The sequence below is a fragment of the Scardinius erythrophthalmus genome (genome assembly GCF_964197995.2).
Source record: "Scardinius erythrophthalmus genome assembly, chromosome: 1".
Lineage (NCBI taxonomy): Eukaryota > Metazoa > Chordata > Actinopteri > Cypriniformes > Leuciscidae > Scardinius > Scardinius erythrophthalmus.
Genome location: NC_138221.1, coordinates 22,084,226 through 22,135,436, shown reverse-complemented (window position 1 = coordinate 22,135,436; position 51,211 = coordinate 22,084,226). Strand labels below are relative to the sequence as shown.

At 39.8% G+C, this 51,211-nt stretch overlaps 2 protein-coding genes and 1 long non-coding RNA gene across 4 annotated transcripts; 2 read left to right on the top strand and 1 right to left on the bottom strand.

Annotated features, from left to right (window-relative positions):
• Positions 1-241: 241 nt before the first annotated feature.
• On the top strand, positions 242-3,454 carry LOC308690087 (uncharacterized protein). The gene is made up of 6 exons (XM_081364359.1): positions 242-306; positions 957-1,012; positions 1,170-1,319; positions 1,637-1,798; positions 1,882-1,971; positions 2,857-3,454. The coding sequence occupies exons 2-6, from the start codon at positions 986-988 to the stop codon at positions 3,184-3,186; spliced, it is 759 nt and encodes a 252-aa protein (XP_081220485.1). The 5' UTR covers positions 242-306; positions 957-985; the 3' UTR covers positions 3,187-3,454.
• A 9,212-nt stretch (positions 3,455-12,666) lies between these two features.
• Positions 12,667-15,881, top strand: LOC308687558. 2 transcript variants are annotated; one of them, XR_014029755.1, is made up of 6 exons: positions 12,667-12,800; positions 12,982-13,046; positions 13,318-13,373; positions 13,766-13,806; positions 14,243-14,353; positions 14,901-15,881. It is a non-coding gene; the product is annotated as an uncharacterized lncRNA (long non-coding RNA). The 2 variants fall into 2 exon arrangements; XR_014029756.1 differs by having other exon boundaries at positions 13,726-13,806.
• A 19,014-nt stretch (positions 15,882-34,895) lies between these two features.
• On the bottom strand, positions 34,896-50,941 carry LOC308697022 (uncharacterized protein). The gene is made up of 4 exons (XM_081376052.1): positions 50,451-50,941; positions 48,864-49,215; positions 36,314-37,805; positions 34,896-35,463 (listed from the first exon to the last, which is right to left on the bottom strand). Exons 2-4 carry the CDS (start codon positions 49,021-49,023, stop codon positions 35,397-35,399), a joined length of 1,719 nt encoding a protein of 572 aa, XP_081232178.1. The 5' UTR covers positions 49,024-49,215; positions 50,451-50,941; the 3' UTR covers positions 34,896-35,396.
• Between the last annotated feature and the right edge of the window lie 270 nt (positions 50,942-51,211).

The window sequence follows — 51,211 nt, the reverse complement described above, 5'->3', positions numbered from 1 at the left end:
TATGAAATTTCAACTCAATTGTTTGAGTTTTCAATCTTCCAATTTAGGTTCATAAGTTACTTCAATGAATCACAAATTCCAGGTGCTTGAATGAACTTGACATTTTAAATTGAGTGGGGTACAAGTTTTTGGCGTGTTGCAGATTAGTGGAGGACAGCTCTTTGCGCATGTGCGGGGGACTACCGACGAAGCCAAGCCTCGAGACGAGCAAGTTTACGCGCCAGCAAACAATCAAACTTCAATCGGCCGGGTGGCTCATTTTTCCAGACAAGACGAGTCGGGTTGGCGTGAACAAGTTCGCTATTGGTAAGTGTTTGTGTTTTGTAGATATTAAGAATGTGCGTTGATGAAGCCAATAACGTGATTAACGTTAGCTATCGTTACCCTTTGATATGTGCAACAACTGTGATGTCATTTTAAGCGAGGCACATTTCAGCGACCGTTAACGTTAGCTAGAACACGTTTGCTAGCAGTTCAGTCTTCTAGTTCAGTCAGAGACGGTTGATAAAGCTTTATCTGATACGATACCAGTTTTCATTGTAAACTGTTGTAGAAAACACCATTCTGATAGACCGTATGTCAAGGCCAAATACACTAACGTTACTATTCAAAAGTTTGGGGTCAGTCAGATTTTTTATGTTTTTAAAAGAAGTATTTTCTGCTCACCAAAGCTGCATTTATTTGATTAAAAATACAAACAAAAATAGTAATATTGTGAAATATTATTCCAATTTAAAACAGCTGTTTTCTATTTTAATATATTTTAAAATGTAATTTATTCCTGTGATCAAAGCTGAATTTTCAGCATCATTACAGTCTTAAGTGTCACATGATCCTTCAGAAATCATTCTAATATGATGATTTGATGCTCAAGAAACATTCATTATTATTATCAATGTTGAAAACAGTTGTGTACAATTTTTATTTTATTTTTATTTTTTAAAACTACTGTCCAGATCCCCCTGAAGGACTGAGTGATGAAGACATGGAAGAAAAGCAGAGGATGATGGAGGTACATCATAAACACACATGCACATCACACATACACATCATACCTGTCTAATATTACTGCATACATACCTGCCTATATTATACTTACTACCTACACTTTGCTTTTGTGTCTGTGAAGCCTACTATTTTGTCATTTGTGTTTGTTTAATCTGATTCAGGTGGAAGTGCTGAAAAAAGACCCAGATCACCAGCAGATAGATGAGCTGATGTCTGCCACGTTCTCCAAGCGCAGAAAGGAGATCGTAGGGGATCAACCTCTCATTGGGGATGTCATCGCTAGATGGCCGGCCATGTTCCGTGAGAGACAGGTATCACAATAGACAACATTCAGCCTTAGATTAATCACTTAATCCAATGACTGGATATCAACGTATGAGCTTCCCTCCAGGAAGTACTAGAGAGATGTCTGATACTGTACTGTGGTCCGTTCAGAATTTTTTTTTTTTTTTTTTGTCCGAATGGTGGCATGAATGTGCATACAGATAAGTGAGAGGATTGTGTTTAGTATTACTGAGTGGATGAAAGCCTTTGACAACAGACAACCTTAGCTTACTAAATTGTGACTCTATGCTTTAAAAATCTTCTCTCTAATTTATTAACCTTTTTGTCTTTTTTGTCTCCTCAGGTTCGGGCAGAGTTCAAAAGAGTCGTAAGCACAGACCTTCTCGAGTCGTTCATCGACGGACTTGATGACCTAGCACCAAAACTGCCGGAAGTGTACGAAGCTGCGACCAAGTCGGCAAAGAAGCCTGCACTGAAAGCCATTTTGGACTGTCTGAAGAAAGACGTGAGTAGACGAACTGAGAGTTGTAAAATTGGGCACCAGATGTTTGCGATAAAATCTCAACACTGCTTATTTTTGTCTTGTAGGACACAAACGAAAGGAGAAGGACTGCTGCTCTGCTGGGTCTGCCACACCACCTAAGAGAAGAGCCATCAGACATCATCAGGATGTGTGACGTAAGACCTTTTTCTGTCATGCATAACAGCCCATATACGAACGCACCCACCCACAAATACACTTGCGCACACACACACACACACACACACACACACACACACACACACACACACACACACACACACACACACACACACACACACACACACAACCTTTAACACAGATATTGGATTAGATACACTCATGGGTGTTGATAAAGTCCTGTGGCAGCAAAATAATGAGGGGCAGAATAGTGATGGGGAGGACGAGGGTTGGGTGGAATAGTGGTGATGGGAGGAGAAAGGAGGGGTAGAATAGTGATGTGGAGAGAGGACCCAGTGCAACATACACTTCCCCAGATCTGAGAGGACACTGAAGTTTTCACCCTTGCAGTAACCTTCCAACATTGCACCTACAAACATACACACTCACAACTGAAAGCCCAAGAAGACTATTTTATTAGCCTGAAAACAAGGTTTATGATCACTGAGACTTAAAGGGATAGTTCACCCAAAAATGAAAATGCTGTCCTCATTTACTCACCCTCATGTTGTTCCAAACCTGTATGCTTTCCTTTCTTCTGCTGAACACAAAAGAAGATATTTTGAAGAAAGTCAGTAACCAAACGACTGATGGACCTCATTGACTTCCATTGTAGAAAAAAATATATACTATGGAAGTCAATGGGGACCAGCAACTGTATAATTACCAACCTTCTTTAAAATATCTTCTTTTGTGTTCAGCAGAAGAAAGAAAGTCATACAGGTTTGGAACAACATGAGGGAGTGTAAATGAGGACAGCATTTTCATTTTTGGGTGAACTATCCCTTTAAGTAGCTTTGCAGAGCATGTACTTCTTGACCCAAACATTCACACTATTTTTTATTTATTTTCTGCTTTTCAAGGCCCATGGTGAGACTCTGGCTGCAGCCATGGAGGGGATGCAACTTGGCCTGTTGATAGGCTATGAAGGTGACAACCAGGATGCCTTTCCACGTGAGGTCTTCAATGTGGCAGTTGTGGTTGAGGAGACTGTTGTGCTTCACAACTTCAAGGATGTGCCATCCAGCTTTGCCATGCTTTTGGAGATCATCTACTGCGTTAACCTTGAGTATACACGAGCCATGAAGTATTCCTTTGAGTTCCTTCAGAGGGTAGTGATGAAGATCAAACCAGATACAGCCTCTGCCAGAGTCCATGGCATCCGAAACAAGCTCCTGAGGTATAATTTGTAAACCATACCCAAACTGAGAACAGGATTTGAATTTTTTTTTTTTTCATTTGTTTCTGTTGACATGCATACCAAAGTTGAAGGCAAAAGCACTTAAGCAAACAGGAGAGGAGCCCTGATTTTTTTATTTTTTTATTTTTTTGTTGGACTTGATACACTTACTTTTTTGGACTGTATTGATTACAAGTTTGAGATGATTGCATGATTGAAGTGTTTATGTCTAGCTTGTATTGGCTTAATATTGGTATTAATAAAAAAAAAGTTTTGTACTCAAATTTGTGTGTTTTTATAATTAAGTTAAAACAAGACATTATTTTAGATCATCTTAACTTGATACCCTAATTCAAAGACATTACTTAATAGAAATTACTAAGTTGAACCCACTAATGGGGATAAGTGAACAGAATGCTCATTTATGAGTTCACTTTAATTTGAACTTGCATAGCAAAGTTGAAACAACAATAATTGTATAGTCATGTTGACTCGCAGAAGTCAATTCACAGCTTAACAAGACTCAAAATAATGAGTTAAAACAATTCATTAATCCATTTTGTTTTTACTTGAAATTTTGAGGCAGCTGCTTAACTTATGATTTTAAGTAGAACCAAGTAGATATTTTTTACAGTGTGTTAAAACGTAAAAAAATCACATGACGTTTGCTTACACAATGCCGTGTGAACGCCGTTTCCACTGTCTCGTATGACTTTTTCTCCTTCTCAGACAGAGGGAGAACATTCAGGATATCTTCAGCTTCGTCACCGATGGTATACATAAACGTATTAACCTGATATTCTCGTGACTGCTTGTCTAGGCCTGACGCAATTCTATAACACTCTAAGCGCCGCATCCATTTGAGCCATTCACTAATATGGCTGAAATCAAACTTGCCTGTGGGCATCAGCGACGGCATCAGATGCCGCATACTTGCTGCTTCATCATCCATTGTCACCTCCTTTTATTTTTCCTGCTGTATCTCACCAGCTCACCTGTCCTCTTTTCTCCGTCTCGCTCACTCGCGGCTTCTCCGATCTCCGCTTTAATCTTCGTTTCTATCCGCGCACACACACTCTCTCCCGAGTATTTATGGTGGCATCGCAACTAACAGTTAACTGTTTTTTCCTAAACTTCTGACACCATGTTATGCGAGCGGAAAGCATGAGAAGGAGACAGCGATTAACATATAACAAGCTTTATTTCATGTCTGTTCACCATTTAAATGTCTCCGGGTAACACCAGAGCTTAAACAATTATTTCCTTTTCTAAACACTCCTGAGTTATTGGAGTCTCGACCGTAACACAGAGATGATCATCTTCCCGCAGTGAGAACATCACTGAACCACAAACTCTACCTCAGTGTGCTTAATGCCCAAACACGCCAGGCAACGATCGTGACCATCAGCCGGTGCCAGGAAACGACCGCATCCAGAAACACACGGGTGGAACGACATCTTGAAAAAGACGCAGTGTCACACGTGTATAATGCTCTTTCAGGGAACTGTATCTCTCTTTATAGTGCTGAAGCGCACAGGGGAAATGGCAGCAGCACTCGCTCTTTCAAGCTGAATAAACAGCAGAATCTCTCAGGCCAGATCCCAATGCATCGGTGCGTTCTGATGTGACGTCGAACTTTACAGTCTGAAAGGAAACTCATTCTTCAGCGGATGCTCTCATGTGAAGTGTCACTGTATACAGCAAACTGAAGATGCTCTGTAAACTTCACCTCTATTGAAGACAATAGTGTCATTATCCAGCTCAAATCAATTCAGTTATTCTGTGTTCTCATATAAAAGGGTCAAGTACAGTTATTATACACTGCAAAAAATGCTTTTCTTACTTAGTATTTTTGTCTTGTTTCCAGTCCAAATATCTAAAAATTCTTAAATCAAGAAGCATTTACTAGAGAAGTAAAATGACATAAGAAATTCTGTTTTGTTTTAAGATAAAAAGAACGTAATTTAAGTAATTTTTGCTTAAAACAAGCAAAATTATCTGTCAATGGGGTAAGCAAAATAATCTTGTTTTCCATTTGAATTAAGATTTTTTTTCTTGTTTTCCATTCTTAATCAGATTTTTTTGCTTACCCCATTGGCAGATAATTTTGCTTGTTTTAAACAAAAATTACTTAAATTACTTTATTTTTATCTTAAAACAAAACAGAATTTCTTAAGTCATTTTACTTCTCTAGTAAATGCTTCTTTATTTAAGAATTTGTAGATATTTGGACTGGAAACAAGACAAAAATACTAACTAAGAAAGCATTTTTTGCAGTGTAGTATTTTCAGAATATTAATTAACTGAGCAAGCCGAATGTGACAGTGGCAAGAAACCAAAACTCATATTTTTTTTTTTTACAGTTTTGGACATTATTCAAGTGATTTACTACAGTAAATACATATATGAAGAGTTTAGATGCAAAAGCCTCTAAGTTTTTAAGCCTCTAAGTGCCATCTGAAATTTTCTTCCAGAATGATAATTGTTATCAGCCTCAGTAATTTCACTTAAATGGCAATGAAGATTACCTAATAATTGTCATTTAAGAGAAATTACTGAACTTAAATAAACGAGGTTGATAACAATTATCATTCTAGAAGAAAATTTCCGATGGCACTTAGAGGCTTTTGCATCTGAACTCTTCATATATTTGCGAATATACCGTATAACTGTTGAGCTAAGTGAACCTGAAGGTAGTGACGGTGAGATGAAGCTTCAGCCTGATGTGTGTAAAAGATGATTTCTCAAGGTTTCGAATGCACACAGCGACACCTGCTGGTCAATGCAAATATTGTGCAGAACAAAAATCCTCAGGAGTCTTGACAGCATCAAGATGTGTTACATGGTTCATGATATATTAACATATACACACATAAACACATGTATAAATAAATAAATTAACAAATGAGTTTTTTGAGTTTTGTTAAAAGAGGGTGAAAGTGATTAATATGGACTGGACAGAGAAAATAAGAAGAGGAAGTTTAAAAACAATATTTCTTCCAGGGCCGGAGTGGGGCCACTTTTCAGCCCGGGAGTTTCAGGCCCAAGACCAGCCCACTTTTTCCATGGTGGAATTCTAAATTAGCACTTTTTCTAAATTGGATAAATGAAGCAACAGTTCAGCTCTTACTATTGTGTAGTTTGTATTAATAACAAATAATGTAAAGGTTAAATAATAATTCACTTAGACTTTATAAGCAATTGCGACTTTATATTTCGCAATTCTGACTTTATAACGCGACTTTATATCACAATTCTGACTCTATCTTGTAGTTCTGACTTTATAAGCAACGGCAACTTTATTTCACGCAGTTCTGACTTTATATCTTGCAATTCTGACTTTATAAGAAGCAATTGCGACTTTATTTCACACAATTCTGACTTTATATCTCGCAATTCTGACTTCATAACACACAATTGCGACTTTATATCACACAATTCTGACTATATATCTTGTAGTTCTGACTTTATAAGCAATTGCGACTATTTCACGCAGTTCTGACTTTATATCTTGCAATTCTGACTTTATAAAAAGCAATTGCGACTTTATATCACGCAATTCTGACTTTATAAGAAGCAATTGCGACTTTATTTCACACAATTCTGAATTTATATCTCGCAATTCTGACTTTATAACACACAATTGCGACTTTATATCACGCAATTCTGACTTTATATCTCTCATTCTGACTTTATAACACGCAATTGGGACTATTTCACGCAATTTTGACTTTATATCTCGCAATTCTGAGAAATAAAGTCAGAATTGCGAAATGTAAACTCGCAATTGTGAGATAAAAAGTCGCAATTATCTTTTAAAATGTTTTATTCTGTGGCGGAAACAAAGCTTCCATACCTCCTGGCCTCTTCCTCCCATCCATCCTCCATGACGTGTACCGTTTACGGTAGAGCCAGCCCAGCTATCGGTAGGTGCCGGCGGTGCCGCGGTAGCCCACCTGAGAAAACGTTTTGGAAAAGACGGACTATGGACCCAACCAACTCTATAGGAGGGGAGGGGAGAACTCCCTCACATGGTACAGGCCATGCAGAGGCTGCGCGCTGCGGTGTCAGAATGTGAAACGTGTGTAGCTAACTAACGTGACATTGAAATGTGAAAAAAAAAAAACACATTTCCTCGACCGGCCCAAAAGTGAAGCGGCCCACCGGGAATTCTCCCGATTCTCCCGATTACCCACTCCGGGCCTGATTTCTTCCACTGTCTTCAGGCCGAGTCCAAACCCTTCTCGAGGCACTGCAATCAAACAAGGCTTCGAATGTCCCTTCACGAAAACAACACAAGCCTGGATACGGAGATCCGACTGGAAGATCCTGGTGTTCTCGACTCAAGCTTCAAGGCCTCGGTATCAGGCGCAAAAGCACTAGCTCAAGGAACAGGGCCGTGCAGAGACCTCTGGGGGGGCAGGCAGGGGCGTAGCACCAAATTTTGGGCCCTGGGTACAAACCATCTTGCTGGGCCCCCGTACCAAATACCATAGTGCTACCAATGGGTGGGGTATTGCATTTTTATCATAGAAACATTTAAAATGTAAACAAAATAAGCCACACTCTGATTAATATATTTTTGTTTTATTGTCAAAAGTACAAGTTAATTGATGATTATTTGTCTGTTTAAAATAAATGCAGACTATAGAATCAAAGGGTACACTAACCGCCAAACTAGACATTCAGTCTTTGAATTACGTTTTTAAAATAAGTCATTTTCAATCATTAAGATGTGCATTAAACTGAGAACAATCCTGTACTTAATGTAAGAGCGTGCGCGAGCTAATTTGCATAGCAATGCGGTAAAAATAGGCGCTAACGATCTGTGTTTTTGCGGGTGTTAGATTTTGACAATGGAGGGAAATATACAGTGTTTTTATGTAAACTTCTGATTTTTGCAGTGTAAGATTACGGTTAACACCTTTAAATATTACATAAATGTATTATGTATTTTTATTAAACTTATCGAGTGTATAAATCAGCAGCAAAAAGTAATTCTTGAAAAAATCTGCACAGTAATTTTATCAAATCTACACGTTAATAAAAACAAATTGCTATTAGTACTCTTATAAAATTCAATCAGCCAATCATACATTTCTCAATTTTATATTTATTAAGGTCAAGAATTTAGAAGTGTATTTATATAGCCTATGCTACACTAAACAGAATAATACACAATTAAATTATGCTTATTTTAAATGTATTGAGCAGGCTAGGTATAAAAAAAATATATAGGCTTTTAATAATCTTTCAGTGCGCAAAACCATGATAATATGAAACGCTTCAAAACAGAGCGCGTATGCGCATCGCGGGTGCAGAATGATGTGCTCAAAGCGACATGGAGTCACAGCAAGTGTGCATTTAAAAGTTCACGGCACAAAGTGAAGACATGTCGAGCGCACAAATCCTAGTGTATATCTGTCCAACAGTTTATTGATCATTTGTTTCTTCACAGTTTTAAATTCCAGTTATTGTGCGTTTGATGCCGATTCATAGTACTTGTGCTGTTTGTGATCTAACAGGCACACGGTAGCGAGTCGTTTAAAAACAGCAACAAACTCCAACAAAATAAAGTCATTTTATACAAATCCACAGCCTTTCTCTACAGATCAAGCATTATAATGTTAATATATCATATTGGAGATAGGGATGGGCGATATATCGCATGCGATTGTTATGCGCATCTCATCAGTAAAGCCGGTTCCTTGATTAGTAGTAAATCGCCTTCACCTGCTTTCAGATGGAGCGGCATTTACTACAAAGAGCCGTAGTTAACTGACAAGCTGAGCCAAATCACATCAATATCGCGGACGTATCGGCAGCAATAATTAATGCGATATGGCTCAGCTTGTCAGTTAACTACGGCTCTTTGTACACAGCAAAACCTCCAGTGTTAAATTAACACTCCTGGGAGTGTATATGAGTCCACACTCAAGAGTGTTTAAGTTAATGAGATAATTAAGTGATTAATTTAGTGATGATTGAACATTATTGAAGACACCTGATGTTAACAAGCAGAATCACTGAAGGAGAAAATCTCAAATTGTAAGTTACCATTGTGGTGATTGGTGTTTGCTTTAGTCGGGCTCTTGACCATTATATGTTTACTTTAGATTTTGCTTGGCTGTTGTATCTGAATTGTAACTGCCAGTTGAACAAAGAAAAAAGTGATCTGTTGCTGTTGGTTACATTATAACATTCATCATTTGAACTTGATCACTGAACTCATTAAGATCCTTCATTCTGACTTTGATTTATGTTGTTGGTTAGTGAATCTGCATAAATGGCCAGAATTTTTTATATAATATGAAGGATTTCTTAAAAGTTGTTTTTAAAAAAAATCTTTCTTTTAGGCACACACAGATGTCAAGATTCAGTCTATGCATCTCAACAATGGTGACGAGCAGAATATTCAATTAGGAAAAGTAAATTACATAGACAATTCAGATCATAATTTATTCATACCGCAATGCATGATGGGAGCCATTAATGAGTTGTGATTGGTGGCAGCCACTGCAACATGCTTTATTATTGTCACCATTGTTGAGATTCACAGGCTGATTATTGATGTCTGTGTTTTAAATGAATTTATCTAAATGTCTTTTGATCAGAACAATGTTTATTAAATATTTTGAATTATAAGTAAAGTACTGATAATCATAGGCTGAAGAATCACTAATTTGCTGCTAACAAGTTAAACCAAACTATCTCATTACATTCCTTTATCAGATCACTGCATGATTATGTCAACACATAATCAACACTATAAGATAACATTTTACTTTGTTCATTTAACTGTTATAAATCAATAACAGCAGACAAACAACAGTAAATATTAAAGTAAACATATAATGGTCTAGAGCCCAACTAAAGCAAACACCCATCACCTTAATGGTAACTTACAATTTGTGATTTTCTCCTTCAGTGATTCTGCTTGTTAACATCAGGTGTCTTCAATAATGCTCAATAATCACTTAATTAATCACTTAATTATCTCATTAACTTTAACACTCTTGAGTGTGGACTCATATACACTCCCAGCCCCAGGAGTGTTAATTTAACACCGCTCCATCTGAAAGCAGGTGAAGGTGATTTACTACTAATCAAGGAACCGGCTTTACTGATGAGATGCGCATAACAATCGCATGCGATATATCGCCCATCCCTAATTGGAGAGAGTTTTTCCGTGCATCCTGCTGTAACCGGCAGAGGCGCGCGCGCTGTTTGAATAACGTTAACGTTAGCTGCTACTGAATGGACAATGATTGACAGCCGCAGAGGAGGGAAAACAAGTTTCCGTAAACTTTAATGATGTAAACCTAATTAGACGTCTGCTACTCACATTAAGCTATGGAATGGCTTCAGATGACTTTGTCACCCAAACTGACGTGAAAAAAGCGCGAGGCGCCGAAAAGCGTGCTGTTTGCATCCCTGTATGTAGGGTGTGATACTATAAAGTATTGGTATATTATTCAAACAGAGTACGAACATAAATGTATCGTGCTATTCAACCTGGAGTAGATATTTATGTTAAAACAATGTCAATGCTCGTTGATGCATTTGGAGCTCACCTTTCTTTTAAAAAAACTGAGTGAGCAACTGCTTGCCCTCATTTGCCTTTCTCTCTTTAATCTTCTTTTCTTTTCGTTTTTGAGCCCCTTATTTTCCTTTCTTAAGGAAAGACATGACTCTTCCCCTGTCTTCCTAGTTCCTATCACGGATCACTCCAGCTCCTGTCTCATCAACTGATTCACCGCGGGTCAGTAGCAGAAGCACCTGACCTGCGGGTCGTACCATTTACATTGATTCGAGAGGGGTGGTGGGGCCCTGCACAGCATGAAAATGACTTTTTTATACCAAACCAGTGCCTAACTACAAGTTTAGTTTTGCACAGGAACTTTTTTATTTGTACATAAATGCTATGCAAATGTTAGTGCATGTATATGTATGTATAGAAAACTGACTTCTAAGGGCCTCGGGCCCTGGGTACTCGGTACCCTTTATCCCCCCAGTCCGACGCCCCTGGGGGCTGTGCTCAAAGTATAAAAGGGGGCACATGGAACAAGGCTTTAAATAGGGCTGTGTTTTTCCTGATCAAAATACAGTAACAGGGTTTTTACAGCCTCAAAATGAGGCGGAGCGCGGAGGTGGTAAAAATCCTAATAATGTATTTTAATAATAAGATAATTAAATTAGTATTTTTTTGTAGATCATCATATAGCCTAATGTGTCTCCCACATTATTTTTGTTGGTGGAGTGTGCCCAGCAAACACAGAACGTTCCCCTAACGTTCCCGTTTGGTTCCCATTTGGTTATTTTTTTGGGAACCAAACAAGAACGTTCTGGGAACGTTCCCTGTAGGTTATTTTTAGGATCTTTGTTTATAACATTAAGGGAACGTTCCCAGAACGTTCCCTGTAGGTTATTTTTAGGTTTAAATTTATAACCTAAAGAGAACGTTCTGGGAACATTCCCTGTAGGTTATTTTTTGGATATATTTTTATAACTTTAAGGGAACGTTCCCAGAACGTTCCCTGTAGGTTATTTTTAGGTTTAAATTTATAACCTAAAGAGAACGTTCTGGGAACATTCCCTGTAGGTTATTTTTAGGATCTATTTTTATAACTTTAAGGGAACGTTCCCAGAACGTTCCCTGTAGGTTATTTTTAGGTTTAAATTTATAACCTAAAGAGAACGTTCTGGGAACGTTCCCTGCAGGTTGTTATTTAATAACCTAAAGAGAACCTTCCCAGAACGTTCCCTGCAGGTTATTTTTAGGTTTAATTTTTATAACCTAAAGAGAACCTTCCCAGAACGTTTCCTTGCAGGTTTTAGGTTTTATTTGTATAACCTAAAGAGAACGTTCTGGGAACGTTCTCTGCAGGTTATTATTTTAATATCACTTAGCCTACTATTAACAGGCAGATTACCAACTGACAACGTCGTCAGTACGGTCCCCTAAGGTTATAAGATAACCAACAACGTTCAGATCTATTCGCAATAACTTTTTATTAATGATATTTTAAATTATGTTATATTTTAATTCTATATGTTTATTTAAATGCTGCATGACTTTGAAGTGTTTTAATGCGCATGCGCGTGATCAAACACTGGAGCACGTGCGCTGCTCGAGAGCAGATGGAAACGTCATCGACAACTGACAAACAACAAAACTCCCGTCTCTCGCTGTTGGTTTCACTGCTTTCAGGTAAGTTTAGACAACAAAATCTCACAAATAATACACACAAACGCCCCTGACACATTTCTTACGTGTAATTGACACGCTTCTGTTAAATATTTATTTTAAAGAAATGATTTTATGTCTTTGAAAAAGTCCGTTAGCATCTACGCTAGCTAACCGGTTTCAAAAGACAACGTTAGGCCTAAGTTACGTTAAGTTGAGGTCTTATTTATGAAAGTTTGGGTTTTTAAACACATATTTAGTGTAGATAACAGTTTTTGATAGTTTTGCTGGTAATTTGTCAATGGGAAGTAAGCTAATTTATTTAGGCTAACCAAAAAGAATGCACTGTATTGTTAACTTAATCAGTGACGTTACTTACCAATATTGCTAAAATGTGATTTCAGAATAGCGAGAGAAAAAATAAAACTCTACAACAAGGGGTGAGTTATTGTTTAATCATGATGATAATTCCATATGCATTTATTTCACAATATATTATCTTAAGATTTGTATATATTTATCTTTTCTGCATTTCACCTCTGTTCTAGCTTGGTTCCTTGTAATAAACCTATCACATGTAATATTTTTGGCTCTGTGACAAACAGCATGTTATGTTCCTAGATCATCATGCTGTGATGGCCTGCTGCACTCCCTGTCCAAGAAAATCTCTATGAACCATATGACTAGTAAGCAAAACCACCTCAAACATGCAGTGCACTGCTGTCCAAAGGTTTGGGGTCTGTAAGATTTATGCTTTTGAAATAAGTCTCACATTTTAAAATCATTAACCCCAAGTTTTTTCAGTGAGATTGTCCTTGAGAAGCCTGTAAGCTAAATAATCAGCTAAATAATAGGCGACTAATACAATATTATAATGGTCATAGTTATAATAATTCATTTAACTATTATGATAACATGATATCCTGATGATTACTATATTTTATTTTATTTCTTTAGGTCTGTTTTGAATTATGTTGGCCAATGAGACTGACAACATACTGTCCAACTCAAAGGTATTTATGTATTTTTTTATTTTTTTTTATTGATCAATACTGAAATTCTTTGTACTTTTAAATGCGGTTCAGGGGGTCGACAACTTTAGGCAGTTATTTTTCACAGATTTATTTATTTAATGTTTATTTGACAGGGACAAATGCATAGAACATTGCTTTATAAAAAATACAAAGTAGATGCCATGCATACAGGTTTATAGCCATGACTAATTTGCAACCCCTAGATATCTTGGGCAGCTGTGGCTCATACTCTTAGCCTTTAAAAATGTTTGAATTGATATCCCCAATGCAATATCAGGGGGTAAATATATCATTAGAGTTCTTAAAGTTATGGCTTTGCTCTTGTTACCAGATGAGATAAAATCCCTATTGTTTGGCCCTGTATTCTTCAGGACAAGACCTTGATGCCATCCACAGTCAGTAGATGAAGAAGGTGAGTTTAGCCGAATTCAGTTCTCTTTCACTTTTTTTTTTTAGCTTAAACAGACACGTGCACGCAAAATGAAGTCAAAATGGCGAGTTTCCTCTTGTCTTGTGTTTTAAACAGAAAGAAAACGGATGCGTGTCATTTATATTAGTTCTGCGCATTCGTCTTAAAGGGACAGCAGCCTAACGTACCCGCAGCTGCTTGTGTCGCCAATGGTGATCAAACATCAAAAGAGAGAATGACTTGTAGCTTTAGCAAAGATACATTAATTTTATAGTTATTTTATTTTTACACTGAAGACTTATTTTACATTTTGATAAATCAATTTCTGTACCTGATAAGTTAGATTTAACTGAAAAACATAATGCACTGCTTATTTCAACTGTGTTTTTCTTCTATTGTATTTATCTATGCTTGTTATCTATTGTAATTTTCTATGCAGGTTCACTCCTCTACAAAATCCCCCCAATAGAGGTTATGCGGAGCGCCCAGCGGTTGAACCGGAAAGAGGTCTAAGCATTTCCGCTTTTCACTTCCGTACACATCTGCAGCGGTAGGTGATCTCTGAGTTTACTGTTAATTTTTGCTTATTACACTAAAATTCTTACTTCTGTTTTAATTAAAATGTCACGAAGGCTAAAATATCAGAAAAGGGAACATCCGAACAGCAGTTTTTGTTGTGTGCCGGTCTGCTCTATGTCGGGGAAAATGAGTAGTACAAATAGGTTCTGTACTCATAAAGTGACGTCAACATCAGCAGTAGCATTCGCCGTCAGGCAAGTGTTATTTAAATAAACTCCTGATGTACTTACAAACTTTCCAATGCCTCGTTTAATGAGTACAGAACCTATTTGTACTACTGTAGTAGTTTGGTACCATTCTGGGCATTATTAGTGGGGTAATTTACCAGATACAAACCTGGAGCCGTTAGCGCATGCACTAAACCATACGGCTGATATCTCTAAATAAACTCTAAATTTTTCAATATTGTGCAGCACTAATATTGAGCATATCTTAAAGTGAACCTGGAATGATAATTTGTGATACCAGATGAGATGTATGTATGATAGATTTTGAACTGTACTATTTTTTTATTTCAGGTTTTCTGGGATCCCAGCGGAAGGCATCAAGGCATCAGATGTTGGCCTGGACAGATGCACCTGTAAACTACACCGACCTTTGCTTTTGCATGGATGGCTGATTATTACCATGTTCTGTGAGGGTTTCATTATAGCAAAACTGAGCACCTGTGACAGTGGAATTTGTAGGTGTAAAGTCACAGAGATTAAAAAAAAAAAATTGATAGCAGTTTCAAACTTTTTTTCACTTTCTTTCTCATAAACAACACAGCAGTTACAGGTTTTCAAATTCTTCATTGGAGGTGAGACTTATACATAAAAGGTAGAGCGAATTCGCAGGTCAGAGTTCACTAGACTTAAATATTATTTTCTCTGTTTTTTATTTGACTTCAGAGAGAGAGGCTTAATATGGGTATCCTTACCCCTATATAAAACATTCCTTTTTTGATTTGTAGTCTGAAATAATAAATAGTGCAATATAAATAAATGCAATGTATTGTTTTGAAATATATAAATTTTTCTATACACATTGATGCTGAAATATCTGAATAAATACATGATACCAGCAGCGCTCGTGCTCATATCTCCTACAGCTTGTGATCCCAATTGTGATCCACAATCCCACCTCACTCTTTTCATTTGCTCCAGATGAATATTAATGCCATTACAGGGCTTGAATTTTGGCATGGGATTGTGTGTCCATGTAACGCGTTGTCTTTTTATTTTCTTGTTAAATTTGCAGATGGTGTTGGGAGTTTAAATGTTTTGAGCGGAGTGAAGATTGGCACATTCATGTATATTGTATATAAATGAATACTTTTTCAACTTTATAGCCAAAGTTATAGGCTACAGTTTGCAAAAAGATCGTTTTAATTAAAATGTTTGTGCAGTTTTATTTGAAATATTTTCATGTTTGAAATATTAAATGTAAATTACTGTTCCTGAATACATTTTGCTAACGCTGTTTTTAATGACTTATTTTAGGTTGATAATTAAACAATGAATAAACAAAAACATGGATTGTGTGCTGATTTATTTATTTAATACAAACTGATTGATTTACTTATTAGTGATAGTTTCTGTAAATTCAATTTATTGTAATAATATATTCATAGGATTCTTAAGTGTTTGAACAATAAACAATGTAGAATATGTTGTTTGTAGACCTACAATTTGTGTACAGGCATATCAGGATGTGTAGACGTTAGGAGAACGTTCCGGGAACGTTCTGGGAACCTTTCGGCAACGTTCCGGGAACGTTCCCCTAAACTTCCGGGAACGTTACGAGAACCTTGCGGGAACCTTTCGGGAACGTTCTGGGAACCTTTCGGGAACGTTCCGGGAACGTTCCCCTAACCTATAGGGAACGTTCTATTAACGTAAAGAAAACTTTCCTGGCTAACCAATAGGGAACGTTCTTGGGAACGTTCTGGGAACGTTCTGGGAACCAAAAACTAACGTTCCCAGAACGTTCCCAGAACGTTAAATTGTTAGCTGGGTGGTACCTCTAGGGGGGTCCGGGGGCATGCCCCCCCCCGTAAATTTTTTTTTGTACATTTTAAATATAAATTCATTAATTTGGTGCACTTTGAGTCCCCGAATCCACTGTTTAAAATAAATAATCCACCCTCAAACCGCCCATATTCTCTGATTTAGATATCTGCATCTGATCATCACATTACAATTATTCAAATTCTCAGTGTTAAGCATGATAATATGGTAACATATCACACTGAAGTAGGCTGATTTAAAACGAACATTTATTTAAAATAAAAGTTCTTCTTTTGGCAAAATTACATTTCCTTAATAGCCTAAAAAGAGGCTTTTCTCCCTTCAAACTTAAATTGTCAATGTTTCATTACATCACTTTGAAAACACTAATTTTTTGTACCTTTTAAAAAGGGCATTTTTCCACTAATTTTATTAAATGTATGCTCCATCTTTCATTTCAAATTCTCAAATTTGATCAATATATTCAATTAAAATAATAAGACACTAAGCTGTTACCAATCAAATTAAATAATTAACATTGAAAAATTATAACTGTATTAATTTGGATTATTTTAAATATTTTTGAATATACAAATAAGGAATGTTGAAAAGAATGATACTTTATAAAACTAAACTGCCAGTAGGAGGCGGCAGGCGACCGTCTTAATGAGAGAGTCATTGAGTCATTCATTCAAACGATTCGTTCAAAAGGCTGATTCATTCAGAATGAGGCAGTTTATGAATGGGTAATTGAATCTTTGACTCAACCGATTCGTTCAAAACGCTGAATCATTCAGTAATGCAACAAGTGTTGCTGTGCGCTATGGTTCTGCAGTGATCTTTGTTTGGAACTATTTTCGCTGCTGAAACAGAACAAAAATAATCATTGCGTCTAAAATGTAAGTGACTTAATTTTAACTATTTGTTTATTGACCTGCTATGAAATCAGTCTCGGTTTCAATCTTGATGGCATTCAGGAAAACAGTTACTTCTATAGCCTAACCTTACACACAGCAATATAAACAACATCTCTGCATTCTCTCTTCACGTCGTCCTTGTAAAATAATAATAAGTAAACGAACATCAAAATCACTTCGCTGAGAATGAAACGCCACTTACCAGCAGCCACAGATTTGAAGACATCCTCTGGTAGTGCGCATAGCCGCGCGAAAAAAAAAAAAAAAAATGTGCGTGCAGCGTGAGGAATGAGGTGAAAGGTCATCATGTGGGTCATTTTATTTACGGCTAAATTATTATTAATTAATTCAATAAATATATTTGTTTGACAGGGAAGCTGTGCGCAAACAGGAATATATATTATTTTTCAAAAATAGAAAAAAGGCACCCCAGAAAAAAGGGCACTTTCTCTCCAGGAATAAAAAGGGCAGGTGCTCAAGCCCCCTTTGATGTCTATGTGTGCACGTGCCTGTCAAGGAACATACAAAATAAAAATAAATCCATGTCGTGAGCCCTTTAATTGTGACACACTGAGCATATTTTACAAATCATTTGCTATAGTTAGTTTGCCATGTTTTCCTGACTTAAAGAAACACAAGGTAAAATGAAGCAACATAGCATTAAAAAAAAAACATTCCTTCAATGTCTGGCAAATGAATGAATGCTGGAAACATTAATTACAGTGTTTATGTGATGTTGGTAATCATTTTGTCCTTTTCTTATTTTTCACTCTCCATGAAGAACAAAATCGTCTGCAAGGTGTAGTTAAAAAATGTGTTAAAAAATTAATAATAGGGGGCGGCACACATCCTTTGCACTATGTACCTTTGAGCCTGAAGCTATTTGTTTATGTAATAAATATGAGTGGGTTTTTTACCCTCTTTTCTTTTAGTATTTAAATGTATTGTGTTGTCTATGGATGTGAACCACCAATGTAGCCGAAACTAGTCGCCCCAAGGGAATTAATAAAACTTTAAACTTGAAGTGAATGGAGAGTCAGATGCAGAAACTCACAGAAGGGACTATGAGCAGAAATGGACAGAGATCGCCACACCTGATCTTGAGTGATGAAACATCCTCATATACCTGTGCGCACATGTAATATATATTACATTTCCATGCATGAGAAATAGGAACAATTTCATTTAGTAAATATTTCACATAATGTGAGGGGGAAAATATGCAGAAAACCCTTTCGCGCCCGACAGAAATCTGCCAGTGAGATATTTAAGCCTTTAAAACTATTGTCTGTATCTTTCCACATGTGCAATTCTTCTTCTGTAATTCCTAGAGCAAATATGTCAATCTCTCCATAGGATGACAAGGACTCTTGAGCTCCTGAAAATTATGAAAGAAGAGGAAACATGTGAAACTAATGCCATTCACATGAATTCTGCAGAGATCAGATAAATTCAAAAGTGTTTTCTTACTGATAAATGAGTATTCATGATTACATTATTTACAAAAGATTGTTTGTGCAAAAGTAACCATTCAAAATACACCAGATATAAAGTATAACTATACAGGCTTCTGTCTAATACTGTTTACACTGCTCAGTTCACAAACAGGACAGAATGTAAATGATACATTTATGGTATATTATGTGGGTATATTATCAGTAATAAAATAATCATTAAAAAATGTGTAATCATTTAAAAAGAAAAAAAAAATTGATTCAGTGCGATTCAGAGATGAAGGCCATAATACTAATGTTGTTCAATAGAGGGAGACACAGGATAACAAATCCTTTAAGATCGTAGTTTAAAGACTGTGAAAATTGCTCAATAAATTGACTTCTTGTAAAAAATTGCATATAAGTTCATTATCGTTTCATAAATTTTAATAAAGCCCAATATAATAAGTATGCACAAACTGTGATCTCCAAAATACTTGTAGACCATTAATTTATCTTAATTTATCTTCATTTTAATGATATTGACAACATATTTGTCAAGTTGTCATGACTGAATGAATGTCCAATTGATGAAGAGACACTATATTATTTGTCTATTTTAATATAGTATAATGCATATAATAAAACTGAAACTTAAAGACTGTAATAAATGTTGGAGAACAGGTAATTATGAATTTTTCTGATAAATCTTCTTCTTCTGAAAATGCTTCTCCTGAAATTGAACATGTTGAAGACTGGTTGAATGCATTGAGTGTAACGAATGATGATGAAACAGAAATAAGAAATGTTGATGTGACAGACAAAGTTGAGATTTTTATGGACGATCTTATAGTTGAACACCTCCGGAGGGACAACGCAAGGAGAGCTCTCAAGACGGAGAAGAAGGAGAGAAAGACACTGGAGAAGATCTTCCACTAACGCTCAACTCCCTAAGAACTGATTCATCGTGCACAGCAGTTGATAAAAATGATCAGACGAGTCGGACGATTAAATAAGAAAATAATACACATTGAGAACAGTTTTATGGTTGAAAATGAAATAATATGTTCAAATGAGGATGTGTTGAATTTGCAGGACGAGCTCAAACTAAAGCATAGTTTGAGCTTGGCCTGCGAACTTTAGGGTCATAGGAAAGGAGTGTATGTGTGTAGCAGCTATAGGTACATGACATGTTTAAGGGTGTTAAAACCACATGTGTTTTTGAAGAGAACTTGGAGCATCTCTTCCTTCACAGATAGAAAAGGTGTGAAGCCAAAGAGAAGTCAAGGGGCTGGAACAGGGGAACTTTACATATAGAGTTTTTGGTGTATTTCTAACAGTAGTCGTGGATTAACTGCTGAATTTAACCATCATAGAGTGAAAGTTTACAATTTGGATATGTTTTGTCTGGCCAATTTACATATTCAAACAATTTTAAACGCAGAAGAGGCGAAGATCGGGACTAGCACCCGAAGCGCGCACATGCAGAGAGAGAGAGAGAGAGAGAGAGAGAGAGAGGGGGGGGGGGGGGGTTCAGATAGCGCTCGAACACTGAAATTGATTCCTCTTTTGTGTTTCCTAAAGCTGATTTATCTAATGGCTTGGCCTTGGACCATTATTCATCAGCACAGCCTGTATATCATTATAACACAAGAAAAAGTGGACAGAGCATTAAACATGAAACAAAAAACGGATTGTGAAAGTTAATTTATTATTTTTCCACATTCCCGACTGGAGGACTCGGGATGACAGACAAAGGCTTTGCTGTGAAAAGTGTATCAGGTCAAGATGACACTGGTTTCAGTCTTCTAGTGTCCGACTGTTGAAGATATATGCATTTCAGGAGTAGCATTTCAGTAACAAACCAGTTTTCTCAAACTGCAGAGACAGTTTCTGAAACGACTGAAACGCTTCTTTTACATCAACACTTTTTACATCAGCCATTAATACTCACACTTAGCCTACTATTCTATATTACAATACATTACGAGCTAATGAGGGGGAAATTGGAATCACCATATTTGTAACAAACATCTCAGGAAAGGAGACATATTAAACACAATTGCAGAGGTTTTATTAAGAAAATTAGCATTAATCATTCAAAATGAAAAAAAATATGCTAAAAATCAGGAATGAACAGACAAGATACAAGAATCACCAAATCAGCTCCATCACACAGAACAGAGAGAGATTATACAGTCTGAATCTGTCCATTACTGTATTTAATATTATATTTAAAGCAGTTTACAAGCACAAGCAAATTTAATCTAAACTTGGTGTCACTACTTCTTCATTGTGATCAGAGTTTTTCCTCTGTTTTCTGAGAAGAAGAAAATAAAACAATGAACAATCCTCTGTAAGTTTTTGCTATTGTAAATATTGCTGCAGATTCGCTCTAAACTCATCAGTATTTTATTCTAATATTGTCGGCATCTCTATTTCCTCAGGGTGCTTCGAGTCCTTCCTCCCTGCAAAATAAAAGCATTGACTGACCTCTCGTATGTGTTTTTATCATGATTGCAGATGTTCCAGATCAGATGAGTGTGAATGATCAGATTGTGTGCGGCTCAAAACTCACCAGCTCTTCTTGCACAGATGACCTGAAGAAGAATCACAGTAGGAGCAGCAAACACTGCGATCCCAACAATAGTCACAATCACTGCAGGAAACATGAGAGGAAGAAGAGAAACTGTACATGACTGAAGTCAAGGGTATTCAACTATCAACAGTTATTGATGAAGCTTTTAAAGACTGACTGATAATATAATGTTATGTTATGTCAATAATGTGTAATGTTATAAAGCTGTCAGTATAAATGAATGTGTCGTACCTCTGTATAATAATCCAGCAGTCACACTGACTTCAGTTTCTCCTGGATCTGTGGATCACGTCTGTTAGTTCAGTTCAACACATAATGCCACATATACACAACATCATCATCACATAATGCTCGAGCTTCACACAGGATTTTCATTTTCACAATGAGTGTATGATTTAAAGGGGGGGTGAAATGCTCATTTTCACTCAATCTCCTGTTAATCTTGAGTACCTATAGAGTAATATTGCATCCTTCATATCTCCAAAAAGTATTTTGTTTTATTATATTTATAAAAGACAGATAGGCTGTACCGAGTCTTTCCGGAAAAAAAACGAGCGGCTGGGGGCGGGCCGTGTGGGCGAAGCTAAAGCTGTGCTAACGCGACGAGCTAGTAACAACACACAGAGACATTTGTTCAACAGTTTTACTCACCGTCCGGTTCCAACGCACGACCGCGAACCTTTATCATTGTGACTGCTCGATCCTTAAGCATTAGACGATCTGCGAATCCGTCGATATGAATATGTGAAATATAACGTCGTCTCATTTCAGCAACATTTAGCAGCTAACGTTAGTTCCCTTTCGTGGTCACTCCGAGTTACGTCGGATGACGACGATTGGGGTTTCGCTTAGAAAGCCTCTCACCTTCAAGTATATAAAACGAGCCAATGGCAATGAAATGCCATGGGTCTGCGGAATTTGCATAGCGTATCTCCGCCCACCGCAGGGGGTATATAAGGAAGTACGCTGCAATATGCAGATATGTTTTCGCTTCGGAGCCAAGTTCAGTACTTCACTCCACAAGCCTTTTGAGTGTCATCTCAAATCTCTTCGAGACGAGCGGCTCTTCAGTGTGTTTGTGTGACGGCGCTTTCCAGCGAGATCGCATTTCCTGCTGTTGATTTGTGCAGTAATCTGCCGACAGTGAGTGTGTTTCTCCCTGGGCGCTTCAGCACTCTGCTGAGCTTTTCCACTCTCTAAAAGAGCTGCACGCGGCACGTCTTTTTCAAGACGGTTCGCTCGTGTATTTTCTGGATGTGTGTGCGCACTGTGTGGTCATCTGCCTAACGGTCGCGAGCGCTGTTTTGCGTGTTGGGCTTAATCACGCTTGGCAGCGCTCGTTGATGAGTCATGTTTTCATTGCAAAAAAAAAAAAAAAGAAGGGAACATGACCATCGCGATGTTTATAGATCAAGACTCAATGATCTCCATGTGAGTAGAGTCCCCTCTGCCACACCCCAATTTATCTCTTCCTCGAGAAGGGATACTTTGGCTGGTGGCCAGGGTGATCTGAGGGTTTGGTGTGGCACAACAACCGACGAGTCAATTCCTCGGGCCACACCCCCCTCCACATCGCAGACCATGCACTCACAGCATCACAAGGCGGGCTTGATTCCTCTGGAAATGAAGTTTCGACTGCGTTGCCTTCCACGGGAGTGCCATCGTTGCCGGGACCGATCCAGAGCTGTCAGCCATGCTTTCCCGGGCAGCTGAAAGCATCGGCTGGAGTGGCCCCGCCCTCCCCCCGAGCGCTGTAAGCTTCTCCCGGACGTGCATCAGGACGCCTGCGCTGCGCGAGACTCCACGTGACTTTCGCGGCTCGCGGGTGTCCTCCGCCTTCGCTGCTTTCGATCGCACGGTGATCATGGTCTGTACGTTCCCTGTCACTATCGTGGCACGGTCATGCAGTACTGTGTGTCGCCTGCGCCTTCGATGCAGTGCTGTCCCGGGAGTTCTGTCGAACCGGCCGCAGTGGAACGCTAGTCCTTCCCTGGCCAACCCTGGCAGAACGCGGAAAATTTTAACCACGCCCCTATGCTGGGACGCTATGCCTCCCATGCCCGGCCTGGTTGTTCCGCCGCGCACACTACTGACCTCGCTCTCGGGCGACATCGGTACCTGCGTGATCCTGGGTCAGGTGATGTCCACTATGTGGTCCAGACATGGGCTTAGCCAGGTTGATGTGGTAGGGTCTGAGAATTAATTTTCTCAGCTCCCCCATGTCCCAGGCTGAGCTCTTTGGCGGTGTGGCTTCGGCCACCTGAAGCAGACTCAGGTTCTGTACCGATGGTCATCCATCCGTGCGGTCTCCTTAGTCTTCTTCCCGCCAAGGCCCCCTCCATGCGGCTGCTCCCCTCGGGCCTTAGCCAGCTCTGAGTAGGAGGAAGTCGCAGGAGGGTGGCGCTGCCCGTCTCCGCCCCTTAGACTGCCACGTCAGCCTAAGCAGCACCCTTGAGGCGGGCAGCCTGGTCGGCGGTGTGGTTGAGGACTGCGCCCAACAGTCTTCGATCACTCCAGAAGCGGACTGAGGCTATGCACTGACGGTCATCCGTTGGTGTGGTCTGCTTAGTCCGCTTCCCGCCGACGCCACCTCCATGCGGCTCCTTCCCTCGAGCCTTCACCGGTTCGAGCACGAGGAGATCGCTGGAGGCTGGCACCGCCTGTCTCTGCCCCTTAGCCGGCTAACACCTGGCTAAGCAGCACTCCTGAGATGGGCAGCTTGGAGTTAGGGCTCAGTTCTTCGGGGAGTTGGGAGCAGGACCACTCCTTCCCCCAGTGGAGGGCTGGGGGAGAATCTTTTTCTAAAAGAACTGATGCTCTTTCTCTGAGCTTTAAGAGGCAGTGGATGACAGCACGCGCCGCCCACGGGCCACGCTCCTCTCATCCCCCCTCTGTCGCCAGACCCCTGCCAGAGCAAGCCCCCGTGGGACGCGCGCCCTCCCCTGGCAGGATGCGGTTTATGACCGTGCCCCCGCACAGGGCCGCTATGCCACCCTCGCCGGTGCCGGTCATTCCGCCTCGCTGCCCCACCGACGGTACGTCTGTGGTTCGTATGACCCCGCTGGTGCACTTTCTGGAGGCCTGGCTAGAGCTTCCCAGACTGTCCCGCTGGGTCGGGAGAACCATTAGATTCGGCTACGCGATTCAGTTCGCAATATCTCCTCCCCGCTTCAGGGGAGTCCGCTTCACTATGGTCGGGGGCAATGCCCCTGTCATGAGAGCGGAGGTCGCCACCCTACTGGCGAAGGGTGCGATCGAGATTGTCCCTCCAGCCGAGATGAAGTCCGGTTTCTACAGCCCTTACTTCATTGTACCCAAGAAGTCCGGTGGGTTACGGCCAATCCTCGACCTGCGCGTCTTGAACCGCTCCCTTCACAGGCTGCCGTTCAAGATGCTAACGGACAAACACATCCTCCAGTGTGTACGGCCGCAGGATTGGTTTGCAGCGATCGACCTGAAGGACGCTTACTTCCATGTCTCCATTTTACCTCGACACAGACCGGTTCTACGGTTTGCTTTCGAGGGGCAGGCATACCAGTACGCGGTTCTCCCTTTCGGGCTAGCCCTGTCTCCTCGCGTCTTTACGAAGGTCGTCGAGGCAGCCCTTGTTCCCCTCCGGGAACACGGGGTTCGCATCCTGAACTATCTCGACGACTGGCTAATCCTAGCTCACTCTCGAGGCCAGGTTTGCGAACACAGGGACCTAGTGCTCCGGCACCTAGCTCGTCTGGGCCTTCGGGTCAACTGGGAGAAGAGCAAACTCTGCCCCGTGCAGAGGATCTCTTTTCTCGGTATGGAGATCGACTCGGTCGCCATGTACGCGCAGCTTACGAGCGAGCGCGCGCAGTCACTGCTGACTTGTCTTCGCCAATTCGAGGGCAAGAGTGTGGTTCCACTGAAACTATTTCAGAGGCTCCTGGGGCATATGGCATCCGCAGCCGCAGTAACGCCGCTGGGATTGCTTCATATGAGACCGCTTCAGCTTTGGCTTCGCGATCGAGTCCTGAGGTGGGCATGGCAACACGGCACGCTCCAAGTCCCAGTGACTCCAGCCTGCCGTCAGACCTTCACCCCGTGGACGAACCTCAATTTTCTACGGGCCGGAGTGCCCTTAGAGCGAGTTTCCCGGCATGTTGTTGTATCAACAGATGCCTCCACCACGGGCTGGGGCGCCATGTGCAATGGTCATGCTGCCGCGGGCTCCTGGACAGGACCCCAGCGCCTTTGGCATGTCAATTGCCTCGAGTTGCTGGCTGTACGTCTCGCCCTGCACCGCTTCCATGCGCTGCTCAGGGGTCAGCACGTACTAGTCCGATCAGACAATACCGCAACAGTAGCGTACATCAACCAACAAGGTGGTCTACGCTCCCGCCGTATGTCGCAACTCGCTCGCCACCTCCTCATATGGAGTCAGAAGCATCTGAGGTCGCTTCGAGCCATTTATATCCCGGGACACCTGAACCAGGCGGCCGACGAGCTGTCTCGAGTTCGGCCTCTCGCTGGAGAATGGCGGCTCCATCCCCAGACGGTCCAGCTGATTTGGGATCAGTTCGGCGACGCACAGGTAGACCTGTTTGCCTCCCACGACTCGTCCCATTGCGACCTGTTTTATTCCCTGACCGAGGGCACGCTCGGCACGGATGCACTGGCGCACAGCTGGCCGCGGGGCCTACGCAAGTATGCGTTTTCCCCAGTGAGCCTTCTTGCGCAGACCTTGCACAAGATCAGGGAGGACGAGGAGCAGGTCATTTTGGTTGCCCCGTATTGGCACAACCGGACCTGGTTCTCCGAACTAGTACTCCTCGCGACAGCACCTCCCTGGCCAATTCCTCTGAGGAAGGACCTCCTTTCTCAGGGACGGGGCACCCTTTGGCACCCTCATCCCGATCTTTGGAACCTCCTTTGAGCCTTTACAGTCAGCGGAGCTTAAGTTCCTGTCTATGTAGACAGCGCTCCTGGTTGCATTGGCCTCCATCAAGAGGGTAGGGGACCTGCAGGCATTTTCCGTTGACGAAGCGTGCCTGGAATTCGGGCCGGCTAACTCTCACGTGATCCTGAGACCCCGGCTTGGATACGTGCCCAAGGTTCCTACCACACCCTTTCGAGAACAGGTAGTGAACCTGCAAGCGCTGCCCTTGGAGGAGGCAGACCCAGCCTTGGCACTGCTCTGTCCAGTACGCGCCCTTCGTGCTTACGTAGACAGAACGCGGTGTTTCAGGACCTCAGACCAGCTCTTTGTCTGTTATGGTGGGAAGCTGAAGGGAAAGGCTCTCTCAAAGCAAAGGTTATCTCACTGGATAGTGGATACCATTGCTTTGGCATACCAGCAGCAAGGTCGTCAATGCCCCCTTGGTGTGAAAGCCCACTCCACTCGTAGTGTGGCTTCTTCTTGGGCTCTAGCGCATGGCACCTCGCTAACAGACATTTGTAGAGCTGCAGGCTGGGCGACACCCAACACATTCGAGAGATTCTATAATCTCCGAGTAGAGCCAGTTTCTTCTCATGTACTCGCTTCAACCAGCCGGTACTAGATTCTGCTCAGGTGTCTTCGCTTGCTCGCCATTCCTCTACACGGACGGGATACGTGCGATCATCTTCTCAGGTGAGTCTGATAAGCTCTGAGTTCCTCCAGCACTGGTTACGTCAACGCCTGAGTTATGCCAATCTGCCATAACACAGCTCTTGCGCTTGACTAGGTGCCTCCATGTGCATGGTCCCCCCTTTGGGCGACCCCCACATGTGTATTCCACTGTAAGTCTCTTTTGAGCGTGTGTCTTTCCCTTGGCAAGCCACCTTGCCACCCCTGGGGTTTAAATATTCCACCTGCGGCTGGACACCTCAGTGATACCCCATATGCATCCCTCTGGGTCATATGTGTCTCTCAAGTCCCCCCCTTAATGGTTGGGCATAATTGCATATTTCTCCTGAGATATGCTTCCCAGTGTACCTTGGTATTCCTGTGTTAAGTAGGACTCCTTCGTTCGTGCTATTCTCACAACAGGGAGCTCAGACTTAGGCAGGGCACTGGATGACAGCCGAGGTGGCGTGATTAGACTGGAACCCCAATCGTCGTCATCCGACGTAACTCGGAGTGACCACGAAAGGGAACGTCTCGGTTACGGATGTAACCCTCGTTCCCTGAGTAGGGAACGGAGACGTTACGTCTTCCTGCCACTTCCGCTGTATCGCTGAAAAACGCCTGAGTTCAGTCTCGGCTCCTCAGCGAAGACATATCTGCATATTGCAGCGTACTTCCTTATATACCCCCTGCGGTGGGCGGAGATACGCTATGCAAATTCCGCAGACCCATGGCATTTCATTGCCATTGGCTCGTTTTATATACTTGAAGGTGAGAGGCTTTCTAAGCGAAACCCCAATCGTCGTCATCCGACGTAACGTCTCCGTTCCCTACTCAGGGAACGAGGGTTACATCCGTAACCGAGACGTTTCGTAGTGTTAGCATAACGGTTAGCAGTGGTACACGGCAGACAACTTCAGCAAACGTTTTAAAAAGTCAAATTTTCATAATATGTAATGATGTGTGGTTACGATAACTAATGTTTACTAATCTAAAAATTAAAAATACCTTTTAGACAGACGAAAGGGAAAACACAAGGCCGCGTCTGAGGAGGACCGTTAACTGTCACTACGCAGCTGAGCGTTGCCATGGATACATGGATACATGCATGCTACTTTGTAAGTCGCTTTGGATAAAAGCGTCTGCTAAATGACTAAATGTAAATGTAAATGTAAATAAAACTATAACGTCAATCTGCAAAGCAAAAACCATGTTTTTTAGATAAAATCCATTATCACAGTTAATTTAATGGATAAACAAATCTCCTTTTAAATCCAATATGGGTTTATATTTTAGTTTAATCATTCATTTTTTCTGAGTTGCAAGATGTCCGGTCTAATGATAAAAATCAAAGGCATGGGCGACTGGATTGTGTTGTCATGGAAATGGTATGTGAGGGAGACGTTCGCAAACTGGCACGGACAAATGTCCGTTACAAAGCGGACCAGATGCGGACCTAAGGGGACGTTCGAAACGTCCGGGGGATGTCCCCTGTTTGCTGGGTCGACGCTTGAACATTTTGGATCCATTTGCGCGTCCAAAGCGAATAGGACACGCATATAAAGCGAGCGTTTGAAGCGAAATAGCACCAAACTATAACAGTGCGTGTCCACTACAGCGGCAAAACTCCGCTCAGTGCCGCTGGTAACGCTGTAACGTCTCCGCTTTGGGGTGTGTCTGTTACAAGTGTGTTTAATCTAAGTTTTTTTTCAACACACGGACAGTATCATCAGCGATGCACGCGATTACATTTAGAAATAGACAAGCTTTGTTTCCAAATGCACCAAGCCAATATCCTTTCAATTTTATAAACTTTTATAAACCCAGCCAATATAATCACAATGAACACATCAACAATAAAATCTTTAACATATAACAACTGCAAAGTGTCTAATTTGTAAACAAAATGATTTACGCATTAAATCCAGCATAAACTCCAGCACAATTTGCATATTTTTAAACTCTCAAAACAGACGTCACATCACGAACCTCACAGCTGCCGACTGCGTTTTTCGCTTGATATGTGCATAAAGTCAAGAACTGACCAACCTTTTGACGCCCTCAGTCGCTCTCAATGCTTTCTCCGGTCTGCTGTCAATCCCAAAATGCATTGCGCGAGCGTGAAGCTCGACTTCCATAGGAATGAATTGAAAACGCTCACTCCGCTCCGCTCGCACCATGCCAGTGGACACGCACCGTAACGTTTACATACTGACCTGTAACGTTAAAGGGTTAGTTCACCCAAACTCACCCTCATGTTGTTCCAACCATGTAAGTCTTTCGTTCATCTTCGGATCACAAATTAAGATATTTTTGATGAAATCTTACAGCTTTGAAGAATTCATCTTCCAGAATACGTTTTAATACGTTTTGGGAGTTTATTTTTAGTCCATCTCCTACCCTGAAGTCCGTTTTGCAGAGATGGACTAAAAATGAACTCCCAAAACGTATTAAAACGTAGGGGAGCGCGGGGCACAACCTAACGCGGGGTTAGTTGTAACACGCTTGTTTTAAATACTTCCGCACATGCTTGGATGACGGAACTTTGTGTATTTACTAGTTGCCATATCAACACTACATAGAAAAAAAAAATCCGCCAAAATTATTTCTATTTTGGAAGATATTCATAGACATTTATTAAACCATAGCAAAAGTAAATTTCTTACTTAAGTTAATTTTTCATCTCTATTTTTTGTGTTTATTTAAAATAAGACAAATCTGATATTATTTTAATCTCCAAGATGTTATTTAACAGTTGAGATAGTTATTTAATGCTCCGCTAACTAGCAGAAGACACTAGCAGGGTTTAAATCACAGTTGTGCAGGCAGGGGCATGTTGTAACACTGCGTTACAATGTGCCCCTATTAGAAATATGCTATTATATTCTATACTTTTATTAATTTTATCGAGAAAACGTGAGAAAAATGTGAATAAAGACTGAGAGTCAATGTTCAGAAATTACTAATTATTTATTTGTTTTGAACTATGTTGTATAGCTGTGTTTTCATGTGTTCGTAGTCAAAACTCAAAAATGAGTTTATATTTAATTATTAAAAATTTCCATTATTTTATATGAATAAGTTTTTTAATTGTATTTTATTTAGAAAATATTTTAGATTGTTTTGTATATTTTTTTTATTAGATCAGATAACATTTTAAGCTGTCATATGGTCATGTTACAATGTGCCCCTGCACATGTTACAATGTACCCCACCTATGGGGCATGTTGTCACATTTCACTTCCATTCTTTCGGGGTATATCAAGAAAAAAGTATACACTGTATTGATAAAACAAAAACACATAATTGTAGTAGACATGTGGGAAATGAATGTGGAAAAAAAAAATACTCTGAACCATAAGTAGATTTACACAAACTGAGAAAGTCAAAAAGCGTTACTTTGTGCCCCGCTCTCCCCTATTCTAGAAGATGAATTCTTCAAATGGTAGAAGAGGATGTGGTGCTGGTCCTTCCAGAGTCACTCTTAATCTGTCTGTCTATAAAGCCAATAAAAAAAATCAGTCTTCATGTATTTTACTACTCTTCAGCTTGTGATTCTTATTAAGAGGGGGTTCATTTTTAGGATTCTTTACCTAACCCAAGTCTCTGAGATCCTGACACCTTGCTCTTCTGGAGACTCCAGGTAGGCTGCAGTTCTGGAAACTGGTGGCGCTGAAGACTAAAGGGTTCCTGATGGTTTCACACTTAATTCTTCACCATAATTCTTCATTCTTTTGCAGTTAACATGTGTCTTTTCTTCTCCACCTGTTTTTGTCTGACCCTGCTGACCCAATGAGCATTTCACTGTCCAATGGTCATGCCTTAACTGCAATCTCTAATATTGCATTAGTATTGCATTGTTCTCATGGGGATTTAATAATTTTTGACTTTTCAGTCTTTGTTTAATCTCTTTTTTTTTTGGCTTATTTTATCTGTGAAAGAAAACTTGTCTAATAATTCTGCACACCTGAAAATAAGACATTTTTCATTTCCAGCCTTCATGAACAATTATATATCACTTATAAATGATTAAATACAAAATTAATAGTAGTTATTAAGATTAATATGGTTTGGAATTGGCAAAATATTCCTGGGAATAAAATATGATAAGAAAATCAACATGCCTAATAATTCTGCACGCACTGTACTGCAGAAGAGCAATCGAGAGGCCTTGCCTTGGACACATGTCTTCAGCCTCCAGATCTCGGCCAGAAGCTGTTGTCTTATGATGATGGAATATTTTGCATTGAACCAGCAGAGAGAAACACTCCTGTAAATACTTCTGTCAAGTTTTGTGTGTTTTCTGACTGACCACAGCTCTGCCCAAACTTGAAAACTGCTTTATCTCTGATGAACGCAAAGGACAACTCAAATCTGTTCACTTTTTGATTTTTGATTTTCTTAAAGATGGCTTGATAGATTGGGATGGAACAGAATAGGTTGATAACCTTTAAGATACACAAACAAAACATGAATTAGTTAAAAATAAATTTCAATACCACTTTCTCAAAGTAATAATAAATAAATGTTACTGAATCCTCAAACCAAACCAAATCATTTAGATTAACCTAAGATCTCTAATAGTTAATAATTAAAGTTACCAATCCCATAATTAAACTTTTATAATAATTAAACAATACACATGCTTAGAGTAACGTTACTTCTGTCAAGTTCTATGTTCACATAATAAAGTCTTCACTATTTAATTTAAATTGCACGTTACAACCAAGCAAAAGTCATATAGAAGCATGAACTCAACACAATCAAACACATTCAATCACATTCTGTCCTACCAGTTGCGTCTTTGGATGATCAGGAGCTGTGGTCATAGTATCTTTCTTTAAGAACGGGTGAGAGGGCTAACTGAGCTCTTACCAAACATTTCAATGCCATGCAATCCCTGTGGGTGCACAGGTTAATTTATGCCCTGTCCCAAATGGAACCCTAAGCACTCGCGGTCTTCCTCTGAGTCCGCACTTTCGTGAAGTAATGCCGCTTTGACTGTCGGGAAGAAGTCTGCTGCGGAGTCCGCATCAGCGCGGGCTCGGCAAAAGTGCGCATCAAGGGCGCAAATCGACCACATGGGGGCGCTCGCAAGGTTAATGGTACTTTTGGCAAGGTTGCAAAAATAACAGCTCATACCCGAGATGGATTGGTTCAATTAATTGGTCTTCATTTAGATAATGTGACTGCTGGACAAAAACATCGCAACAAAGCACCTGATGGAGATGACAACATTGTCTATATTGAGAGGTCAGAGGAACCACTGAAAAGAAAAGGAACAATTCGAAGACAATTTCCCATGAAGCTTGCTTTCGCATGTACCATCCATAAAGTGCAAGGAATGACGACTGATCGCGCTGTTGTATCTCTGAAGCACATCTTCGAATCAGGCATGGCATACGTTGCACTCAGCAGAACAACATCACTCCGTGGACTGCACATCACTGACTTTGATGAAAAGAAAGTCTTCTGTGATCCAGAAATAAGTGCTTCCTTGGAGAACATGCCAAAAGCTGATTTTAACAGTATCCAGCCCATCCTACATATTGTACAGTATTCCAACCTGAATTCAGCTCTTAAAATCATCCATCATAACACAGAGAGACTGGAGTGTCATATGGAGGATTTAAAATGCCACCATGAGCTTCTCTTGGCTGATGTTTTGTGCCTCACTGAAACACACCTGTCAGGCTCAGCTGTTCCTGCTCATCTACATCTGGATGGATACACCATGTACAAACGCACAGGCATGCATCCTACAAACAATGCACATTTGGTGGTGGTGGAGTGGCCATTTATGTGAAGAACAGCTTTCAAATTTGTCCTCTGATGTGCATACAGAATGTTACTGACTTGGAATATTTGGTTTTGAAGATAGAAGCCCCCAAACAAGCATTCTTGCAGTAATCTACAGACCATCAAGTTATAATTTGGCAGAGTTTTTGGCACATCCGAACGCCCTCTTGACATCTCTGGAGATCGTCGATTTCAGGCCTCTAATCGTTTGTGGCGACTTCAATGAAGATCAGCTTTCTCGTTGCAACAAACCTATTCTTAATTTGTTTGAAGATAAAGGATACACACAGCTAATCAGCACTGGAATAACAGAAAAAAACACTCTTCTGGACCCTGTGTTCATAAGCGGCGCACACTCAAACGTCAGAGCAGGAGTTCTACAAACATATTACAGCTATCGTGATCCTGAGTTTTGTGTTTTAGAATAGATACATCAAATATATAAAAATCTGCATAGATCACATTCAACACTATAAATAACATCTTTAGATAACATCTTTATTAAGATAACATCTTTATTTTAAGAAAAAATAAATGTAAAATACAAATAAATGTATACCACTAAACTGTTCACATTTGTCTACTACGTGTGTGTGTGTGTGTGTGTGTGTGTGTGTGTGTGTGTGTGTGTGAATGCGTTTGATATAGTGTGTGTGTGTGTGTGCGCGTGTGTTAGATAAAGAATGAATGGAGAGTGAATGTCCTTTCCAAGGATCGCCACCTTGACGTGGTGGAAAGGCTTGTGTGTTCCAGTGATCCCAAGAGTGAGTAATTCTGGAGTTTTTTACTCCAGTTTGACTAAAGGCCCGTTCACACCAAGCACGATAACTATAAAGATAACGACAAAGATAACTATATATGCGTCCACACCAACGAACGATAACGGTCTTTTTATTCTAAGCACGCGCTCGCGCGCCCCATTTTAAATGCGCGAGACCTTTAAATTAGAATGGATTCTGATTGGCTGTCAGTGTTTTATCGTTTGACAGCTGAAAAAAAATCGTTCTGAAAGTGATCCCAACGATATCGTTCCTCATATCTTTATCGTTATAGTTGTGGTGTGAACTCTGTTATTCTTTAATATGGAGAACGATTTTTAGAATTATATCTTTATCGTTATCTTTATAGTTATCGTCCTTGGTGTGAACGGGCCTTACGAATGAGGTTCCAGACTAAGTGCGATCCAAATGGGCATTAACTAAATAAAAATATAGTTTTAAGCCTAATTACTTGATTTTGTCTTTCTTGATCTAGACACACATTCAGACACACTCACTCACACACACTCACACATACACACACAGAACACACACACACACACACACACACACATACACACACTGCCTAGAGTCACTCTGGATCTGCCATAACCAATTGCTAACTTTTGGTTGTGACGTAACCCTACAACTCAAAACTAACGCATGACATCAACGCCATCGTTCTCAGCCACTCCGGAGAAAACCAAAGAATACATCACAATCCCAGACGTAGTACTGAAGGGAAATAAAATTGAGCGGAAGTACACAGGAGGGCGGAGCCAGGCTAACATAATTTGGCCCCATCCTACCTATCAGATCTCCTCACCCCATACCTGCAATCCCGCACCCTTCGCTCTGCTGATACATGTCTCTTAGCAGTCCCCACATCTCGGCTTCGCTCCATGGGTGACAGGGCTTTCAGTGTGGCAGGTCCTAAACTGTGGAATGCCCTGCCACTTGAGATGCGCCAAAGCATAAGTATATCCACTTTTAAAAGTAAGTTAAAGACACATTTTTTTTTTAGCTTAGCTTTCCTGTCAGCCCCGTGATTTTGATTTTCACCTTGTGCTCAGTGTACTCCTGTATGCCCTTGGCTTTTTATGTTCCTTGTATGTAATCTATGTCCAATTTGATTGTACTGTTCGTACTATCAGTGAATTCAATCATGGATGTAGCTGCATTGTGTTTTAGTAGTTCTTTGTATTTCCTTGACTTCCTTGACTCCAATTTGTACAGTGTCCTTGGGTACCTTGAAAGACGCTTTTCTAAATAAATTTTTTTATTATTATTATTATTATTATCATATCAAGGGTGAAACTGTTAATAATGTAGACAGACAGCAATCTCATTCAATGTCAGTCATGTGTGTGGTAAAAATATCAATTATTAGGCATTTAAAAGCTCTGTTGATAAAAATGTAAAATAACAATGAGTCATTGATAAAATGAGTAATAAGTTTAATCAATCATTTTTTGAAGCAAATACAAACATTAAGTAAAAGTGAATGAGACAGATCTCTCTCTTTACTGACTGATAAGAGCCAAAGCATCTCAAGAGAAAAAGAGAAGAGAAGTGTCCAGTTTCAAAGGTACATGAGAGTATATCTTGCATTTGCTTGGAAGAGTAGAAGCAGAAGAGAAACTGAGGGATACAAATTCATTTAGAATACAAATCTGTTTCTCTCCTTTCATGCATTTCTGACAGACTGAATCTCTTGTTACAGTGTTGTAATATTACGAATGAATATTCTCCTTTGAGTGAATCTTCAGGTGTTTCTTCAGGACTGATGCTCAATGAAACTGTTTACCGCAGTGACCACAGTTAAATGGTCTTTCTTCAGAATGAGAAGCAGAAGTTATTTCAGAGCGAAAGCCTGAGCCGCTTCTTCCCAGTGTGAACTCTCATGTGAATCTTCAGACTTGATTTACATGTGAAGCGTTTTTTACACTGAGGGCAGGAGACAGATTTTTTGGCTTCTGTTTTTCCTCTCTTGTTCACGTCCATCAGGTCTAAAAGAAACATTACATCAAGTGAGATTTCAAATGAGAGACAAAAGTGAAATGAAAAGTGAAGCCCAAAGTCAAGATCACTGATGAGTTCAATAGTCATTTTAATCCCATCATATCTGGTCAACAACTGCTGTGCACTATTATGATCTATTTTAATATCATGAAGATGATTTGTGTTATAAATCACTAGTTTGGTCATGAAACTCTAGATGGTGCATGCTTGACATGTAAACTGTTAGCAATCACATCATTTCCAACACCTTTCTAACATTAACAGAGGAAGAATCTGGAAGCTTCTCGTCTCTGTATTCTTAATAAGCACCAGAGCAACTACAAAAACATGAACTGCTGTTAGAAAACATGAAAATACTGTTTGACGTTTTATCTTCACCATAATCAGTAATGTCAGAAAGAGAAAGTTGCACAGCGCTGCTATGTATATTGCTTTATTTCTGCTTGTTTTGACATGAGCGCCACCTACTGTCAGAGAGTGATTTTGCATTCACTGAACAGACAAATCACATGTCAAAATCAAACTTTTTTTCAACACATTCATGTTGGGTTGAACACGAGTTAACAGAAACCAATCAAACAACAAAATGTCTGTTGCTCATTGTGGCTGTTAAGAAACTAATGAATGAATGAGGCATTTATATGGCGCTACTATTTACTACTGTACACACCAAGCGCTTTACAATCACATCAGGTGTCGGCCTCATTCACAACCTGGATGATTCAACAGCAGCCACAGTGAAACAGCGCCAACTATAGGTGGAGAGGAGAGATTTCACTGTGACTAACTTACACAGAAGAGATTTTGTTTCTCAGCACATAAAGATGAACTACTTACCGTGATCTCAGACTACGGTGATGTGGTTTCTCCACTGCATGAATCTTCATGTGTATCTTCAGGTGACTTTTAAAAGAGAAAATCTTTCCACACTGATCACACGTGTGCGGCTTCTCTCTGCTGTGGATCCTCTCATGTGATTTCAGAGATGATGGTCGAATGAATCTCTTGTCACAGTGTGAACACTTGTAAGGTTTTTCTCCAGTGTGAATTATCTCGTGCTGTTTTAAACATTGAGCTGTAATAAAAGTCTTCTCACACACAAAGCACATGTACTCTCTCACACCGGTATGAGTTTTCTGATGTCTATGTAAAGAATTCTGCAGTGAAAAACTCTTTCCACATTCAGAACATGAATGTGGCTTCACCTTCGTATGAACTGTAAGGTGTCTCTTCAGGCTTGATGACTCAATAAATGTTTTTCCACACTCATCACATGTGAACGGCTTCTCTCCAGTGTGAACTCTCATGTGACTTTTAAGGTGTGCTGATCTGCTGAATATCTTCCCACATTGATTGCATGTGAACGGCTTCTCTCCAGTGTGAACTCTCATGTGAATCTCAAGACTTTGTTTGTATGTGAAACTCGATCCACATTGATCACATATAAATGGATTTTCTCCTGTGTGAACTCTCATGTGAATCTCAAGACTTTTTTTGTATGTGAAACTCTTTCCACACTGATCACACGTGTACGGTTTTTCTCCAGTGTGGATCATCTCATGTCTTTTCAGAGATGCTGACACACTGTATCTCTTGTCACAGTGTGAACACTTGTAAGGTTTTTCTCCAAGGTGAATTCTCTCATGCTGTTTTAAACAGGTCACTGTAATAAAAGTCTTCTCACACTCAAAGCACATGTACTCTCTCACACCAGTGTGAATTTTCTGATGTCTATGTAAATATTCCAGCAGTGAAAAACTCTTTCCACACACAGAACATGAATGTGGCTTCACCTTCGTATGAACTGTAAGGTGTTTCTTCAGGTTTGATGACTCAATAAATGTTTTCCCGCACTGATCACATGTGAACAGCTTCTCTCCTGTGTGAACTCTCATGTGAATCTTAAGAGATGTTTTGTCTGTGAATCTCTTTTCACACTGTTCACACATGAACGGCTTCTCTCCGGTGTGGATCCTCATGTGAACATTAAGGGATGATGATTGACTGAAACTCGTCCCACACTGATCACATGTGAACGGCTTCTCTCCAGTGTGAACTCTCATGTGAATCTCAAGATGATGTTTGGCTGTGAAACTCTTCCCACATTGATCACATGTGAACGGCTTCTCTCCAGTGTGAACTCTCATGTGAATCTCAAGACTTTGTTTGGCTGTGAAACTCTTTCCACACTTAGTGCAGGTGAAAGATTTCTTGTCTTTTCTTTTCTTTAAAAATGTATTCTTAGTCTTTGTGTGACTTTGAGGTTTGACATGATGTTCCTCCTCCACTTCACTCAGTTCTTCACTCTCCTCACTCTCTTCCATTAGCTCTGAAATGAAAGAAAAAAAAGAGTTTTTTGAATTACATTTCCAGCATCTGTCACATTTAGTGTTTGTCTGTTATGTTTGCCTGTGACACCCAGTTTCCCCAGGTGATTCTTTGATTTAAGTCATCACCTGATTCGTTAATTAGTCGTTATGAGTTCATTTGAAATCGAAAGCAGCTATCTGTCATTGAGTTTCATATTTTTATAGTATAATCCCACTGCATTCCCAACAACATAAATTATGCCTTCGTAGAGCATTTTTAAGGAAAATACCATCAGGGGACACATACTGCAAGCGCATCATCAAGCAAAGTGTGTTTCTCACATCGCATATCCTGTGCAATGAAGCCTGTGATTCAACCTTTTGAACTTTATGAATGTAATGAATGAGTACACACACAACGCCAGTAAATTAGCTTAAAAAGGGAAATATATATAATTAATTATGACAAGTTATAAGTGTGTGTATATATTTTATCAACTCTTAAGAAAGAGCATGCATACAGACTCTACAATCTCTTAAAGTCCCCGTGAACCGGAAGTTGCAAACGACTTTTCTCCAGTGTTATGACGTATTTCCAAGTGAAAGGGAATATTGAACAGAGGTTAAGCATTTTCAACCCAAGCCGTCAAACTTACGCCATTCCAGACCGGAAGTAACTTTTCAGACTTTGATTAAAGATAACCACGACAAACAAAATTTTTTTCTGTGTATTAACTGGCACAGATTAATTGTTCACCACAAAACTAGTAATATGCGCTAACAAAGTAAATAGAGTCAATTTTGATTTCAAGGGGACTTTAAAGGCTACATGAAATCAAAATTGACCCTATTTACTTTGTTAGCGCATATTACTAGTCTTGTGGTGAACAATTAATCCATTTAACCACTCCTCAAACCGTCAGTCTGCTATGAGCGAGAGATGCAACTTCCTGTTGCGACTTCCTGTTGTTGAATGCGCATGCGTCGCGTCTGAACGCGTTGTTGTCTTTGGAGCTCCATCGATTTGATTTATAATTCTTGATTTTACTCTTTAAACTTACTTACAACAAACATTTTCTACTTTTCCTCACTGAGAAGCACTACTGCTCAAACCTCATAGTTACAACGCGGACTGTTGAGCAGACGTGTCTCAAGCCTGTTAGTGATCCAACGCTGGATACTCTTATAGGTTACTCCCGGGGATCACGGCTGAACGCGTCTTCTCAACACTCACTTACAAACATTTTTCACCTATCGTGCGTCTACTCTACACCCGTACCACTAAAAAGACGGATTATATCTAAGACGTTTGTCAGAAATTAGTATTAATTGATAGCATCACTGGTAGTGTCGTTGCTAACTTACTGTCCATCTGTTAAAATGGCGAATATATCAGATGTATGTAGTCTACCTTTTGGTGCAGGTGAAGACACATTTGAGCTGCACGCGGTGCAGTCTGAGCCGGAAGCTGTTGAGAAACAGATCCACAACCTTTTAGTGAGACAGGCCGAGCTGATAGACCGGCGTTTGGCTCTTGAAACATCACGCGCCGATGCTCACAAATCAGAGATTAATGTTACTAACCCGCTGACTCCGACCTCGTCTACTCCGTGCGTCACTCAGCATCGGTCCCGAGCGCCAAGGTCGCGATCAGCCATGGTCTCGTTCACTCCGGCTCCAACACGCCACCACGAAGCCTGGATATTTCCGCAGCGGAAGACGCGAGTCAGGTCTAGACCAAGACCCTCTCCGACCCTCCCGGTTTTCGAGTTATCCACACAAAACCGCTTCTCCCCTCTTCGCGAAACAGAATGCGATGCTGTGATCATCGGTGATTCCATTGTTCGGCACGTCCATGCTACATCAGGTAAAAATAAGGTGCACAGTCACTGCTTTCCTGGTGCTCGTGTTTCTGAAATCGCTGCTCGCGTTCCCGATATTCTGAACGATAACGAGCGCGTCGGAACTTTGGTATTGCACGCGGGAGTGAACGACATCAGGCTGCGCCAGACGGAAGTTCTGAAGAAAGACTTCAGGAATCTGATCGAGACGGTACGCTGCACATCGCCTGAAACAACGATCATTGTGTCAGGACCGCTTCCCACGTACCGTCTAGGACATGACAAGTTTAGTAGATTATTCGCACTAAATGAATGGTTAACGTCATGGTGCAATGAACAGAAACTGCTCTTTGTAAATAATTGGAATCTGTTTTGGGAGCGTCCTAGGCTTTTCCGTGCTGATGGCTTACACCCAAACAGATTCGGATCGGATCTTCTGTCAGATAACATCTCCAAAATGTTAAATACCTTTTGACTAGTAACCAAAAGTCCAAATCATAGTCTCTGCTGCACCAAATTAACTGATATAAATACTAGTGTAGAACATTGCATAAAAACTGTGTCTATTCCTCGTTTAGTGCGATCAAATAATAAATCTACTGCAGGATCTAGGAAAAATCTAATTGTTATTAAAACAGAAAATGTTGCTATTAGTAAACAAAAACAATTTCTAAAGCTAGGTCTTTTAAACATTAGATCACTCACACCTAAGGCAGTTATTGTAAATGAAATAGTCCCAGATAATAGCATCGATGTACTTTGCCTTACTGAAACCTGGCTTAAACCAAATGATTATTTCGGTCTAAATGAGTCTAACTCCATCAGGATACTCCTATAAGCACGAGCCCCGTCTGATTGGTCGTGGCGGCGGTGTTGCAACTATCTATAGAGATTTTCTTAGTGTTACTCAGAAAACGGGTTATAAGTTTATTTCATTTGAAGTACTTGTACTAAATGTTACGCTCTTAGATGATAGAAAAACATCCCTATTATCTCTAGCCTTGGCTACTGTATATAGACCGCCTGGGCCTTACGCTGATTTCCTAAAAGAATTTGCAAATTTTCTCTCAGATCTATTGGTCAATGTCGATAAAGTATTAATTGTTGGAGATTTTAACATACACGTAGATAATCAAAATGATACGTTAGGGGCTGCGTTTACAGATTTATTAAACTCCTTTGGGGTTAAGCAAAACGTTACCGGACCAACTCATCGTCTTAATCATACACTCGATTTAATTATATCACATGGAACCGATCCAACCGATATAGAAATCATTCCGCAAAGTGATGATGTAACTGACCATTACATGGTAACTTGCATATTACATACCCCGGTAATATATCATGCTGCGCCGCGTTATCGATTAGGCAGAACAATCCTTCCATCCACCATAGATAATTTTTCAAATTGCTTATCGGATCTGTCTCAGCTGCTGCCTGAACCCAAACAAACAGATGAACTAGACGAACTAACCAGCACTATGAGCACCATTCTCTCTGGAAAATTGGATATTGTTGCACCTATGAGACTAAAAAAGGTCAGAGAGAAAATTAAAGCACCATGGTACAACAATACTACGCGTGTTCTAAAGAGAGAAACCCGTAATTTAGAGCATAAATGGAAACAAACTAATTTAGAGGTCTTTAGAATCGCGTGGAAAGACAGTATGTCACGCTATAAAAAGGCCCTAAAAGCGGCCAGGGCTGAGCACCTCCGCAAACTAATAGAAAACAACCATAACAATCCTAGGTTCTTATTTAACACCGTGGCTAGACTAACAAATAAACAGATGTCTCCTGAACAAAATATCCCGTTACAGTTTAGTAGTAATGATTTCATGAATTTTTTCACTGAGAAAAAAGAAAACATCAGATCCACAATTGTAAACGTTCAATCCTCAATCGCGCCTTATAAATCAGCCTCGATTATCACCCCGCAAGAACAATTACAGTGCTTTACAACTATAGAACAAAAAGAGTTAAATAAACTTATCATTTCATGTTTATTAGATTTCATCAACATGTTTATTAGATCCCATACCAACTAAACTATTGAAAGAAGTGTTACCTATAGTGGAAGAGCCTCTCCTCAATATTATTAACTCATCTTTAAAGCCGAACTCGGCAACTCTAGCGAACTCTAGTCACTTCTTCGCTGATTTTCCCTTTTGTTGTTGCATGTTTTCCCCACGAGCTCCCCCTACAGCTGTGGTGGGGCGTATATTTCACAACACAGTCGTAAAAAACTCACTTGCGGTGGCCTCCTCCCCTTCTCTACCGCTGCTCATGTGTGTTTGTTTTGATCGGAGCCAGCCAACTGTATCGCGTGGAGCTATGTCTATCGAGGTGGGTAATCTGGTAATACATCATACATGCGTGTGTGTTTATGTCGAATTGCCGTAAAGCAATTTGTGTTTCGCGCTCGTTTTCGTTCTCGCTTTTGCTTCTCACGAGACTTCCAATTTCTATCTTGCCGGGACGGTAGTGAACAAGTTGCAAGGTTGTTTTTTCCGCCTGGGAACGCTGGGGGGAGTGGGGAAAGTCACCAATATCACCAGAACAGGTTGTTTAACCATACAAATAATTTCTAGACAGTTTTATTAAGTTAAAAAAGCTACCAAGTTCTCCTTTAACTTTAGGTCATGTTCCAAGAACATTTAAATTGGCAGTTATAAAACCTCTCATTAAGAAACCACAATTAGACCCAAATAACCTAGCAAATTATAGACCCATTTCAAATCTACCTTTTATGTCCAAAATATTAGAAAAAGTTGTGTCTGCCCAACTGGGCTCTTTCTTGCAAGAAAATGACACCTATGAAAAGTTTCAGTCTGGATTCAGGCCGCATCATAGCACTGAAACTGCGCTCGTTAAAATCACAAATGATTTACTCTTAGCTTCTGACCAAGGCTGTATCTCAATACTAGTTTTACTTGATCTTAGTGCTGCGTTCGATACTATAGATCACATAATACTCTTAGATCGACTACAAAACTATACCGGTGTTCAAGGACAAGCATTAAGCTGGTTCAGATCATACTTATCAGACCGCTACCATTTTGTCTATTCAAATGGAGAAAAATCGATCATAACTCCAGTAAACTATGGAGTGACGCAAGGATCTGTGTTAGGCCCTCTATTATTCTCAATATATATGCTGCCACTTGGAAATATTATAAGGAAACATGGAATTAGTTTCCATTGTTATGCTGATGACACTCAACTATATATTTCATCACGGCCAGATGAAAACGCTAAATTATCCAAACTGACAGAGTGTGTTAAAGATATAAAAGATTGGATGACGCACAATTTTCTTTTATTAAATCCAGATAAGACAGAGGTAATACTTATCGGTTAAAAAAACCGCCCACAAAACCTCTTACAATACAACTTTAACATAGTAGGATGTCCTGTTACTTTATCCTCTCCAGTAAAAGACCTGGGTGTTATACTAGACTGCAACCTGTCTTTTGAAAATCATATTTCATATGTTACAAAAACAGCCTTTTTCCACCTTAGAAACATTGCTAAGCTACGTAATATGCTATCAGTTTCTGATGCAGAAAAGTTAGTTCATGCATTCATGACCTCAACTAGATTACTGTAATGCTTTATTAGCTGGTTGTCCTGCATCCTCAATAAACAAGCTACAGCTAGTCCAAAATGCCGCCGCTAGAGTTCTTACTAGATCAAGAAAATTTGACCATATAACACCAATTTTATCATCACTACATTGGTTACCTATAAAGTTCCGTATTAATTACAAGGTATTGCTACTGACTTATAAAGCCCTAAACGGCTTAGCTCCAGTCTATTTAACGGACCTTCTATCGCCCTATAATCCATCGCGCTCTTTAAGATCACTAAATTCGAGGCGTTTGGTCATACCTAGGATATCCAGATCCACCAAAGGAGGGAGAGCATTTTCACATTTAGCTCCAAAACTCTGGAATAGTCTTCCGGATACTGTTCGTTGCTCAGACTCGCTCTCCCAGTTTAAAACTAGATTAAAGACGCACCTCTTCAGCCAGGCATTTATATAATAGCCTACTTTTAATCTTACAGTTAAATCCGGTCTCTACTTCATAAACGCCAGAGGAGAACTGGCCCCCGACTGAGCCTGGGTTCTCCCAAGGTTTTTTTTTTTTTTCTCCATTAGGTCACCTGATGGAGTTTTTCGGTTCCTTGCCACTGTTGCCTTTGGCTTGCTCAGTTGGGGATACTTAATTTGATTAATCGATTCAACAGTGCTATTGATCAGCATTACCAAACGTGGATGTTTTACACCAGAAACAAACACTGATGTACTATTTTATTTAATACTGTGAAGCTGCTTTGATACAATCTGTATTGTGAAAAGCGCTATATAAAAAAAAAAAAAAAAGGAGGAGGAGCGCTAAAGTAAAACCCTGCCCTCTGTTCAATATTCCCTTTCACTGGGAAATACGTCACAACACTGGAGAAAAGTCGTTTGCAACTTCCAGTTCATGCGGACTTTAATATGTGTGATTAACCCTTTCCATTCCAGCTAGTACTTTGTAATGTTATTAGAATTCAGTTTTAAAGGAACATTCCGACTTTTTGGGACTTTAGCTTATTCACCATATCCCCCAGAGTTAGATAAGCCCATACATACCTTTTTCATCTCCGTGCGTTCTGTAACTCTGTTTGACGCACCCACCGCTAGCCTAGCTTAGCACAAAGACTGGAGGTAAACGGCTCCAGCTAGCATACTGCTTAGAGCACTGCACGGGGCAAAACATCCAGCCCTAACTGAGACCTGGCCCGTTGTGTTCAAGCCCTAACAATTATGCCCACAAATATGAATACAGACTGTCCATTACAGAGAAGCATAAGCATGCAGTAGAGCAGTGGTTCCAAACCTTTTTCCTTGGGGCCCCCCCATGTACATATTTAACAATCCGTGACCCCCCCCCCCCCAATACTATATATACATACATACTATATATACCCCCCCATTAATATATATATATATATATATACATATATATATTGATTGATTGATGCTATGCATACTGGGAACTATATTCTCAGACGGCGAAGCACTGCTACTTTGGCAGAGTGATTTGCTCGCAGCGCCTGAGAAGCCCTGTGGTGAAGAGCAGAGAGTTCACTCAGAGTTGGAGTAAATCACTCCGCAGAAGTAGCAGTGCTTCGCCGTCTGAGAATATAGTTCCCAGTATGTATACGGTTAGAAGATGGCTGTGTCTCATGTGACCTTGTTATTCGTACACGCTGTGACTATACAAATCACAACATGTAAATAGGAAAATGTTGGCGTTATTTTGTCACTTTTTTGTCAATCGATTGTCGAGTTCACGCGTGTGATCATAGGTTACTAAACCAATGCGCGTGAACACGACAATCGATTACTGTGGACTTCGACCGAAAACAGGATGTAAATACAGGTATGTGCGCTGACTGAAATAACATCATTTTTATTCATATCTTTCACATCTACTGCAGTCAGATTTACCCGAGTTCACTCTGAAGGAATCACTCACATTAGCTGTGCACTTGTAATGACACATCAAGGATGTTAAGAGGCTAAAAGCAGGTTTAAAACTTGCCCCATTGAAGTCAACAGGGTGCAAATTTTAAAAAGAGGATAACACGGTATAGGCAACACCGATTTTTGTCGTTGTTCTCTGTATTGACAGCACTCCAAATTTACAAAAAAATTAGCTCAATGTTAAAATTGACCGGAGTTCTCCTTTAAGTGCACTTAAAGAGCAACTTGCAGGTTAAATTTATAACTGAATTAATACTTAATATTGTCTGAAGAGGTTTTTTAAAAACACATATGTAGAAATTACTAATGAAATCTAATTGGTTGTAGAGATTTTGATGAAAATGTGCTAGGCTCTGGAATACGCCTTTCCCCCTATAGCAACGCGTCATATGACGTATGCCGAGGTAAATATGAGCTCGCGTTCAGCCAGCGCTCTCATTGTGGGTGTAGTAGTTAGAGCAGTAGTGAGCGACAGAGAAAGTTTTAGATCGAGTTTTAGAGAAGCCATAATGGTAAATTATTGTGTTTGTGCTGGTTGCACAAAATCCAGCCTGTCAGGACATCGTGTCCATCATTTTCCTTCTAGGAAAAACAAGGCTTTTCGTTCTTGGGTGCGTTTGGTTCAGGTGAAGAGAGCAGACTTCACTGCCGCGTCTGTCACCGCACACTCGGTCGTTTGTGGCGCACATTTCACTCCGGAGAATTATCGACCTGGAGATTTGTTGGAATCTCGGATGGGATTTCGGAGTAAGGACCATGTGAGGCTGATCACTGTGGGCCATCATAGGCATGCTCGTCGGAGAACTCGGTTTCTTCATTCACATCCATTGTAATTTGTAACCTGAGCTCTTTCAGTGCACGGATCTTCGGGTTCTCCCGCCGGATGTAGGCGTGAGCACAACATCAACTGGCAAACACAATGTAAGCGGAACGAAACTGAGCTACTCGTTATTGTGTTTGTGTGGACCGTTTATCAGTTTGGACCAGTGCAGCGTGAGCCTGATCAAGCAACACTGTAGCCTAACTGCGAGATCCAGTAAATAAAGCATTTGAATTCGCCACTGAAGTAATAACATCGCTGCGAGATCTAGTGAGAAATGTTCACATTTCTCCGTTATTAACGGATCAAACAGCGCTGACGTGGAAACCAGGAATAAACATTGTGCAATGAATGAACGAACTATCCAGTGTCCACAGATCAGCAACATTCACCATGGATTTACTGTAGTAACACTAACTGCAACCATGGAAGTTTGGCATTTTCCACTAAGGCCCAATATGCATCCACCTCCCTGCAACACTGACTTTCCTCAGCTGTAAACATTGCCTCGCATTTCCCACACAAGCACCTATGGAACAAAAAATGTTAGCAGGAATAAATATCTCTCTGTCTCTCGATGAGAAACCGCTAAGTTATATCACGTAACGTTAGTCTGGGCGGATATTAATGAGCATGACAAACGCCTGATCAAAGCTTAGTTTCTGTTATTGTAAGTTCCAGTATGTTCTGTCTAACATTAATCCTGGCCTGTCCCTGCTCTCTTGGCAGCCTAGCAGGCTCATAATTGTATGGCTGTGGTCCGTCAACAATTTCCTCAGCGTCCGAAATGTCATTGCAATCCATATTTCCCTGTTGTTTGAATCGACCGCTCTCCCTCGTGCTACGTCACGACTCTCGCCCGTCACGCCCATTTTCAGATGCGGAAGTAAAATTTTCTCACAAAAACGACTCCAGAAGCCACTGTAGCGTATTTATAATTTTTTTTTAAGAAAATCTAGTTCCTACATTATTTTTCTATACATTGACTTGTTGGGTCTTCTAACCTGCAAGTTGCTCTTTAATACTTTGTTGGTCTTTCTTAGTATTTCTCAGCTTTCCACTGTTATCGGTTGATGAGAATGTTATATTTATTTTACTTATTCCTTTTTTTATTCTTTGTCCTTTACCTTTTTTGTTATTATTATTACTTATACCTGTTTATTTATTTGTTTGGTTGTTTACTTATTTTCTTTTAATAAAAAATTATAAATAAATCATAAAAAAGAAAAAAAAACATATTCAGTGACCATAACTCATTAGTCAGCTAGAACAATTAAAGGGGTGGTTGATTATGATTTCATTCTCTAACTTTAGTTAGTGTGTAATGTTGCTGTTTGAGCATAAACAACATCTGCAAAGTTGCAACACTTAAAGTCCAAAGCAAAGGGAGATATTTGCTTTTAAAGAAATAGTTTTTTAAGGACTACAACAAACGGCTGGTATGGATTACACGACATTCCACACGGGTTAGTGACATCACCAACCCTAAAATGTACATAATCCCCGCCCCCGAACACGCAGTCCATGTTAAGAAGAGGAAAAGTTGTAGTCGAGCACATTTTTGAGTCAGCTCAAACTGTAGCATCAGTCTTTTCACATGCAATAGAAAGTCACTCTGTGTGCATGTCACAACAGTTCCTATACAGAGATTTATAGATTATCATGACAGAATATGCTAATTGAAGATAGATAACTCCACATCAGCAACATAAATTCATCAACTAAGCATTCAGAGACGTCCAGTTGCATTCTACATGTCACTTCTTCTTGAGTCTCCCTATATTTGTCTGACTCAATTTAAACATAAAAGGCAGAACAGTTTCTGTCATTGTAGTGTGTGTATCATCATGAGGTAATCAGAACTGCTAACACACAAACACACACACACACACACACACACACACACACACACACACACACACACAGGAGCTCTTGAAGCTCCGCCCTCTTTGTCGGGAGCAGCAGCTCATTTGCATTTAAAGGGCCAGACACAAAACGGTGCTTTTTTGCTAACTCTCAAAGAGTGACTTTAACATGTTATATAAAAACATCTGTGAGGTATTTTGAGCTAAAACTTCACACACACACTCTGTCACATCAGAGATTTATTTTACATCTTGTGAAAAGGGATACATTACCACCCCTTTAATTCTAGAGAGGAGCATTTTGATAATTATATGCACCACATTACATATGCATTATAATTTTTATGTTAAATATTTAATGCATGTTTAAATAAATCAGTAAAGTTTTTATGACAGTCACCATTTAAATGTTTATATTTAAAGTGGAAATATGATTATGTAATTGTTACGTTAGTATAACTTTATTATTATAAAAAACATCCTTGAATGTAATTTAAGTGTTTTATACAAATCAGTAAATGTTAACCTTCAATATTAAAGTAATGTAGTACCAACTGACTCCCATGTGTAGTTTAGAACATTATTTGAGAGATTTTCTTTCCTTGATAACATTTGCCATGTACTTTATCTGATATATACAGTATAGCCAAAACAATCAATATCGAATCAAATCGCAAGCTTGTGAATAGAAATCGAATCGAATCGTGGAAATTGTGTCAATACTCAGCAAACTATATTGAAAAATGTAAAAATGTTTGATAAGATGGTTGCAATAAAATGGCAGTTATAAATGTAAAATAAAACAGCTAAAATATTTAGTTGGACCTGTGGTTGACAATCAATACAACAGTTTCTCAAACCTCCCTTTACAGACCATTTTCTGAAAACAAACAAAAAAGAAAATATTCTTCTATGTCATAGTTTACCTGTTTATCTAAATGTGAAGAAGTGCTTGAATGTTTCTAACATGAATGTTCTTCAGCATCATGAATGAATGAAGAATAAACACCAACCTCTTTGTTCTTCAGGATCTTCAGTGTGTTTCATTCTGCAGGGTTCTGGATCACTCATGTTCTCACTTTCCTCTTTAATAAACTCAGTCTTTACAGATATCAACTGTTCCTGATGCATTGTGCTCGTCTTCACTTGTAGCTGATGGGAATATTCCAGCATTTATTGAAGAATTACAGTGGGAAGAGCTTCACTGACCATGTGCCTGTTGTGGGAAGAGCTTCACTGATGATGTGATTGTTGTGGGAGGAGCTTCACTGATGATGTGATTGTTGTGGGAGGAGCTTCACTGATGATGTGATTGTTGTGGGAGGGGCTTCACTGATGATGAATTTCACTGTAGGAGAAGCTGATCTGCAAAAATCAAAGTTATCAGTTTCTTAGTTTATTTTAATACTAAATGTAAGCATTTATGTCTGTATCTCTATATAGCAACCAACAATTACCCTCAGTCTATACACACCAATGAAATGAGCTTTAAGTGTCAATTTACAGGAGATCTGAAGACATCAGCATAATAAATGAGGTGAAAACAGGAACTATTGTCATGAAATAAAGAGTGTTTTCAGCAGATCTCTTAATATTGATGAGCCTCAGACTATCAACACTCATTCAACAAGCCATTCAGGATCATCAGCAGATCATCTCACTTTATTCTGAGTGTTTGCTGTTAGAAACACATTATTTAAGTCAGGATACATGATAAAAGACTATAAAACTGCTCTACTGAAAGATGATAGTTATTTCTCTCAATATGACATGAATAAAAACTCAATAACACAAAAACAAACACTAATGCCACTCATCTTCAACCACTACAGCTACATGACTATGAACTGAAACATGGTTTGATTTTATAACATTCATTGTATTAAGGTAATTAGATCTCTAACACGTAACAGTTTTTATGTGTAGAGACTGACAATCATTAATGACAATTAGATGATTATCTTTGCTTAATGTTGCGAACAGCAGCTAAGCTAATTACAGACATGGACAAAATTGTCGGTACCCTTGGTAAATATGAACAAAAAAAGCTGGTGAAAATAAATCTGCATCATTAATCCTTCAGATCCTTTATTTAAAAAAAAAACCCCCCACAAAAATCGAACTTTTCATTGAAGTAAACAAATTTAAAATGGGGAGGGGGTCACATTGTGAAATAATTGTTTTTCTCTAATACACGTTGGACACAATTAATGGTACCCTTAGAAATAATTTTGAGTAAAATATCTCTGAAGTATATTCCCATCCATTTACATTTTTAGCACAACAGGGTGACTAGTAGGGATGCACCGAGCCCGATACTGAGCTCATGTACTCGTAAAAATGGCCCGATGCAACAGCCGATACCAGGCAGCGTGTGTACAGGGTTTATGTCCAGACAAAGAAACACTGACAACAGAAATTATAATGGGGATAAAAAAGAAGGCTGTCTATGAAGGTAAATGTATCTTATCAGTGTAATATTACTATTTTTAATAGGTTTTATCCTCACTAGCTTGTTTGTTATACCAGTTAATCTAGGTATGTCCCAAAACCATATGAAACAATAACAATCTTTGACTTAAAATATATGTTATGCTTACCCTCCTGTGGAAGCTTCTGGATCCTTCTTGTCCCGGTCAGTAAGATGTAGGCTTCTACTGCCTTTTATATTGCTATAATACTTTCTTTGTAGAGCTGAAGTAAGACTGAAAACTTTTTGTCTTTATAAAAGAAAGGTTTATTTAAACAAAAGAGAAAAATACTGGTTAAACAATGATCAATTCTTGTAGCAAAATATCAAAAGGTTACAGATTATAGTACTTCATCTTATCCATTTTTACGGCAGCAGTCCTATGTTTTACAAAGAGCTACTTCCCTATAAGCAGTCCAAGCGATAAATCTGTTAAAAATTAAGCTATCAAGCTTTCGACTCAAAAAAGCCAAAAAAATAACAGCAAGGCGTTCTGAGCAATAAAAAGAAAAAAGAAGAGAGAACTAACTCTCACTAGGTAGAGATGCACACAAAAAAATGAACACCAATGCACACACTTGTCATATGCATTTACAGACATACTTAAACTAAACTTGCACTTCCTCTTAAGCTGTGCGAGTAACGAAATCTTGTGACTTAGGTGCGGGGAACAGGAACTTAGTCTTCCATGGCTTCAGCTAGAACATCCTCTTGCGTCACTCTTGGCCTTAGGCCTGTATGGTCGTTCTTCCTTCCTTTGCGCTTGTAACGTGTCTGTGTTAAGCAATCTCTGGAGCTGCTAATATTCTCATGTGTGTGTATGTGTGTGTATTTGGAGGTCCACGATTAAAAAATTCCCCCACAGAATCGATCCAGAATAGTTGGAGAGAG

Coding starts and splice junctions, on each gene's coding strand:
- LOC308697022 (XM_081376052.1), bottom strand. CDS start 49,023: ATGCTGGAATATTCCCATCAGCTACAAGTGAAGACGAGCACAATGCAT. Junction 37,806..48,863: donor AGATCCTGAAGAACAAAGAG/GTTGGTGTTTAT, acceptor CTTTCATTTCAG/AGCTAATGGAAGAGAGTGAG. Junction 35,464..36,313: donor CACCGTAGTCTGAGATCACG/GTAAGTAGTTCA, acceptor TGTTTCTTTTAG/ACCTGATGGACGTGAACAAG.
- LOC308690087 (XM_081364359.1), top strand. CDS start 986: ATGGAAGAAAAGCAGAGGATGATGGAG. Junction 1,799..1,881: donor TGGACTGTCTGAAGAAAGAC/GTGAGTAGACGA, acceptor TTTGTCTTGTAG/GACACAAACGAAAGGAGAAG. Junction 1,972..2,856: donor ACATCATCAGGATGTGTGAC/GTAAGACCTTTT, acceptor CTGCTTTTCAAG/GCCCATGGTGAGACTCTGGC.